Below are 62816 nucleotides of genomic sequence, written 5' to 3' on the forward strand. Positions count from 1 at the left end.
TAGTTGAAGAAATGATAAGTTATCATCAATAGTAACACAGTGTCTGGGGAAGTGGAGTAGTTATTTACTAAAGTTCTTAAATTGATTCCTGTCGATATATTTAGCAGAATAAAAAAGCTGGTTCCATTCTCATCATTTTCTGCTTCCGTGAGCCATTCTATCCCAGAGGGACTTATACTACTAGAAGACACGAAAGAATTTTCCGAGAAAATCTACTGACATTCTAAGGAACGCTTTACACTACCACTGCTGCGTCTACTTATCAACATCTTAATAGCAGATGCAAAAGTCTCCAGGCATTTGAGAAAAGCACTGTTAATTCTAAAGTTGGGTGTATGGGGGGGGGGGAGTCATGAACGCTTGTATGAAGCTATACACACAGGCTGAATTAATGAAAGGTTCGAGCGCTTCCTTAATCGGATATTCGAAGATAATTCTTACTCGTGCACTGTTATAGCCCATGGAAAGTGTTTTTAAAGAAAAAGGTTTCGTCATCCTTCTCTCTCTCTCTCTCTCTCTCCCCATGAGCCTCGAAGAAGCCGAGAGCGGCTTCTAATGCAGTAAAGATGTTTAAATCTACCAAATAGTTCTGCAGCTTATTTAATTAAAATCATGGAAGCAGGGGCTTTATGACTAATAGACATATTACACTTCATTCAGACACTTTTTCCTATGATTTTGAAAGCTTTTAAATTCATTAATATAATTTATACAAACTTTGTATTTTACTGAACTCTAGTTCTTCATCCTGAAAAGGAATCAGGACTAGCGATATAAATCCAGCCAACCTGGCACTTTCCTCTTTGACTAACTCGTCGGTAGGTTGTTCATCTCTTGGATACAAAGAGGTGTGCAACACATTACTTTTAACAACTGCCAAAAACTGAAACGTTTTTATCCAACTTCACTGACAAAGGAATGCGCGTAATTGATGGTTATATCAATTGCATGCATTCCAAGGACGTCAGTTAGTTTGCTTTGTCAGAGATCACTTCAAGCTTTAGCAAACTAAACATGATAAGATATGTAATTTCGAGAAGAGACCGCCTCGGAGCTTGTACGGTATGCTTTTATTGATTTGATTCCTCTAATGTATAACTTATTTTTTATAAAGCAAGTTTTTTCTTTCAATATGTAGCCTAAATATACATGTAAATGCTAAAACTTTAACTTTTACAATAGAAAATTCGAAGTTTAATTTATGGAAACAAACACATTTTCGCATGTATGGAACAATTATTGCTAAGTGTCTATTTTATTTCAAAAATAATTTGAATTTTATGTTATAGCCTATTATGAGAAGTATTTTTTAAAATAAATATTGCTTAATTTTTATATTTTCCACTGAAATGGAAGGTTCTCTCTCCCTTTTTTTTTTTAAATTGTTAATTCTAAAATTGAGCGGAAGGGGTCACGAATGCTTGCGTAAAGCTAAACGCAAGCTGAATTAATAAAAAATTCCAGCGCTTCCTTAATAAAATATTCGAAAATAATTCTTACTCGCGTAGTGTCATCACCCAATGGAAAGTAATGTTAAAGGAAAAAGTTTTTTTCACCCTTCTCTTTCTTACGGCCCTAGCACAGCAAAGATAGGCCACCAAGATTTAGTAAGAAGCGAAGCTCTGAATGTAAAATAAATAAATAATCGAAACAAATCAAATAAAAGTGGCAGATGATTGTTGTCGGGTAGTATGAGAGGCCTATTTATTAGAGGCCTGACGCGGCTTGAGGAGTCGGGTAAAAGTACCAGTCTCTAGAGCAGAGCAGAGCTAATTCTTAACCCACAAACAGTGGAGTAAGTTAAGAATGTGCTACAAGTTTACAGTCTGTAATGTATTTTCAATCTCACGTTTGTCGTTTCCATTTGGTACCAAAAGGTTACTCTGGAAAAATACTTTATTTGAATTTATGCTAAAGAATTTTTATTTGAATACGTCTGTACGATGAGTATGTGCAAAAATAGGCTTGTGGCATGGATTGGAGATTGGCTATCTGACAGATATCAAAGAATAATATATAGCGGAACTGAGTCTAAGCGAATGAGGGTGACCAGTGGGATAATACAAGATTCTATCCTTGGGTATATTAATGACATCAGGGATGGTCTAGAGGAAAATTCAATTATAAATGGTTGATAGGGTTGGGTAAACGAATTTCTTTCTTTTCTCTAATCAGTTGTCCAGACACGGCACTATCGTGTTATAGGTCATGAGACCTATCCTTAATGAGAATACAGTGAAGTTTTATTTTTAATCACAATTATCGTAAAGAAAAAAGTATTCTTATTATTTACGTGACACCTCCAGGGAGTCCAAAGGCTCATCGAGGCAGGCACCCACTCTACAACTCTCCGTCTCCACCACTCAAATCCACCAACTACAGCGAACCGCATCATTACACCAACGCCATCTACTGCCCACACCACCACTAGTATTTTCACAGACAATCACAAACATCCATGCAGAGGGCGGGATTCGAACCTGCAGGGTTCCGGATGGAGAGCGGATACGCTAACCACTCGGCCAACCAGGAGGGAAAAAAAAAAAAAGTCGCACTTCCTGTCAGTTCCATGTTAACTTACCTCATAAATTTCAAACGTGATAACCAATTTTTTCTAGAACTTGAATGATTTACATATCCAAACGAGTCCCTTAGCTAAGTCAAGAAGCCCAACCGTGCTTCTATCCAGTTGACAGACACCAAATATATATATTTTTTTTAATTCCTTAAATCCTTAAATTCCTTAAGGAATCGAATTCATAGTACATAAGGAATCATTTTAGCAGTAATAACTTTAATGAAAAGTACTAATAAAAAAGTAAATATATGGACTACTCATCGACAGAGCTTTTTTAGGAGTGCCATACCACTCCTAAACTTATGCGAGTTCACATTTTAATAAGTTCTCCATCACTTCGAAATCCTTTTGAAATTTCAAAGGCGATTTTTTTCTATTCAATATAAGATAATAATAGGCATTTACTATCCTTTACTTTAATATATAAAATAAGTAAATGAATTAAATCTTTTAATGCTTTTCAATCCCCAGAGGCAGAAGGAAGCATTTGTTTCAGCCTTAAAATATTGGAAATCTTACCATCTCTTACCACTGATATTGGGTGCATTCTACAGCATGCTAGATAAGAAGCGATCTTTTGTGCTCCTAATTAGTATTTACTACGTAGTCGTGAATGGGTGTGTTTACATATAAGTCCTGCTAAGATAGAGAATTAATCGGCTGAAAAAAAGGGTAAAGGTGATCTGTTTATCTTTCCCCTGATCTTCCATCAAAATCTAAGTAGCATTTATCTTTGAAAATTTTATGCAATTTTACAATCTGCATCAAGTTACCTTTCTTGCACATAAACTCCAATATAACTCGGATACAGGAGACGCAATTCTCTATGAGTATAAAATTGTATTATAAAAGTTGTAATTTATATTCGGAATTTTGAATTTGCATCATCCCACAGGTCATCAGTAATCATTCTTATATATATATATATATATATATATATATATATATATATATATATATATATATATATATATATATATATATATATATATATACCATTAAAATTTCAAGAAAGGGTCATTTTATGTTTAGTCTTAATTTCTCCTCACCAATCAATCAAAACCTTTGTCGGCCTGAAATCAATTTGCTACATCTTTCTAAATATCGTTGTTTTAATGTTACTATAAATAAAAAAGCATCCGAAGGTTACTTTCACCTTCAAATTATCTTCGAGGAAAGAAAACTCCTTAATCTTCTGTTTGTCATCTACAGGGAAAAGGATGAGTAGGGAAAGAGTATTATCAGTTCCTTACGGAAACAACAACTGTTGACAGCGAAAACAGCAAAAAAAGATTGATACCAGTCGCTTCAGCCAGCACATCACGTTTATTTGCTGTACGTTCTTTCGACATTCTAAGTATTATTTTTAACTCTTGGTCTCACATCACTGAACAAGAAGCAGGTATCTGACTGACTTTTCAATATATAAATATATAAAAAAAAACTTGCCTTGTCAACAAACTAACAGCATTCAGTAGTGGTGAACAAAAGTTCGATTTTCAAACAAGAAACATTAAATATCATTTTCTCAAGATGTGAAAAGAGCGTTTTTAATTAATGTGCAACATGTATGCATAAAAATGCTAAGCGCTTTCAAAATGTAAACGATGTTATTGTTTCAATAATTATCCCTACAATGTAACCTGTTACTCTTAAACGATCTAAGTATTATTATAATTATTCTGCTTGGCTCATTAAATTAACGGTATTTTAATGTAAATTATATCCTGTATGGAGAAATCATGCTCATTTAATGAGTTGACGCTGTGCCTTGAAATATATTCTTAATCATGTTCTTGTTGTGGGTGTTTCGAGCTTTGGAGTTTTATTCAACAAAAATTTAATTCAACAAAAATAAAATAGAAAAAATCTAAGAAAAATGAAGAATCTAATCATTCTTATGTTGTAGTCTAATTCATAAAATTATAACAGAAATTATTAAGAGGAAAACTATTAAAAATCATTTCTTTTCAGGAAGATTTTGGATCTGCCATTTAAACATGTACTGTATTAAAACAGCAATATAAGATGTTTCAGTGGGTGTGAGAGAGAGAGAGAGAGGGAGAGAGAGAGAGAGAGAGAGAGAGTGTGTGTGTGTGTGAGAGAGAGAGAGATCTGCACGTAAAAATAAGAATAATCGTATGAATAAAAAAAAATTTCCTATTTTTAATTTTTGACTTTTTCCTGAACGTTACTCCGATATATAACACTGTAACTCTGAAAAATTAGATTTCCTAAATTTCGCGTTAATTGGAACGATTGACGAAAAAGGCGTAGTCGCTCTCGATTTAACGACTTCTCTCATTAACATTGGAATCACAATTAGTAATGATAATAATATTTGCATCCCAGGTTTTCATGATAATGGCATCATCGCTCTGAATAATTTGATAAATCCTTATTGATAATTTCGAATCAGTTGTTTTAAATAAGCAGAAGCAACTAAGGTTTGCCAGCATTGTTTTTTTACATATCACTCCCACATGCAAGAAGCCGAAAGGCCATGACCTTTGTGTGTAGGCTGGTGCACGAATATCAAGAGATTACCTTGCTCGAGGAAGGTAAGATGAATGGGAGTAGCAAGTTTGGTGAGTCAGCAGTTTAATGGTAAAATAATGATGAGCAGCTGTTACTCGTGTTGCTGTGGATTTTAACAGAAATTAGGGGATGATGGATGTAATTTTTGCTGATTAGCGCCCATGGAAATATGTAAGAGATACAATGAAGAAACCATGTGCCTATGAGACAGGGGCTCAGGGTCTGTGAAAAGGGGGTCAGCAATCAACCGAACCGCCCTCTTCTGAAGAGAGTATCAAGAATTTCAGAGATGTTTTAAGAGTCTCACCCCAAATGTGTATTCCAAGGTTGAGTAGGTTTGAGATTTGTTAACACGGAGTTAATAGCTGAACAGATTAAAAGTAATGTCTTGAGCGAAAAGGATGCCAAGTTTTTTGTGAGCCAGGGACGCTATCGATGTGATGAGGTTATGCCAAGAAAGAGAGAGAGAAGAGTGAGAAAGTCTGGACTTGAATGTTAAGTGAGAGTTATCAAAGGTGAGGGGGAAAGAACTAAGATCTTTCCTGCTAGAAAAAAAGACAAAACTGTTTGGGATGTCTGTTAACTGAATGTGTTCTTCCGTTCACTTCGTTTTTGCGAAGAAATTCCCAATTTTCGGGAGGAAAGCTAGAATTATTTTCCTCCCTTCTACCTCCGCATTGTATTGGCTAACATACCTTGAGCTGGAAGGCTCTTATGAAGTTTCTTCCAATCCTAGACTGGATTCAAACGTAGGTCTTTTTAACCATAGGGCATCGCCCTTGTCTAATAAGCTACAGAGGCTTCCTTATTAACAATGTTGCCATAATTACTTATCAACGGTTGAATTATGACTAATAACACTGCTAATAGTGAGTAGGAAGACTGGCCGGGAAAACAAAATCAGACTAGAGAATGCGAACGTTCATATCTTAAAGTTAAAGCATTAGCTACCGAATCTCCATCTCACGAACTAAGTCGAGACCTTACCTTCAGTGTAATCCAAAACGATGGGTTTTGTCTTTTTACAAATAGAGAGATATTAATCACATACATTAGAAATTAGAAAACCAGTACTACACAAATACCTTATGGTTGGAACAAAAATAACATTAGTATCTTAGTGGTTATTTGTGAATACGTGCAGGTTACAAGAGGAGAAGAAATGAAGGGGGGAAGGTTATTCCAAAGGATGAAGCTCGAGGAGATGAAAAATGGTGGAGTAATATGCTGGACTATATATGAGTGTTGGCAACCTGCTGCTCTCGTTTTTATTGATTTAGGGAATGACATCGAGATAGTATCTTATGTCTGCTAGTTATACGTGTTCCCGTTTTTTTTCTCCTTTTTTTTTAAGAATTAAAAGTCGAATTCTAAAAAAGAAAAAAAAACACTATCACCTTCGTTTGAGATTGTTTGACTCAAAAGTCATTATAAAGTTTCCTTAAAAACCTAGACGAAATTTAAACCTAAAAAGGCTAGTTTCGACCAAAACACCTGGATTTGAAATTCGCCAATGTCGTGTCTCCTTCACAGATGGAGTTCGAGGGGATGAAACTGAGTGCCATGGAGACATTCAGAGAAAAGGTATCATGGATGCATTCGTCGAACAGCAGCCATGGAGATATCTATAGAAAAGACATCAGATATAAACAGTATATGTAACAAAAAGCGAATTGAGATGGTAAGCGATGAGTTGTTTACAAGCAAAACTGTTTTCTTTTGGATATAATCAAGAATTTTTACAGAACTATTTGCTCTACCCCAATAGTAGGAACAGTGTTCTAATGGACTTTAGATTTGCACATGAGCAGTTGAGCAGGAAAGAGAGAGCGAAAAAATAGTTTCAGCGTCTTCCCTGATACGTAATGTGCTGGTTGGTGAAGAAGAGACGACCCAATTAAAAAATTACAGAAACTGGCAGAGAAGCTATAGGAGAGGGAGTATTCTAATAAATCTTCTGGTTAGATCTAGTCGAAAGCCTTGTAAATGTCAAGCTACTACTTGTAAAGGAGTGTGTGTGTGTATGTGCTATGTGGAAGATTTCCTGAATATCAAATGTGGAATCTATAATAGGTGTTTGATTATCTAGCGAGAGTTTTATAAACAAAGATGGCCTTCTGTTGTTTTAGAAAGTCGAGGTGAGAGCGAGATGGCACTACAGGAATTAACTCTTAAATACAGAACGTTTTCGTAATTATGAAAGAGGATAGTATTAGATCAAAAAATTTCTGATGATTTTCGACATTTCCGTATACGAGATATTTCCAAAAAGTCAGACATAAGTTGGGAATTTATTTATACGGTTTTATTAAATTTACTGTTCTGGCTTAGATACTTAAAATCTCTTAAAAATTTTTGATTTTTTAAAAATATTTTAAATTTAAAAACTTGTGATATTTAAAAAAAATCCCACGTTGTTAAGGTGAAAGTAAAAAACAAGATTTTATAACTTCAATTCTGTTAGCTCGATCAACTCGTTTTCCTCGCATAATACTAATCACCCTCCATGTTAACAAATTATTCGCAATATTATCTAGGACGTTACTAAACATAGCTCAGTAATAAAGGAGACAACATTTATTCTAAATTTGAACCTTAACTAAGGTACGTTTGAAAATATATTGGCAATTAAAAGAGATTATGCGAACTATTTCGCTTGTAGTGACAACGCACTATAAATGTTCATGAGCCACGGAACGTAGCTAGGAGATGAAATGGAAAGCAAGCAATTAGGAAGGAAATACATTTCATGCGGATAAAAAACAGCATTGCTTTAACCTTAAAACAGTGCTAAACATCAATCGGCAAAGGCTTGTACACTCGAAAATACCAGTCAGAGAAGCGATACTTAACAGAAGTGGAATTGCAACGAAAACTAAACTTTAATTAAAACTCTCAAGTACTGCATATCGATTTCAAGAAATCATAAGTAATGAAATAAGTTTGATAACAAGAAAATATAGTGAAAGAGGACAGCACAAAGTAAGGAATCGGTGCATTTATTTATTTCGACAATTCTAATTTGTTAAAGGAAATCCAATAGAAGAGAAAAAGTATTAAAAAAAGGAACATAAGATGTCATTGCAAACGAAATAAGAGCGACTGTTTAGCAAACAGCGAACAAATTCGATTTTTTAAATTTTTTTAATTCAAATCTAGTAGCAAGCATACATATTACAGAGTTCATTTTGATACTAAATTTGATCAACTTATTTGTCAACTTTAACAAGCGTATCAATGGAAGTGAATTCCAGCTTACAAAACCAGAGGCCCAATTTCCTTTTAGGACTACGTAACTTGGCTGGTAATAAGCTTGATTCTGGATGATATGTCAGTGTGTTCTCTAGCAAAATTCTTCACTGACAAGTCTCAAAAAGCAATCCTACTTCACCCCTGTATGCGACCGACTACTTCATTTTCAAGTGAAAAGCATTATAAATGTTCTTCATGTCTTGCATGAGGTTTGAACCCAGGTCTTTCCAACCAAAAGATATTGTCGCTTACGACTGCGCTACGAAATCATAACAATAACATAATAATCCTTACTGAGGATTAATAAACAAAAGATTCAGATATAGTTACTTAGGGGAGGGGGAAAGAACTTCAGAAAAATGGAAATTTCTTTCGCTTGTTTCTGGAAGTATATCGCAAAATTTAATATTATTATTATCAATAGACCTTCCTGGAGTCAAAAGACTCATCGTGAGCGGTCCCACTCTTACATGCACAGTATATCGTACCTCTACTTAAATGCATTCACTGTCCCTGCACTCACCACACTCTCAGGCAATACATTCCAATGACCCACCACTCTCCATGCAAAAAATCAACTCCCCCCCCCCTTGCTCAGACCCACCTTATACAGCTTCCAGAGATGGCTTCTCGTTCTCTCTCGTCTCTAGATATTCTATGAAAAATCTCATCCATGTTAATCTGGTAATTATCCCTTACCAACTTATACTTGATCATGTCTTCCCTCTTCCTTCTGTCCAATAGGCTATGTAATTTGCATAAACGTGTGCATAATTTGCATAAAAAAATCTGTGCACAGTAATCCATATGCGGCCTGATCAAAGTCTTGTACAATGAAATCAAAACATCCCTACTTCGGCACGTCAATGTTCTCCGCATCATTCCCATAATTTGCTATCTTCCTTACAATTTTAGCAAAATATCCACGAAATTTCAAGTCCCTATCCACCACAATCCTCAGATCCTTCATCTCCTCCACGTTCTCCAAAATATCTCCCCCAATCCTATACTCTGCATGCCATCTTTGCTGCCCAAATTTTAAAACCTTACGCTTTGCAACATTAAACTGACATCCCCCCCCCACACACACACTCAGCCATTCAAACAGTCTACTCAGGTCCTCTCGCAAAGCTACATCTGCTCTACTTCTGATAACTCTTCCAAACTTCGCATCATCTGCAAACAACTGTATATCACCATTTAAGCCCTTTCCAATGTCATTTAAATTAAATAACAATGATCCCAAAACAGATCCCTGAGGCAGACCACTTTCCTCTTCTGGGATATTACTCCCCCATACACAACCTGTTGATACCTATCAGACAGCCTATCTCCAATCCAACGCACTAATCTACTATCCAATCCCATCTGTTCCAATTTAACTACTAGTCTGTCATGTGGTAATCTATCGAAAGCCTTTGCAAAATCTGAATATAGTACTGTATATGCATCTCCCTTGTCCAATGTAATCATCACCTTGTTATAAGTACTTATTATAAGTAATTGTTATAATACCTATAACTTTGCAGATAAATTCGGAAATAAATGAAATTACACTACTCGGTGTTCTCCGAAAAAAAAAAAGAAAAAAAAAAAAAGTCAACATGAACTTAACCAAAATGAATTCAGGGGCGATTCTGAAGGAATTACTAAAATATATAGTTAACGTAATGAACAACTTTGCAAGCGGAAGGTATAAAACACGTCTCAGTTAAGTCCGTTATAAAGCATAAAATTATCAAATACACCATCTTCGTAGGGTTCCGTCTCAGGAAAATACTACCTTTCGATGGCACACTCAAGTTAAAAGATCATCAAATAAAATAATCTGGATGCGAATCCTTGGGCATGGATGTTTGTAAAAGTCTGCTCTAGACGAGAATAATAGCTCTTTGAGTTTAACTGCTGCGCCTTGAAAGAATGTTCTAATAATATAATATTTACATTAATATATTTAAATTATAAGAGCAGTTTTATTATAACAATCGTAGTGTTAATAATAATTAAGAATGCGCAAATATAAGATTATTCCTTTTGCAGCTTACGAGACTTTCAGTTCTGAATATCTCTGGAGAAACAGAAATGATGTTCCTGATATCGATGACGATGATAACATTGTCCCGGTAATTGAACAAAATGGTACAGATCTCGCTCCCATCATGAGAACGACATGTGGAATTAGTAAAACGTCATATGAAGGCGACAGAATTGTAGGAGGAAGAATCGCTCTATTTGGAGAAGCTCCGTGGCAGGTAAGAAAATAATATTAAAAGACTATTTTAAATGGTCTGTATTGTTTATTGCTTATACAGGGGGTTTCAAAAAGAATGTCCCGATTTGAAAATTGTATATCTCTGCAACCACGAACTACAAATGAATGCGACTTGTACCATGTGAACGGCCTTAGCCCAGAGTTTGATATGACGCCCGCTAGATGCCACTACTAGCCCAAATAGTCGCTACGCTTAGTTAATGAGAAGATGGCATCTAGCCAACAGAAGGCGTTTTGTAACTGTGCCACATTTTCATTATTAAATATAATTATTTGAAATCGGATCATTCTTTTTGAAACACCCTGTATTTGAAATAATTATCAGAGTTTTAGTGTAACGATACTCTTCTTATTTAATATGTAAGTTCAATATTTCTTTGCTTGAGCCAATTAACGATGCTTGAGATTTTTCTTAATCCGAAGTATCTATCTTAAAGAAAGTAAAGAGGAGGAACTGCAAATAAATCTACCTAAAAATGTCTTACTTAAAGTATTATTAGGATATAGAAAATGGAATAATCTCGCCAAAACACCTCGGAGCCGCAGCCTATCAACAAAAGTAGAACTCAAGAGAAAATCAAGTCACCAGAGGAAATCGAACATCAGATCCATCAAGAAAACATTGAAAAAAACGTAGACATATATCAGCTGTGCACTCTTTAATATAAAGACATTATGTTGTAAAAATGGTACTCATACCTATTTACACAATCCTTGATATCTCTGGCCTATCTATGGTCATCAGTTATAGATACCATTCTCCTGGGTTACACGTTCTAATAAATGTTGATAAACGAAGAAAGATATTTTGGGTCATTCCTCTGCAATATCAGAGTTATATTCTGTACTTAAGATGAATCTATTAGTTTCATCCTCAAGCAACATTTTATCTCTTCCAAAAGTATTTTATATAGGGTTCAGATTCGGTAAGTCTAATCTTTTGCGCTCCCATGTCTTCAATCGATGTCTCCACAGCCCATGTAGTATATGGTGGGTCGTTTTCACCGAATCGCCGCAGCGTAGCCAACACAGGAATATCTGGATAATGTTCGATGTTTATTCGAAAATACGATAAAGGGATCCTAGCCGCAGGAGAAGCCTCCGGGAGCACACATCTAACCGATATCTAACAGATAGTTCGACAGATTCTAGTAAATAACGTACTCCTAACAGCTACCTATACCCAAACATATTAATCTGACTTGAATCGCGATTCGTTACTCCATATCTCATCCACTTTCCAGTGGCCTGCATTTCTAATCATGCTAAACTCTGAATCATGTAATTCAAACTTTAATATTGTTAAGAATGTTTGGCATATTTAGCAGCCCTTCTTTGAAAACCAAGGCGTTATGATTAAGTACGTCATGTTCTGGCAAAAAAAACTCTACTACTGTGGATGACTTCAACTCCTGCGTGATAATTCAGTAACACATGCATAAGTCTTTCCGTAAGTTCATATGATCTTCCTGACCGTGTTTCTTGAATTTCTTTTCTGCGTCGTTTCCATATTTTAACGATTAGTAAATAGATTTCAGATGTTCTAACTATGCTGAAATCGTGTGAACTGATTGAAAGCAGGTACTTCGCTAGAAGTTGTTAACTCGGAACCATGTCCACCTCCAGTATTGTACACCAACTACAGTTAAACGTTGCCTTTATACCGTGCTAAACCAACATCACTGGCACACAGCATTTAAAGTATTAAAAATAATGTTTTTTTGCATTATCCAGAAATCGAGGATACCATTATTTTTAAAAAGATGCAGGTTAAACTAGTCGAAATAAACTAACAAAATAGCTTAATGTGTATAAAAGTCGTAATGAAAGTGCAAAGTCCTCAGCATAAGATGACAATACTAGGAAAGGGGGGGGGGGAGAGAAAGAGAAGTCAAGTAGTGAGGGTGATATGGTAATTTTTGGCCAAAGAAACTTAACAGCCGCGAATACGCAACTCAAACAAGAGCTTAAGCTGGCCCACAGGATAAATGGAATCGATTCATGCTCCAAGAGTAAGCAGCACAGGATGGATTTCTAGAACTGCCAAGAGCAATTATAGACGTTGGGAAATAGCAGATACAGATCCTAAAAAAAGGCGGTGGAAAGACAGTGTTTGTGACACTTTCTCCTCGCTCACGGTAGTCCCATTAATAATGCATTACAACTAAGAAAACCCATTTTCTGTAATTATTATTGGGATTATTCGATTGGTTGGCGTGATTTCTTTTACCTGCTTTAGTTAATAATAAATACAGTATTGCCAAGTCAAAGGAGAGGTGGGGTGTATTAAAACACATAAATCAAGGTAATGATGATGATCTTAAAAAATAAAAGCTTCAAATCACAAAACATTTATACGAAGAACAATCTAGAAATTCTCATGTGAGATCGTTTTTAGCAGGATTAACCTACAGATACTGGATTTTGTTCAGCCATATTCTCTATTTACAAGTAATAGTATGCTTCCCATACTTAGTACTGATACTTTATATTATTATTATTGTTTTATTTTTATTTTTATTAAGAGAGCCCCACGGGGAATCGGGGGGGGAGGTCATCGAGGGATCCCTACACGCACCAGCTGTCATACTTGTTATAGAATTTTCACGCTACTTGCACACACAACATCCAATGACAATCCATTCCAATCACGCACTACTCTATGAGAGAAAAATCTAGATCTTATCCCTTTCTTGACGGCATTCATTCTCAGCTTCCAAGGATGCTCTCAAGTCTTTTCTCCCCACCCTCCATAAAATGAAAAATTTCATGAAGTGAAATTCTGCATAACCCTTTCAGTAGTTTGTAAGCCTCAATCACATCACCCCTCTTTCTTCTGTTTGCTAGTGTCTACAGTCTACAAGTTCTCAATCTGTTTTCATAATCAGTATTCCACAATCCTGATATCATTTTAACATTCCTTTGCACACTCTCTCAACTGTATCAGAATCACAACGAAAGTCAGGAGATCAGACCTGCGCACAATAATCAAAGTGAGGTCATATCAAGGCCTTGTATAGAGGCAAAATGACATCCTTAATCTTGACATATGAAGCTCGTTTCAGCATTGAATTTATCTTTTGAATTGTGTTTTGTAATATTTTCTACATGGCCCTGAACTTCAACTTCCTATCTGCTCGTACTAAAACCTATCTACTTAAGCCTATAATTGCTACTGGCAAGTCTAGAGCTCCATCTTATGCTGCTTACTCTTGGACAGCATGAATTGATTCCACTTATCCTGTGGCCCAGCTTAAGCCCTTGTTTCAGTTGTAGTTACCGCTTATAAGTTTCGTCGGCCAAAAATGACCATATGCAATCCATAATATTCAATAAAAATAATGGATTGTTAATAAAACAATCCATATGCTTAAAAAAAGAGATACACAGTGTACCATAGACAAGAAGAATTAATGAAAATATCCAGAGATCTATCCCTAAATGGCTACTCTACAAGACTCATCAACAAGATTCTCTTTAATGACATACCACAAAGACAACGAGATGAAGCCCAATACATCAGCTCTATAACAATTCCATTTGTTAGTACTATATCCAAAAAAGTAGCTCTTCCTCTAAAACCATACAATATCAGAGTAACCTTCAAACCTATTGAGACCATTCAAAAGTTTATAAGATGCCCGAAAGATAGCCATCCTTTCTACAAATACTCTGGAATTTACAGCATACCCTGTTCATACGACATGAATTACATCGGACAGACATCTAGAAGTTTCGAAACAAGAAAAAAAGAACACATAGTCTATGTAAGGAATAACAGACAAGATATATCAGGCCTTTCTTCCCACTTCGCCTCTACCAACCATAATATTGAATGCGATATGAATCATATGCCCTACATAGAAGAGAACTACCATTCCAGAACATTCAAAGAAGCTGCTGCAGTCACCCGCTCAACAGGTAACTTAAATAAGAATCAAGGCCTGATCCTACCAGATATATGGAAAACTTTAATTAGATCTTTTAACCAAAAAGAAATGAACTTTCATGAAAATTACAATAAATATCTCAACAAATAAAACGTTGTACTTGCGACAGCGTATTGTATCACGCATAGTGATAACTTTATATAATTTTTAGAATTGCCGGTTAGTTTCCTAGTTTTTGTTACTTTCCATTGCTTACCAGTGTATCACTAAAAATTCTGACAGATATTAGTCAGTGAAACTACTCGGATATTAAACAATTATTTATTTGACTAACATACCGAATTAAGTCTTTAATTTATTAATAATACAAAATATTGTTATTTTAGCATTTATTATATATTTATACAGCGTTAAATAAATATATAAAGCAAAAATTTTCTTCTTTATCTTTTCCATCCAAAGATGGTTTTAACTCCTCTGATTAGGAGTTTACAAGCATTTCCACAGTCAGTATGCCATTCCTTTGCACCTCTTCGTATGCTTGCGTGGGAAAAATCCTGAAATACCGGGCGCCATCTCATGATGCTGGTTTCTAGATGGAATTCAAACCCAGGTCTTTGCAAATAGTAAATCAGTTAATAAATGTCGTAATTAGTCTCATTTATTATATATTAATTAAGCATAAAGAAAAGTCATTTTTATTTCACAAATAAATGTGTTATCCAAAGAGGAGTATTTTTTTCTCGCAAATGTAATTTCATATGTATCTACTAGACGTCAGTACAGTCTAGTTACTAATTCTTATCGAAGACGGCCAGTGATGTACATTTGACTCATTTTTACTACCTAAAAGTATTACTGGATACTTTTGCTTTTAAAACATTAAGTTTTTACAGTTATTATGTAAAGAAAAGTTAACCTTACTTAACACTTCCGGTAGCATTTTTAATCTCTGTAACATTATTAAATGTGTAACATTATTAACACTTCCGGTAGCATTTTAATCTCTGTAACATTATTAAATGTGTAACATTATTAACACTTCCGGTAGCATTTTTAATCTCTGTAACATTATTAACACTTCCGGTAGCATTTTTAATCTCTGTAACATTATTAAATGTGTTACTTTGTTTTCAGGTTTCTGTGCAGCGTAAATGGTATGGAGTATTTCAACACACGTGTGGTGGATCTCTAATTACTAAAAAATATGTTGTAACTGCATGTCATTGCGCGCTCAGGTAAATAAAATACATTTCCTTTTGATTAACAGCATACAGTTTGAGATAAAACAAGCATTATCAAATGAGAGAAGAGATAGCTGTATTCACACAGTACTTCACAATATGAGACCATTTATATTGCTTCCTAAGCATCTCTGATTTTTACGAGTATTTATATTTATTCGTATTTATTACTTTTGTCAATCTAAAAAAAAAAGGAATTTATTTTGTTAGCCTCTAAGCTTAAGCATAAACATGAACGTAAGAAAATCTCACATTATATATAAATTATTTAATCCAACTTATTCAAGATTTTTAGTAATCATCTATTTATATTTAAGATAGATCCTAATATGCGTCCACTCAATTTTGGTTCAAATCAGACCACTTTACTGACATAATTTGGAAAACCGATTCCAAATAAAAGTATTAATTCCGGTCTTTATTTTGCCAATAAAAACAGTTATAGCGTGCAAAAATCATTTACCAACCAGTCTAAAATCTAAGATGTGAACTGTGGCGAGATAATAATAATAATAATAATAATAATAATAATAATAATAATAATAATAATAATAATAATCTAGCCTAACATTGATAATTACGCATAATATGCATTTATAACCAAATGTAACATAATCTATAGTATATTATAATTGTTCACATAAAACCGATTCCAAATTTGAACTGTGAACAGTTTGAAACTGTTCACAGTTCAAATTTCGTTTTTTTTTTGTGAGAACTTTTGTGTCATTTTTGTAAGATAATGGTGACATATCACTATTATCTTATCGCCTAAAAGGAAGGAGGTGATAGCAAGCGAGAAAAAAAATTGAGAAACGTTTATATAAGAAGAAAAATTCGAAATCCCATTCTCATAATTCAAACGAAGAAATTGAAACAGTAAATGCGGAATCGAAGTTCGCACTTGTGTTTCTAATGTTTTGTTTTGGTATTTTTAATTCGCTTCATATTCCCTCCAAAATAAAAAAATACTTATCCATGAATTATAATGTTTATGAACGTTTACAGTAAAAAATATTTACCACTAATGCAGATTTAAAAAAATTAAGTTTTCAAATAATGTAAACTTTGAAAAAAAAAAGTTTGTAACAAAATCTCCCTACAAGATTTGTCAGATGCTGATGATTTTCTTTTTCACAAATAAAAAAACGAATTTTTGCTTTGCTTTGATTTTAAAATTTTCTTACAAAACAAAATGCAAAAGAAACTGCAATAAAATTAAATGTTGTTTAGGACTGCAACGAGGCCATAAATTCGTATAATCACAAAAACAGTTGGCATTATTTTGAAATGCAAAACCAACAGAATTCCAGAGAGAAGTATATCATATTCATCACTCAAACACTTGAGAGCATATGTGTAATTTTTAACCAATCCATGATTAATGAACTATATGTTTACAATTTTTATGTACGATTCCCACAAAAAAAATTAACTGCGGCTTGATTGTCTGGTATAACTGAAGTTCGTATCTTTGTACAAGTTTGAAGACAGAGGTACAATGACTGAGTAGATACTGAACTGCTTCCGGAGCGCAATTGGAAGAAACAATGCGCTCCTCTCTGATTGGAAAAAAGACCGAAGCTCAATTCTCATCGTGATGAGAGGAAGCTCTATAATGGCTTATTCACTGAAGGTAAGTTAGCCGATCTCATACGGAGGTAGCAGGATTTTCTTCTTCCAGAACTCGGATTTTTCATCAGCGTAGCACATCGGCCATGAGAACACGCACACAATTTGCTGACAAAATTACTGTTAGTGGGGGTGGATGGCGTAATGTACAAATGGTGATGGTGGTCGCGTTATGTGCAGAAAATTCAAAAGACGTATAGACGGTGGTTGTGTGGAGTACAGTACACTCCCGCGATGTGTCCTTGGGGATGTCACGTAATAATAATATCGTTTTCTGTTAAAAGAAGAAGAAAAAATCACAGGAGAATGTCTGAATTGAAACAAAGGAAGGGATCAACAGAGGTCATACGCTCTCTCTCTCTCTCTCTCTCTCTCTCTCTCTCTCTCTCTCTCTCTCTCTCTCTCTCTCTCTCTCTCGGGTGTTTGTGTGTTGGCTGCGTAGTGACCAATGCAAATATAAAGTCAAAATCACTGGTGAATTCGTGAAAACTACCTTATGAACTTCATAGTCAATTAGAAATTATCTAACAATAAAACTTCAGGATAAGGTCATCTTGCTTTATGTTGAAGTGTGTCCCCGTAGTGCCCAGACATTTCATGGCTCATTTAACACAAACTGGGAGCCATGCAGGAATACTATTTTGAAGTTACGCAAGTGATTAGCTTCGTGTCGAACCGAAACAATCAGAGGACGCATCGGTACACTCGGCTGAGAATGTTGGAAACACAGCGCCTTGTAAAGAGCCTCTGTAACTCAGTGGATATCGACGATGTCCTTCAGTTAGAAAGATCTTTATAAGGGTCGATCCTGTCTAGGACGCGAAGAACCTTAGTAGGGGTTTTTATATATGAAGTGAGAGCCAGTCTCGTATGGAGGTGAAAGTATTTTTCCTGCTTTTTCATCCCACAGAATGGAAAACCGGCTAGAAGAACACGCAAATTAACAGACAGAATATACGGGTCACATAGCCTTAGTTGTTTCGGCAATAAATAAAAGCCAAACAAACAAACAGCACTGCTGAGAAAGCAACACGAAGAACATGTCAACACTTTTGAATTTTAAGGACGTCAATTTGACAAATGCCAAAGATAGGGTCTCTTTAAACCTATTCAGATTAATTAAAGTAAAAAATTCAGATAATTCAGTTTATCGAACAAAGCCCTCTCTCTCACGGGTGAAGAATATTCATAAAGACTGAATCGAGGACGTAAGCTAGCACAAGCAAAAAGAAAGTAGTTACGGCCCCATTGCGTCTAAGATCCGTGAAAATAATATAAAAAAAATTATCTGAAAAACAGCTCCAGAAATATGTTTATTCCACAGTTTAAATTTTATATTATACCACTTCATGGGAAATAAGACTTTATTACCCTATTAAAAAGTGAAATGAATTAAATGATTGATTGGTAAATGTAAGAACCTAACATAATCTTGTTTTTCATTATCTTTATAAACAGAGGGACGGCAGCAAATTATCAGATGATGATAGGCACCAATACGTTATCTACAGGCTTTTTAAGAACGACTTTTAACCAGGTGAGTAAATGGATTAAATGCAGTGTTGCAATATGTTCTAAAGATTCTCTCTCTCTCTCTCTTCTCTGAAAACATAAATAAAAAACAATCTTTTCTTCTTAGGTGAAAACCATAATACGCCATCCCAAATTTAATGCCGCCACTCTAGAAAACGATATCGCTCTTTTCCAACTTACAACGCCTGTCTTAATAGAGGAGTCAGAAGGAATGGTCAACAGCATATGCCTTCCTGCACAAGGACGTTTATTCAGTGGATATAGTACAGTGACAGGATGGGGTACCACAAATGAGGGTAAGTAAAATCTCGCATTTGTCTAAGGTACCGTTTCTAAGATGATTAATCACTCTTACATTTTTCTTTTCATCTCTACAGCTTCCGCTGTTGGAAACTATAGTCTTTAATTAGTTAACAGTGACCTCCCTTCTCCCAACCACGACATTTTGAACGGTTGGTTGCTTCTCGGTAAACCATGTACGCGATACAGGAGACGAGCTGATTTCAGGTATCACAAATTATTAATCCAATGTTATTCAAAATGCTATCAATTTATTTGCAGTGAAGGAAAAACGACAATTAAAGTGCTGTGTAGTTTTGTTTTGTTTTTAAATCAATTTTAAACTCTTAATCTCTTTTCGGTTAGGCTCACATGGAATCATGAAGAACGCTTTCGAATGAAGAACGACCCTCACTTTATTTAAAATTACTCTTGTTGAAATATGCCTAAGTTAACGATAGCTTAAATAGTTTACCGTATTTGTATTCAGCTATGTTCTTCAGTACTGTCTTTCGAACTCTAAAGTTAGTTAACAGTATATGAGAAGTTTAATTTCACTAAGTAATTCATATCCATGGATGCTCTTCACAACTATTAGCAGTCAATGAGACCTAAGATCTGTGAGTATTGCCGTCCCCCCTCCCCCACCACGTTTCTTCTATATCTTTAAAGTTAGAAAGGTCTTTATTCTGATAAAAGTAAAGGAAATGATAATAAAAAGAAAGAAAGAAAGAAAGAAAACTGCATGACCTCATTTACAGCCTTAAATATGGAAGATGAGACCTTAAAATACCAAAGAATCTAAACGTCGATAACTAACACACGTTTCAGAACTGCATTAGTAGCAAAAGCAGGCAGCGGAAATTTCTAATGAGTTTGTGAGGAGTTTATCTCGACACCACCATGACTAAGGTTTCGCAGGCTATCATCTGATTGTGAAAAAAAAAAAAAAAAAAACTTAGGGGAGGGAATTAGGAAAGGTTATCCTCAAAGAACAAAGAACAGAAGACAGAAGTAGACATTCGATGAACCAGATGTACTAGAATTAACCGGAACAAGAAGAAACGAGAAAACAGAAGAGACGGATTGTATACAGAAAGTAATATGGACCATAGAGTTCAAATCATTCCACAGTGTTGAATTATCTAACCCTGGGCATCGAAACAAGCTGCTCATCACTTCTTTTAATGTCAGCTGATAAAATAAACAAGTGAGTATAGAATAGTGGAATATATATATATATATATATATATATATATATATATATATATATATATATATATATATATTCTGTGCGAATACGACAACATTTTAATAAGTTCTAAAACCTCGAATGCCTGGACTCCAATATAAAAAGCTTTTCTCATTTCCATGTATGGAATACGCTTTACTAATATCTGTGGGTTCATAATTCCATTAGAATTACTACAGCTCGACCTATAGAGAGAACTAGTGAGAAGCGCATACGACAGCAGTTTCTTCAGCCGTCATCCTCTATAAGAATTGATTAAGTTTGGAAACTGCAATCTAAGGATAGATTTCTTCTAGTCGTTGAATGTTCCAAATTAACATAGAGGAATATTAATAAAGACAATAGTATTAACATCATTTATATATAAAATATTTTGCCGACGACAAATAATAATTACAAATTCTGAAGATAACTTACAGAAAGCTATTTTAGATCTAAATGAGATAGCCAAAGATGATGGTATGATAATATCAACAGAAAAATCAAAAACTATGGCCTTTAAAGGACAAGATCCAGCAAGAACTAAAATAGTAATAGATAACATGATCTTAGAACAGGCGAATTCATTTAACTACCTAGGATGCATGATCACATATGAAAATGAAAAAGATATAAACGTAAAAATTGCAAAATATTTAAAAATAACAGGTGTAATTAACTCTATATTTAAACCAAACCTAGTTCAAAAACAAACCAGACTAAAAGTATACAATACATTAGCCCTATACCAGTCTTATCTTAATGTATGGTAGCGAAATCTGGACAATAAAACAAAAAGACAAACGAAGATTAATAACAGCAGAAATGAAGTTGATGAGAAAAACTGCAAAGTATACCCTATTTGATCACAAAAGAAACGAAGAAATTATGAAAGAATTAAACCAAGAACCAGTAATAGAAAATATTAAAAAATATAAACATAAATGGATGGAACACGTTCAAAGAATGAAAACAGAAAGATTACCAAAACAAGCCTTAAAGTACAAGCCATCAGGAAAAGGAAAACCAGGACGTCCTCTTAGACGATTCAAAGATGACTTCTAAGGCCGGAACAGGCCATGCTAGGCTTACATCCTTGATACGCATGATGATGATGATGATGATATATAAAATATTTTTGTTTTCGAGAAATTTTTCTTTTTCTTCTTCTTCTTATTCCTTCCTTTATCTTTTACTTTACGGTGTCGAGGAAATCTATTCACTTAACCGCTACCGTATCGAGGATAAGGTGGTTAGCACTATGCCTCCCGGTGTGTCCTATGACTGTAGATGCGTTTGTTCACGAACCGGTTTGCTGTTCTAGGGGACGAAAAACCCAAATTTCCGGGTGAAAAAAAAAACCCTACCTTCGTATGAGACCGGGTAACTCACCTTTAGTCAAAAGAGACAAGATAAAGGTTCTTCACGTCCAGTGGCGGCTCGTGGCTTGAAATCGTGGGGGGTGCTGCAGCTTGCGAAATATACAGGGTGCTTCAAAAAGAATGACGTTTCAAAAAGAATGACCCGATTTCAAATAATTATATTTAATAATGAAAATGTGGTACAGTTACAAAATAAATTACCAAGTATGAAGTAAGGCCTAAAGTTTCACTCACCACAATGACAAATGCTCAATGTGCCCTCCATCTGCTGCACGGACATCAAGATATACAATTTTTAAATCGGGACATTCTTTTTGAAACACCCTGCACATGCACACTGTAAGTACAGCGTATACGTGTTTGGATAAAATATCAAAATTATGGTAAAAATTAAACATGAAAAAATATTGTTTATTATCGATAAAATTATACAGTTTGGTATAATTCAAAATTACTTAAAAATAAAATCCGTATCATAACCCCAATAATGTTCTAAAATAAAAACTATAGCAAATGTTATGTCTTTAATTGTAATGTCCAAATATTTAAATATGCGGAGTAAACACGATAAGTATTACGAACACTCTACTACTGGCGCAAACTGCATATAAACAACAATGGAACTGCGCGACGGACAGTGCAACGTTACGCTAATAGCTCGCATCTCACTATGACGTGCTAATTGTTGCGTGCATAGCAATATGACACTGGTAAACATAGTGCTGCTAGCGTCCTTCGCCCTCCTAAGTGCTACAAGATGGATTTTTATTATTTTTTATGCAAAATAAGAGAATTGCATAGGATTGTTGATGATAAAATTAAATATTACAAGCAAATATAAATTATTATATTTATATATCGAGAAAAATTGGGGGTGCTGCAATTCCGTAGTGCCTATGCACGAGCCGCCTCTGCTCACGTCACTAACGGGAATCGAACCCAGGTCTATCCGACCCTTTGGTCGGAAAGACCAGGGTTTCTCATTCTATGCTGACTGAGCTACGGAGGCACGAGGAATTTTTATAAAATGAATTTCAAAAAAAAAATGCACTTATTTTTTAAGCGATCACTATTGCAGTGTTTAGGGGGGGGGGGAATGACAAGAAAAAAATTTCTTCCTTCCTTCCTTCCCTCAACTTGTGCTCTCATCAGACAGAATTCTTTCAGATCGATAATGATCACTTTTCAATTATGAATGAGATTCACCTAAGGGCTTGATCCGATTCTGCAGTCGATAGCTGATCTGATAGCAGATCAGCTATCGCTTGCTTTTAGGAAAAAAAAACAACGGCGAATGAACTAAAATCGGAAAAAATATAAAGAATTCTAGCTTTAGGATAGAATTACAGGTAAAACTAAAAAATAAAAAGCGCTCCTTTTTGTGAAGACTTATTGTCGGCCTCGTTGTTCAAGTGGCTAGCGTATCTGCTCTCCAATGAACAGGCTGTGGTTTGAATCTCATCATAAGCGTGGATACTTTCTGAATATCATCAGAAGGTAGAACACCCTGTTTTAGATCACCGCCGTTCTTCTTGGAAGCCTGAAGTGGCTAAAGTTCCATGTTTAGTTTCCAAAGCACGATTTCCAGATTATATCGTAGTCTATCGTGGTTGGGATTCCGATTTAAAAATTAAAAATACCATCGTATGCATATTTTATAATTGTAGCTTTCCTGCATTCTAATCATCAGACACACGCTTAAACACGGAGAAAGAGCATAAACAGGTAGGACAAAGAATAAGTCTTTTTTTTATTGCCCACTAGCCAATGATCACTAAGAATACAAAGAATAAAGCAACAGCCTAAAATCCGTAACACAAAGAATAAGATGAAACTTTGATGAAGGGACAATCACCAAATGAATGTTGTAAACTACGCACAAGATAAAGCAGTGAAATCACCTTATGGCCTAACTGAATACACCCGTTTTTTTCAGACAAAAACATCCTCTCTTTCTCTCTTCAGGTGAATTATAAAGGCAATTTAGACGAAGAAGTTTCAAGGAATTGGCTCTTTATGTGCTGCAGAAAGACGAGATTGCTCGAGCTCAGAGAGCAATCACTTGTCAATAATGCCCATCATTGCCATGAATGATCCAATGTCAGGATTTAAATCCCATGGAACCACCATTTAGACGTCTTTCGCAACACGTAATGCCACTTAGCGTCATTCGGTCCCATCTAATCATCTTTGTATGCACAGAGCCACTTTAATTCCGAGGATTTTGATGAAAGCTAATGGTTCGAACCTTTACTAAAAGGATTTCATATTTATTCACTCTCAGTGTATAAACAGGAAATACCACTACTGAAATCATACAAAAATGTGTTATTCTTTGAAACTTAGCTGAAAGTTTGCAATTGTAATAATTATTTATGCTTTGCATCAATAGCATGATATTTTTGCAATTTTTTTGGGTCAAATTTAGTTGTTAAATTTTGCTTTGGTTTTATTTTATCTCTAGATTTTTCATTTTTGACCTTCAGATTCTATGGTCTTTACCGATGAAACAATTTAAGTTTGTAAACAGCAGGTATGTAAAAATGGAAATAACCACTTCAAAATGTATCCAGTTAGGTTGGGATGAACTGCTATTAAGGTCAAAGCAAATTAGATATTCGCCGGTGTATTATTCATACTAACTGATTCCTACCAGCTAATTTTCTCCAGTCAGTTTATTTTAATATAAATAAATAAATCCTCTAACGCCTGTTATTCCCTATAGGAAGTAGATGAGGCCCTTTTAATCCTATCTAACTTTCGGAGACTAAAGAAGAAATTCAATTTCCACCGGTAGTCAATCAGAGAAAGTTGGCCCAAGACTATGACTAATGATAAACAGCATTCGAGAAGAGACGACTCGCAAGTGCCGCCATCTCGTGGTCCCTAAACCCAACGCAGTACGTCATTGTCTTAAATAGTGTTTTTCTACAGTCGATTTTCTTGAGTTTATGGGACGATAAACTCCATTAATCAGTGACAAAGAGCGACTAATTCGGACACCAGCGAAAAAAAGGGTTAGAAAGGTCCCTCTAGTCAATGAGGAGATTCGAACTTAGAATGGCTTTCTTCGGGCGATCTAGCGCTATTGATGCAAACGTTGTTTTAACAGGGCTATACAGATTTTGTGCCTATTTTATTATTATTATTACATGGAACCTCCATGGAGGCCCAAAGACTCATCGCTGGAGACCAGTCTACACTACGCAGTCCACTTCCTCCCATTTTCCTTTTTTTTTTTAGAGTGAATGAGCGCTGGATGAAAAGACTCAAGAGTTTCCAGGGAGGAAAATCCTGTTACTATTGATACCAGACCAACTACCTCACTTTCACTTGAAGCCCTTCACGCCATAGACGAGGTTCGAATATAGGTTTCTGACAACGGAAAAGCAAATGTTCTACAGATACTAGTTGAGATCTACAGTCCATATATGCCTTACATAAATTCGTACATATTAATATAAGTTTTATTTTTATATGATAATCAACGATAATGTGATCATTGACAATTTTATACTGTCATTTCCAGGTGGCGCTATATCGAAGAGCTTACAAGCTGTAGATGTTCCTATTATTACAGATGATGAATGTAGAGAAAAGTATAAGAATTTCAAACGGATCTATGATAGCATGATCTGTGCTGGTTACGAACGAGGAGGAAAAGATTCTTGTCAGGTAGGTTGAATTATTTTGGATATCTTCTTTAAATCAAGGATGATCAAATGTATATAGTAAGCTCCGGTTAAACGCTGTATTACAATAAATATATTATTTACTCATAATCTGTTATCTAAACTATTTAGTAACTAAATAAATAAAAGAATTTATTTACAACACATACAAAAGAATTTAAAATAGGTGCCATCAACGTGAGAAGTATCGACGGGAAAAAAAAAGTGAAACTGGCATAGGAATTGGAAAAGTACCGCGTTGGCATAACTGGTGTTACCAAAAAATAAGAAAAACATAAGATTTTTCTAAATAACAACTACAAGTTACAGTCAGGCAATAATGATAAGAAAAAAGAATAATTAACTATAACATGAACATAATCTTGAATGACTGACAATTTCAAGTAGAGTGATGTGGACAAATATCAGAATAGGGAACCGGACAATGAGACTTATTTGTGTCTGTGGTCTCGTAGGGAAGAAACGGATGAATTTTTCGACTTATTAGAAAAGGAAGCTGACATAAAGAAAAAGGAAAGGTTGAATCCGTTGGAGATTTAAACAGCAGAGTAGGAATTGAATACCAGAGATTAAAAATAAAAAATGTTTCGTGAAAATTTGTACAAAACAATAAAGTTAATCATAGTGATAAGTACCTGCTCTATTTCTGTTCAGGACACGGACTAGTCATTCCTAACACCAAGTTCTAACATAAAGATGTGCACAAATTCACATAGGGAGAATATACAAGAAATCAGAAAAGTCTCATTGACTGTGTTATTGCTGATAGTAATATTCTCAAGTGGATTCTGGACACAAGAGTATGCGGGGAATGTGAAATAGGAAGTAATCACCGTTTAGTTTTGAACAAGATAAAATTGAATATCATATTGAAAACAAAAGGATGTAAGAAAGCTGGCTTGATCGATTTGATAGCAGGCTAGCTTTCCAATCACTAGACTGTGCATTCAAATTCCACCGTGCTCTAGACGAGCTTCTATGGCTTTTTCAGTTTATAAGGCTTGTCTTTTAAACAGTCAAAGTCTTGCAGAGATAAATTGCAGTTTCACATATACAAGTATTTATTATACCTTACGGATCTGTATTTAGATTTTGCAAATCAGAAAAAAAAAGCGCATGTGATAAGGTGTACAAGACAAAAGATGTTTGAAACACTAAAATTATTTTATAAATCAGCGAGTTCTGAAAAATTCTGAAAAAGATCTAGGATGCAGTTAAAAGTGCCTTAAGATATTGAAATATAAGATCCGACAACTGCGGTATCCTGACCGATAACGGAATAATTTGGAGGAAAACTACCGAAATGGAGTCAGTAATAACATAAACTTTTCATGTGGCACTATCATAGCATCCTGTACATCCCTTGAGAATATATATCAGGAATGCGATGATGATGATGATTTTAACTGTAATCTTACTCAACAATAGTACACTAAACATTTAATTATAACAAATATGCTTCTAATGAACACTTGTTATAAAACACTTGCAATATTTTATTGGAAAAACGTAGTACATTAGTACATGTGTTCTGAATTCTATCGAATATTATTTTATGCTAATATCAGAAACTTGACAAATTTGTTTAATCAAGTATTTTCTGGTGACTCGGAAAAAAAAGTAGAAACATTGATGTAAATTAGCACCTTTCTAACAATTTATTATTATTTTATTATTATTTGCTAATCTGTGCCTTTTTAAATCAAGTTGTTACAAAGATGGGTTTTTTCCATTACTTTTTATTAAATTGGCGACGAGAAATATTTTGTTTCTTCGATTTCTAGGGTGATTCTGGTGGACCAATGATCCAACGTATAAATGGTAGAGGAATACTAGTCGGCATTGTTTCATGGGGTAGAGGATGTGCCAGGGAGAACCAACCTGGAGTTTATACCGAAGTTGCCCATTTCGCTGACTGGATCGTTGATACAATATCATCGAACAGCTAACCAGCGATTGCAATGCTTTACTTTGATGGTGGTGCCATCTAGTATTCTACAGAGAAAATTGTCATCTGTTTTTGGCTTGTTTTTATTGTATTTTTTTTTTTTTTAAATAAATTCGTAGTAAAAATTATCAGAAGATATAAGATATGTTAATTTTTTTATGAAAGGAATAAAATAACATATTAGTAAAACTATATAACTGTTATTCATAAAAGTAGTTCACTAAAATAGATTTCATTCAAAATATAGTGTACGTGTGCGCGATTGCCATTTAAACACGTTAACTACTCACTTGAGTTTTCCTGATGTAGGTGTGAGTGTCACTGTTTATTATATTCACTCAGCATGAATTTCATTTTTATACTGATGATTTGAAGAAACAAAAGCGCTGATTGTTACAATACGTGCATATGCATTTCGTGAGAGAACGAGATCAACACAACTATAAATGCTTTCAGACAGCGTCAATCCTTAAAATAAAATAAAAATAAATAAAAAAACGTGAGTTTTTCTGCTGTTCGTTTAATAATTGTAGAGTTAGGTTATCTTAAAGAATATTAATATTAATATTAATATTAATAAATTAGCTCTAATCATTACTATTCTCACTGTTTATGTAGAAATTCATACCAAAAATTCTAACGCGGATATTTGCATTTTCGCATAAAAGGTAATCATAATATACCGTACAATATTAATAAACTGTATTAAAGAAATCCTGATCTGTAATACAATATTTAAAATTTAACCAAAAGTTGCATATGATTACGAGAATGAACCCATTTTACAACATGTCCAGTCGATTGTGGTCATTTCGATCTGCAGAATTTAGTAAATTACTACTTAGAGATGAGGTCCTAAATCGCCCACGATTCGGAGCTCTTACACCGAAGTTTGCGTAAGAATGAAAGAATGAAAGAATGAAAGAGTGTAGTTTTGAATCCCACTATGGCGTAGATGCTTGTGGATGTCATTAGAAGATAGATTGTTCTCATCACCGAGTGCGAGACCGCTATCATGCTTACTGAAATAGTTCTCTCGATTATATTCAGTGAATTTTATTGATTACTTTAATTCACTTGTTGAAATTATTCCCATTAAAAACAAGGAATGTTTTAAAAAAAAACTTTGTATATTTCACATATTTTGCAATCATCAATCTGAAACCGAAGTCGGGATCTATATACGGGAATTCATATAAATGCGGTTTTTTATTTACAACATACAAATGAATTCAGAGTACTTTAGAAAGACAATGAGAATTTTTTTTTTATTAATGTCATATTATTCAATAAAATCTAATTAAATAGACTTATGTGGTCGAGATAAACACTCAACTCTTGATTTACCAACTTATTACACTTAGACTGGATTACTTAGAACTACGTCCGAAGCAACTAAGGTTATGCAGCCAGTGTATTCTCGAACTGTGTTGGCAAAAAACACGAATTCTGGAAGAATGTCTACTATCTTAGTATGAGAACGGCTATCACACACCGTTAGTCGAAAAGTTGACTCGCATCCTACCGCAGGACAAATGTTTCGTCCTAGAGAGAGCGCTATGGAGAGACTTGCTTATTAGTAATGAACTAAACATTTAATTCATTTAAATTGGTATCATGAACAGATCATATATTCACATCGCCCTCAACTTAGTCATCGCAAATTTGCAACATACTTTCATTTATGTAATAACTTAACTTCTCGTATGAAGGAAGAGGAGGGGGGGGGGATGATGAAAGATGAAGTCGCCATGCGAAACGGCTCCAAAACCTAAACTTAATAAACACGTATCAAGTACAGAATAACAGAGAACCCTAATATGATTATCTTCAGTCCAAAACGTTTATGCCACAGTAAAAAACGATGTAAAGAACTATGTCGAGACTGTTTGTAGTTTCGAATACATTTCCTCTGAGTGGTGGTAATAAAGGAATAAATGCAATGAAAAACTTAGCTTTTCTGCATTCCTTCAATGATACTGCTTGATTGATTTGTTCCTTCACATTGTCTCTACTCACAAGAGAGGAAGGGTCTCTCAAAATTCTCGCAAAATAGACAAACCGGTCAAACGAATATACACGCAATTTACAGACATGATACACATAAGTCACTGACGACAAATCTGGGGAAATGGCATTTGGTTTCTTATACCTTAAGTCAGTCCAGTGCGAGAATCTCTATCACTGCCAATGCTCTCGCATCACATTCTTGTTGAATGAAAGAAGAAGAAGAAGAAGAAGAAGAGAAATAATAATAATAATAATAATAATAATAATAATAATAATAATAATAATAATAATAATAATAATAATAATCCTGTATCTAATCTCATTTTTTCAACCTGTAGCAAAATTAAACTCTAACTTTACCTAATAATTTATGTGCCCCTCTGTTCCTAATAAGTTCGTTAATTCACTTAGGCATGAATTCTGCCAACGTACAACACATTTTCTTATTTCCGCATCTCGGGTTGTATAATGGATTGTATTAAGTTATCCTTTGTATCACAATTTAATTTTCCAAGTATTTTTCACTACGGTCCAAATGTTTTATTGGGTTAAATGTCAGGAGAGTTACCTGGCTACTGAAACAATTGGATGTCGTGATTTTTGAGGAACTCCTTCGCTTTTTTGAAGTGTGACATGGAACCAGATCCTGTTGTAAGACGAGTTCTTTGCCTTTCTGGATCTGTGGGACCACTCTTTTCTCCAATATTTTTATGTATTGGTCACTTTTCATCATGCTATCAAAGACACAAGTGATCCTGGACCGTCATGTGTAGACAACCCCAGAACATCTTTTTAGTTGAGTGTAAAATGAGCTTGTTGAAGGTGGGTGGGGTGGGGGAGAAGTCTTCTCAGCCGCTGATTTGCGAACATAGGGTACTCGCTCTCCTTATGCAAAGAAATGGCTCTGCTCTCATCTGAGAATATGATCTTCCACTTCTCAACAGTTCAATCTTTGTACATTTTTGCCCACTGGAACCTCTTTTTCTGCATAGCCTTAGCCAACTGTTGTTTCTTATTTGGTCTGTGGACAGTCCTCCCTGCTTCCAACAATCTCAACGAATTGTCATGTCAGAAACATTAATCCCACTAGTTTCCAAGTCTCTATTTAAGTCTACAGCAGACAACTTGGACTCATTTTGCTTTTCCTAACTAGTAAGTGTAGTTTTTCTTTTTCTCCCACATTTTCCTTTTCTGTCAGAAAAAAAATGGTACCTGCCACCCTCAACCTCTTTAAAATTGCATTAACAGCGCCCAAACGAACACCACACACTCATTGGCAATTTATTTTTGAATCATGTACGCGTGCTGAGAAAGAATACAGATTTTTGAACGCTTTCTTGGAGAAGTGTCACTTTTATAACTACACAAAATGAATAAAACACTACGAATGTCAACTTGTTTAAGCTATTAAAAACGCACAACACTATTAATAAACATCGTAGAGACAGCTAAACAATCAATCAAAATAGTGAACTAAAACCGAAACCAAAACTGAAACAAAAACTAAAAACTTGACGAAAATTCGGCTTGTACGGATTAATTTGTTCGCTACTTTGTCTCTTCATTATTTATGAAGTCAAAGTATCTCCACTCACAAGAGACTCCTTTTAACATCGTTGATCAAAAACATGAAATCTCCGATATCATTCGCACACAATTTCCACTTCTCAGCTCCAGAACGCATAACAAATAAAACCAGACTATCGGAAATTTTAAGGGGGGGGGGGGTTCTGATATTCCACTGTCTCTCCAAACTTTCCATATGTTTTTAACACTCTTGAAGCCATTCCTAATTTTCTATGCGCTTCATTCCATTCCTTGCCTCACCAATATCAGTTATACAATTACCAAGGTAACTGAAACAGAGACTTATTCTATAACCCATCCTTTAAGAAAGACAGAGGATTCATCTTTATTACCTGTTTTTATTATCTTGGTTTTCTCAATATTAATAAGGAAACTAGTTGACTCTCAACTCATCAATTGCAGCAATAAAAGAGTTCATTATTTCTGATACATACACAAAAAATTTTCGTCTACTAAATTTATTTGCAATCTATTAAAAATTGTCGAATCGTTGCAATTTTGGTTTTAATCGGACCATTTACTATTACAAAACTAGGTAAAACATAGGTATATAGACCAACTATATATACCAATTAGGTATATAGACCCAGAGCTGGTGCTAGGGTCTTTGCCGCCCGCATGCAATGTCTATTCTAAGCGACTCTGTAACGATCTGGGCGTGTGTGGTTCTTTTACGATAATAAAAATTTAAATTATTTGAAATTTCTTAAATAAATTTTGACAGAACAGCCACACGTTGGTTCGCTAAATGTAACGAACCGGAGGTGTTGACTAGGCAGGATAATCATTAAAAACCCGAATATTCAAAAAATTCTCAAAAGTTATTCTCAAAAGTTAAAGCAAATTTTGATAAAGCCACTTCACTTTAATCGTTGAATATAATGATACAGGGATTATAGTCTTCTCACCGACCCGAATCGCTAACAAAATTAAAATGAATTTTAATTAAAGTTAAAATTTATTTGAACTAAAGTTTAAAAAATTCTTGCATTTTACTAAATTCTTAGTTAAGTTGTAAAAATTTTTTAATAATTTTTAAAGTGGAACTATCTTTTTAGGAAAATAAAAGAAACTCAAGATAGATGAGAAAATAAGAAAAGAATTCAGAAATAATAATTAGAACATTTTATTAATATTGTCGTGACGTTGTTCTCCTGAAAATTGGGGAATTACTTGTTGGGGATTCATACTTCTAAAAAATTCACTGTTTTCCATCTCTGAATTTGAAGTAACAGCCATTGTGATAAATGGAGTATTAATTCAAATAATATAATCCTTTAATTTAAAAAAAAAACTTTATCTTTGCCTGATTTCTGATTACAACCAGTTCATTGTGATCTATTCAATTTACTTTCTAAATTTTCAGGGAGCAATTCCACAATTATTATTATTACCAAGTTAAATTAAATCTGTTAATTTACAGCTGTCAAATTACTTTCTATCAATTAAATCACATCCTGCCGACTGCGCCATTTGTCGTGACGTTGTTTTCTTCATGTTGTGTTCGAATCCGCCATCTTGTTACTAGTCACTTTCATAAAATAAAACACAACTAATTGTAAATTGATCACTTATCCAAAAGCAGAGAAATTTCTATTATACTGCGCCACTCTATCCTTAGATAAGTCTATATGAAATAGTAGGATCAATTTAAAGTTAGTTAGCAGTCTTTTCATTCATTCAGGCCGAAGTATTTATTTTCTTTCTGGGATTCCCGCTAGATTCGAATTTTTGTGAACGGTGCAGCAAAAAGAAATTCAGGCAAATACAATAATTAGATTAACAAATGAAGCATTTAATATAGGTCATATAACACATACATAAATTTTACTTCTAATTCTTAATAGTAGCAACAAGTCAAACATTAAGTCAAGTTAATCACATTAGCACAATCTTCCAAGTCTTCACATGCACTTTCTCAGCTTCTGGATTACAAAGTATCCACACTTAAATAAATATAATAGAACATCCAATCTAATCAGTTTTCACACATTTCTCAGTCATGCTATAAGTTCAAAGTATCACAGGCAATAATAGCTGAAAAATATCTTTCAAACAATTCTTATCTCCAACTCTCAATCACGAAGAGTTTCCACAGTTAAAGTTAGGTTAAGCATAGCGTAATTAACACACAATTCTTCAAGCAATGAAATAATACACTATGATAGACCTTACCGGAAATAGTTCCTAGTACATCAATTATGTTGTGAGCAAACTTTTGGAATTTATTTATCTTACTTAAAAAAAAAAACACATCCACAAGACTTATCCACAGTTATACTTAAAGCACTATCAATCGCACTTCAGAATTCTAGACATCAATTATAGGGTACTTCAACTTTCCTTGTTATCACTCATAAACTAATTAAAACACTGTGAGGTTCTTTTTAAGGCAAATCGGAAATAAGCCGCAATTCGAGATCAGCTGGGTTTATTCAGAATTCTTCCTTGAATGTTCAGCTTTTTACTTTATCCGATTGTAGCTTTAATTTTCCTTCTATTATTACTGCTGATTTCAATTTCAGCTAACTATAAAATTCGTTACGTTCTTGCTCACTTATAAAAATTATCCACTTAACTCCTACCCTTAAGAACCTTTTATTTACTTCTACTTCTTTATTTTATCACCTTACTTCCTTTCACTTCCAAGTTTCCGTCCCCACTCCCACCTTTTTATATATATATTTTTTATTCTCTCTTTAGCCCACGCTCTCTTCCACTCGCTATCTTTATTTCACGCGTCTCCATGATAACAGACAAACATAAACATTCTCGCCAATGTTAGACAAGGCTATACTACTACATTGAGTCATTACATACGTTAACCTTTATACACAAATAGAAATAATTAGAATATTTGCTTTTCAATAAATGCGTAGTTAATATTGCAAATACAAGTTTTTATAATATTGACATAACAATAAATAAAATAGCTTAATAATATTTAATACAGAATCTTTTTACCATTAACACATTTCTTTGATTAAATAATTAAATAATCGATATAATTAAGGTAGTTATATGATATCAAATTATATTTACGTTACTTACATTAAATAATATTTACAAACGCAGCCTTTGTGATGGAAAATCATGTTGGATTCTGAATCAAATAACATTTATTCTATTTTCTACATAATTAGAATCCAACAATATTAATATAAGTATTCAAAAAAAAAATCTTTACAGAATAACAGAAAAAAAATTAAATTACATAAATATACTTGAAATTTTTTTATTAAAATTTTAGGGTTCTTGATTTCATATTCACCAAATTAGAAATAATGGTCTTAACGTCTAATTCCGCACATACATCATTTTCAATAGCTGTTAACACCAAACTAACAAGCCTTTTTTGTGACATACTTGTTCTTAAGTAGGTTTTAATCAATTTCAACTTGGAAAAGGAACGTTCACCGCTCTCTACACTAACAGGTAAGGTTAATAGTATTCTTAAAGCAATTGAAAAGTTAGGGAAAGATAAATTATTAGACACAATAAAATTAAGAATATCGAAAGGGTTTTGAATATTTAAATTATCCTTTCAAAAAATATCCCGGAAAACACATAACTCGTCATATAGTTCTATTGCATTTATGTCTTTATTGTTGCTGTCCATCAAGAGAATCTCTAAATCGTCACAATTTTTTCGTAAATGTTCGTTATTAATTTGTAGTAATCTATACAAGAAATTGAAATTATCATAATATGTTTTTAGTTGTTCAAAACGTTCTATTAACGAACACATTGCAACGTCTAGAAGTGTATAAAACACATTCACGCTAAATTTATCTTCTGGCGATTGTGGCGTTTCGTCATGATGCTCGTTAGTGAAATTGTCGTGTCTTCTTTCGTCGTCGAACTTCCGTACCAGTTTTAAATTCTTGTTCTCCATCCACCTCTTCACTCAGTTCTTTTGCCGTTTTTAGAACTTCTTTAAAATTTGTATCTGATCGATACTCTTGTAAGAATATTTTTAAGTTTTCGACAGATTCTAAAGCAAGTGTAATGTTCATATTTTTGTCTTGAAGCATTTCACTCACTAGCTGGTGGAGAAATTAATAAACTTTTCATATCAAAAAAACGCATACCCAGGCAGTGCCAGATTTACGTATAAGCTAAAAAAGCTACAGCTTAGGACCTCGCAATCTGCCGGGGCCTCAAATAAAAAAACAAAAAAATATATATAAATTGATAAAAAATATTCGTAGAAAAATCACTCAAATGAAGTCACACATATCCCGATGATAATTTCTAAATAATTTTAAATATACAAAATATAACATTAAAATAATTTTGGCGCATTGTAAAAGTGATTGAGATATTTTGTCTTCTTTTTTTTTAAAGCATTTATTTGAGAGTTTTTAAAATATCGGCTAACTTCAAAGGGTATCTATCCAATAATTTTTGACCATGCTTAATCTTAAATAGTCCTTCCAAGTGGGCTTGCCCCAAGGTCATTGTCTTTCGGCTTTCCCTACTTTAACTGAGAAAAGGCCCCCAGGGGAATAATAGAACAATACAAAAGAAATTAAAGATTACATTCTTTTTAAAATTAAAACTACAAAGTTCCAAAATAGAAAAATAAATATAACACATTTTAAAAGTTTAAAATGTTAATATTTCTGTTGTGAAACGGCAACCAATTCGTTTGCTCTCTGTTTCTCTGTGTCTTCTCAAGTGAAGTTAAAATTTATTAAAAAACAAATTGAAAAAGAAAAATACATTTTGAAAAGGTAAGTGTATGTGTATGTAATATTATTTTACTCCCTCCCCCACCCCAAGAATGAAACATCGTTAAAATCGATATAAAATAAAAATATGTATTTATAATTACTAACGAAGGTTCAGCGTGCTCTCCCCCTAGCCAGGGGGCGGCCGCAATCTTGGGGCCGAGACATGTTGTAGAGTTGATTGATAAATTCTGTCAGATTGCACGGAAGAGATCTTGTTCAGAAAGTTTTTTCCCCTCTCAAAAACGTATTAATTAAAATTTTTAATTAATACGTTTTTGAGAGGGGGAAAAACTGATCAATACAAAATATGATCAATACAAAATATGAAAAATTAATTTAAAATTATTTAATACCTAAATAATTTTAAATTAATTTTTAAGATCATCATTTAGAAAATGTTTGTAATCTTTCATTTTCTAGCATTTACTTTTGCTATTCCATTTCCAACTATACAATGAAGCGAACATTTGTAAGCGGATACCAGAAAAGAAAAAGAAAGCAGCAGCTTGAAGACGAATTCAAAAAAAGCAACAAAACTTGATATATATTTCACCGCAGCAACGAAAGATGATCCACAGATCCAGGGAGAGCAGCCAATTCCAAAACAACAGCCTATTGTCCCTGAGATCATAGAGTCTAGAATCTCAGCTGATGGAAATATTGTAACTGATCCCAGTGTGAACGTTGCTGCTGTTGGAGAACCGGCATCTACAGTTGAAACAAAAAAAATTCACGAAACTCAGTAATATTGGTCAATGGGGGTGTCCTCACACAGGATGAACTCTCATACTGGATCTTAAAAGGTCCATCAGAGTGTCAGCACTGGAACGGTCCATTTGAAAACTCTAAGCGTTCATTCAAAAATCAGGTTAGATATTATTCAAAAGTTCTTTTTCAGAATTGGAAGGTTAATGGTGAAGTATACGATCGGGAATGGATTGTGTACTCACCAAGAACAGGTTGTATTTATTGCTTTGTCTGCAAACTGTTTTCAACATCAACTGCAGCACTAGCTTCTGATGGATTTTCTGACTGGCGAAATGCCATTGCAATTCAAAGTCATGAACACTGTGAAGATCATAGAAGAGCTTTGCTTACATACTTGACAAGAAACCGTGGTCAAACCTTAGACTCGGGACTAGCAAAACAAATAAAAGAAGAACAGCTTTATTGGAGGAATGTGCTTGAGCGTGTTGTTGCAGTAATATGCACATTAGAAGAACGTGGTCTGCTTTTAAGGGAGACAATGAAACATTTGAATCGCGAAATAATGGCAACTACCTTGGTTTGTTATAATTGATTGCTAAGTTTGATCAATTTCTTTCCAATCACATAAAACAACATGGAAACAGAGGATCTGGGTCTCCTTCATATTTGTCAAAGACAATATGTGATGAATTGATCCAGCTTATGTCTAATAAAGTGAGAAAATCAATTTTGGATGATCTGAGAAAGGCAGGTTACTTCAGTTTGTCTGTGGACTCTACGCTAGATCTTTCCCATGTGAATCAACTAACTGTTATAGTAAGGTATGTATCACCTGGTGATGCATGCTGTTGAACGTTTTCTGACTTTCCTAGAGTTGGAAAATCACAGTGGTGAATGTATGGCAGGTATGGTGGTGGATTATCTAAGTAAGGACTGCAAAGTTGATTTCAGCAAATGCCGAGGACAGTCATATGATAATGCAGCGAATATGGCTGGCAAAATACAAGGGAATGCAACAAAAAATCCTTGAGTTAAACAAGCATGCTATATATATTCCATGTGCCGGTCATTCACTAAATCTTGTCGGCCGTGCTGCTGTAGATTGCTGTTTAGATGCAGTAAACTTTTTTGCTGTTGTTCAAGAAATATACACTTTCTTTTCATCTTCTACAAAGAGGTGGTCTCTGATGTTATCTTTCTTGAAAATAGACTCAGATACCAGAGTACTACAAAGACTGTCTTACACTAGTTGGGAAGCAAATGTCAAAGCAGTGTCTGCCATAAATGTGAGTTATAAGCGCATCATAGATGCTCTAAGTCACATTTATGATGATAAGAATGAAAATGGAGCTACAAGACTAGAAGCTGGTACCCTTCTGAAAAAAAAAAAAATGGAGGAACTAGAGTTTGTTTTTGTGCTACATTTATGGAATAATTTGCTGCCAGAGTTTCACAAAACCAGTATGGCTCTCCAGGATCCAAAGATTGCACTTGCCACATGTGCAAATCTGTAGAAATCACTTTCTCACTATGTTAAAAACATTCGAGAAAATTGTGATGATTTGAAGAAGTTAAATCTAGATTTCCTGGTGTAGAATATAAGTCTACAGTAAAAAGAAAGAGGATGAGAAACAAACGAGCCAATGATGGAGCTGCATCTGATGCTAATGAACAGCTTTCTCCAAGAGACAAATTTCGAGTGAAATCCTTCATTCATATCATAGACATCCTTGAGGCAAATTTAACGAGAAAAGCAACAGTCTACAATTATGTTGCAAATAAATTTTCATTTCTAGTTGATTTAGAAGTTTCAGAGGTACAGCTACGAAAGGCACTAGATACGTTAATAAAAGAGTATCCATACGATGTTGATATTAATCTCACGAGTGAACTGAGGCACTTCCATGAGTATGTTAAGCAGAATTATCCTGAAAAAGAATATTTTCAACACAAAGATTTGTATCAAATCATCTTTCAAGACAAGATTGAGTTAGTTTTCCCTAATGTTGAAGCAATATTAGGACTATTCCTGTGTTTAATGGTAACAAGTTGTTTCGGAGAAAAATCATTTTCACAGCTAAAGAGAATAAAAAATTAACTGAGAGCAACTATGTCTCAAGAAATATTGTCTGCACTTAGCATCAGGTGTATAGAAAGCGATAAGTTACGTAGCATATCTTTTGATGACATAATTAATGATTTTGCTTTTGGGAAATCAAAAAAGAAAATGTTTTAAGTTATATCCTAGAGCCTTTTAGAGGATTATATAATATAATTATTTCTATTAAATATAGTTGTATTATAACAATTTATCCACTCCATATTTCAAATATATTAATTTATTATATATATATATATATATAATCATGAAACATATATATATATATATATATATATATATATATATATATATATATATATATATATATATATATATATAAACTAATCGCCACATATATATATATATATATATATATATATACCTGTATTATTTGGAATTTTGGGTACATAATTTTATGTGATGTCTACTGTCAAATTTTCGCCTGAATCAAAGATTAATTTTTTATATACTACCAATTATGTTGTTCTATTAATTTAATTTTATTTTCCTATTTTAATTTAAAACTTTCTGTTCTATGAGTCTTCTTTGTCGTTTTTAAAACCTTTTCATTATATAATTATTTCTGTGATTTTGTAAACGCATACTTTATTATTTTTTTAATAAAAAATAAAAGACAATATATTTTCATATATTAAAAAGGCGTATATATTTTAAATTTTTCTGAGACCAGCTGATGTAATTTAAAACAGTAGGGTTTTGTATAACTTTGGGCCTCAGCAAGTCTAAATCCGGCCCCCTGTACCCAGGGCAGCAATAGCGCAATGATTTATGTTCAGATCAAGGACAAAACATAAGGACACTAGAGCAAGACAATCATAAAAAGTTGCGGTTCGTAATAACATTATGTAGTCAGACGATTCACTAGAACAAATATTGAAAGCAGTTTTAATATATTTAATGTAAAAGTATATTTTACTTAGTTTTTAATTACGATCCAACTATTTCCTTAATCTATCAAACTAGTCAGACTGTAATCACTGTAATTTCGAATCACTGTCAATAAAACAGCACTTGAAAACAAAAGGGATATACTGTTATCGTAACTTCAGATCATTTTAGGAATAAGTGCGGAATTATGATTTAAAAAAGGAAAAGAGAAATGGGGAAAAACTTTCATTAATAAGTTTTGAATCTAGGAGTAATTCAAGAATCAATTTAACTGTTCTTTTAACTGTTCACATACAAAAGAATCAATTGTATTCAGTATGACTCAAATACACATCGCAGTTGTAAGCTCTTTTAACTGTTCACATACAATACCGCTGAAATTGCCCGCAGTTCAATTTCGATTGCATAAGTTTCCGTTGTTTTGGAGAGTAACTATCACGATGTCCACAATTTTTAATGGCAATCATAAATACCAAATTTCATTGAAGAATCATTAATATCAGTTCTAATTATTTCGTCAATTTTTAAAGTGCACTTACTGAGAGGAAATCTCCTTTGTTTCCTAGAGCACAAATTTTATTCCATTAACTGAAGTTATTGCAATATATAATTTCGACGCGTTTGCACTACCCATGCAAATGGCCCTACTGAAATAGAGTAACTCGACAAATTTTTGTATAATTAAAATTCTCAATTTCAGCACAATTCGTACAGCCTGAGTCAAGAAATATCTTACATAAGAATGAAGGTAGTATATTCCGAGACAGATATTTTTATAGCCTTATTCGTTTTGTGAAACACGTAAAATTAATAAATAAATAAACGAAGCTCTCTTCTAAGGAAGTATTTCCTAATTGCCAGTGTCTAATTACGGAAGAGCTGGCAATAAAACAAAGACATTACATTACATTACAATGGTTCAACTGTGAGCAAGCTTCACTAAATAAGGGCTCAACTCAATATATAAATAAGACCTAACACGTCATTTTTTCGTTGCATTTTAATTTATATCGCATGATAAACAAAGGAAAAACTTCAAAAAGTTCTTCCCCCCTCCTCTTTCGCTAATTGTAAGTTTCGCTAATAGCAAGCCTTCTTGTTATTTTATTTTTGCTACTTCATATTTGATTTTTCACTTTCAGAGTTTGACATCAATATATTTATATTATAAAAAAAAATTATGAACTTCAACAGCCGTTTTTATTTTGAAGACTTAGTGGGGTTTTTTTTATTTATTTATTTTTATGTACATGTTTCTACAATAAATTTTATAAATTTTGAGTTTGAGTTAGTATTAGATTATTATATATATATATATATATATATATATTAATTCGGTATTTTTGCCAATTCAATATGTCAATGACGTATAAGGTTCCACTCACTGCAAAAACAGGAAGCATTACATTAAATCCTGAAGGCGGCTGACCAGAGCTACCAGGCAGGCAGTATAATTTTAAAAATTAACAATCTTCATATGCAAAATTAATATAATATGAACTATTTTAATTGTGTCATGAATAATTAATGACGTGCTGGCAGCAGCGGGATAGGAACTGTCAAACAATGAAGCGAAGCTCAAATACGAAAATACAGCTTTGCTAACTTAGTGAACGATTTAGTTTAATCAGAAACAAATTACCATTTATTTCTTTCCAACATCAGTTACTCCATGTAATAAGTTTTCAAAATCATCTTGGTCTTTCAATTTATTTATTTTTTTAAAGCTATTTGATTATACAGTTCTTAGTTTTAAGTACTTTGCTAACTCTCCATTTATACTAGTCGTTTCGCGTTTGCTCTTTGGGTTTTAAATACAGTATGATAATATGTTCATTATTCTTTTTCACAATATTCGGCTACTATTTTCATATTATCTAATCTATAACTCGTACAGTTAGATTAGTTAAAGTCTGTATTTAACTGTCCTCCTGAAAACAGAGAAATGAAGAAGAAATCACAACTTTCAATCTTCAAGCTATTTTTGAAGTAGGTTTTACTGTGAATAAATATAACATGGCTGCTTTTTTTTTTTTTTTTACTTTTCTTGATTTATATTAACACAAGTATTCCATAGGTTTTTCAATAACTTAATCATACTACTACAGACCTGCAGCCAACGAAATTGACTACGTAGGGTGTTTATTTTATAATTACAAAAAACAAGCTATTAAATTCGCTAGTAATACAATTAGGAGCCACATGAAAGTATAGTTTCTGAATAATAGATAATATATAATTATTAATAAATAATAATAAATAATAGAAATAATAATAGAAAAATGGATAATAGATAATAAATGTTCTCCAGGGGACCCTGGATAGGTTTGTAGCTGTTTGTGCAGAAGCTGGAATGAAGATCAGTGTGGCCAAAACTGAAACATTTGTGGTCTCAAGACAACCATCCTCAGTGCACTCTACATGTGAGTGGAGTCCCACTGAGGCAGGTGAAGAAGTTTAAATACCTTGAGTCCATATTCACGAGTGATAGAAAGTGGGAAGTAGAGCTAGATACTCGAATTGGCTCAGCAAGCTCAATATTGCGGGAGCTTGGCCGTTCGTTAGTATTGAAGCGGGAGTTAAGCCAGAAGGCAAAGCTGGTTGTCTTCAATGCAGTCTATGTCCCCATCCTCACCTATAGTCATGAGAGTTGGGTAATGACCGAAAGAATGCGGACACAAATCCGAGCAGTTGAAATGAGGTTCCTTCAAGGGGTTGCGGGGCTGACAAGACTTGACAGAGTCAGAAGCTCTGCAGTTCGGGAAACCCTCAATACTCAAACGCTGCTTCTCCGTGTTGAGAGATCACAGTTACGTTGGTACGGGCACCTGGTCAGAATGACACAAGAGAGAGACTCGCTCAGCAGGCCCTCTTTGCCAAGCCAGAGGGTGGGTGGTCACGTGGAAGGCCAAGGACTCGCTGGATAGATTATATCCAAAACCTTGGGTGGACATGTTTGGGAATCTCACCAGAACACCTGAGCTTGGTGGCAGAGGATCATGACCATTGGAAAAGTGGGCCTTGAAGATGTATGTATGTATGTATGTATGTATGTATGTTATTATTGACATACAATTTTGCGACCCTCAAAATTTGTCGCGATTTATCTCAGTTGCGTCGGGGGCTACGACGGCCCTGCTTATAGTTAGATCAAACTCTTTGATAGTTTTCGTTTAGTGACTCGCCATATTTCAAAAGAGCGCTTGTATTTATTACAGATGGTGTGAACAGAGCTTATTTATGTATCTATCTATATTTTTTTAATTATCCGAATTTATTTTATTTTATTATTGCGAGTTTTATCATTTGAGTTAGGGAGATGTGCAACAACCACCGTGGTATTTGAGTTTGGATTTTTCTCTTTCTTTGTTTTCTCTATTTGGCTTTATTCAAGGCAACTGTCCATTCAGATCTAATGCACGAAACCGTAACTTCATATACACAAAACTAATATCTGAAATAAACAAATTGCACCTTCTCCTCTCCAAGATTGACTGATAATAATATCAAGGGAAACAGTGAATAGATCGAAAAAATAAAATAAGATATAGAAAGACAAATGCTGCAAATATTTTTGATAAGGAATGAAAATAAAATGGCAAGAATGTCGAAAATATATTAACTAAATCTATGACACATAACGAAATAATGAAATAGAAAAAACTTCAATCCAAGCTTTGAGCAGACCTACTTATAAACTGCCCAAGCATTTAACAGAATGTCTACAAAAGCATATAACCGCCTTTCTACTTCAAAGGATCTGCTCTTTGCATATCTTCTGCAGTCACGAAAACGAAGGTCTGCGATGTTCTTTTCACTTGTCACTTAAGTAATAAAAGTCATCAAATACAGAATTTGCATTCTTAATATCATCTTACAAGAACTGGCAAATACTGGCGAAAATGTCATGAGAGTAGCCGTTCCTTTTCATTAACTGTACAAAGAAGGCTTGTTTGAATAGAAAAAGTCTTTATTCGCTAAACTCTTAGCATCAGACAATAAACGTGTGTGTGGGCGGGGTCTTAAATGTCTTCTATGATAAGGTTTAAATTAGTAAATTGAGTTTCTCTAAAAAAACTTGTTGATAATTTGACATTAAAAAAATTATAAAAATAATAAATTTGCTTCAGCATATCTGTGAACACAGAGGGCTGCATATTTATTTATTTATTTATTATATTTACATTTTAAACATCTGTGATCCTAAAAGATATTTCAAAATATACAAATATTATGCGTATTTATTCTAGCAGGAGGCTTTTTCCAAAATAGGAACACACCCACCCACCCACCCACCCACCCACCCACCCACACACACACACACACACACACACACACACACACACACACACACACACACACACACACACACACACACACACACACACACACACAATCTATAGCATTTTGTATATAGTATACAAGCTTGCAAAGCACAAAACTCTTACACATATCTAAATTTCCAGCTGAAGGAGTAATTATACAGGTCTCAAAAGTATAAAAACCATTTTAAGAAAATTCACAAACATAACAGAAAGAAACTGCATATTACACAAGTTAAGAAAGCAATTAAAGCGTCCTTGGGCGTTACAATACTATGCATTAATCATTGCCTCTATGTGTCAGGCTGTTAAGCTTGGAATATGTTACATGTATTAAATTACATAATATTTTGTGTTATAAGGATTATAGGAAGAAATTTCTTAGCTATTAGTTTCAACAGCACGAAAATAAAAATAATGAGAGTATAATCATCAATTGATTTACATTATAAAAAAATTAAAAAAAAAAACATTAGATTCGAACTAAGACGAGTCTCAAAATCGAGCTGAAAATAAAAATGAGAATATAATCGATGTTCTCAAGAAAAAGAAAAAGCTTTTATTTTTAATGATCATTACATGACACTGCCGCGAAGTTCAAGCACTCATGGCTACTCGCTCAATACTACGCCATCTGCCGTCTACATTATATGATCCACCCTAGCATTACGCAACCCACCGTCCAAACACACACCGTCTATGTAATATTTTCCATTAGTATGGAAAGAAGTATGCTTAGTATCACAAGATTGCATCACAAAAGGAATACATGGATAAGAAATCAAACCAAAGTCTCTGAGATCATAGGACGAATAAAACATCTGAAGTAGCAATGGGCTGGGCATATTGCTCAAAGACAAGATCAACGATGAACAAAAGAAGTACTGGATTGGATTCCAAGAGAGGAAAAAAGACCACGACGTCGACCTAAATCACGGTGGATTGACGATATCATCAGATTAGCAGGAGTGACATGGAAAAGGAGAGCCATTAGGGAAGAAGATAACCAACGCAAATAGGTAACAAAATGCACACAAATGAAAAAGAAGAATATACTCGAATTCATTTTTTAAATAAGATTTTGAAATGTTTGAAGTTGTATATTCAGATTTTTTAACTAGAGTTCAAAAGATTATGCCTTCATCCAGCAGTGGATCGAATGATGATGATGATATATATATATATATATGTGTGTGTGTGTGTGTGTGTGTGTGTGTGTGTGTGTGTGTGTGTGTGTGTGTGTGTGTGTGTGTGTGTGTGTGTGTGTGTGTGTGTGTGTGTGTGTGTGTGTGTGTGTGTTAAAGATACCAAGTTATTTTTTAAACCTGGTTTTACTCCATTTCCCAAGTAAGCAAACAGACAAGTAAGTCAAGTTTGCGCCTGCAAGTATTGCAAGTCTAAGTGACCCTACACGTTGCAAGTCAAGGCAACTCCTGGTAGTGGCCCCTTGCCTTTAATACATAGCATCATACATCTCCTCCAGGAGATGTGCTTTGCATTAAGGGTAAATATTAAGAATGGTGATCAGAGCTTATCCACCTTTACCACGAGTCGCCTTGACTTGCACTACGTGTGGGGCCACCTAGACTTGCAATACTTGCAGGCGCAAACTTGACTTGTTTGTCTGTTTGCTTACTTGAGAAATGGAGTAAAGCCAGGTTTAAAATAGCTTGGTATATTTAACATTTATTATACCCAAGGTAAAATACTTTACACACACACACATATATATATATATATGTTAAAAATACCAAGCTATTTTTAAACCTGGTTTTACATATACTTTCTATATATATATATATATATGTGTGTGTGTGTGTGTGTGTGTGTGTGTGTGTGTGTGTGTGTGTGTGTGTGTGTGTGTGTGTGTGTGTGTGTGTATTTCGGTTTTTAACAGCCTTCGTCAGGTATTTTTTAGGAAGAGGAAACAATAATAAAAACTGAAGATTCTAAAAAACTGAGAAGCACAAATAAATTGCAATACATAATTAAAATAAAAAAACGTTGTATTAACATTCAAGTTGTTCTTTTTTTCAGTACTGGCGTACTCGAGAGTCTGCTACCACGCATACAACAAACAATGGCACGTAAAAAAGAATAACTTGAAGTTAAGTTAATACAACGTTTTTTATTTCAATTATGTATTGCAATTTATCTGTGCTTCTGTTTTTTAGAATCTTGTTTTTATTATTGTTTCCTCTTCCTAAAATACCTGATGAAGGTTATTAAAAGCCGAAACTAGTTGTGTTTTTTATCATTAAAGCATTTAATTAATTCTCGGTTTTTCAGTCATTAAATATATATATATATATATATATATATATATATATATATATATACACACACACAGTAGCGCTGTACCTATGACTGAGCATCTTCAATGATCGCTAATTCATAAGTAGTATAGAAATAGAAGACACGACACAACATAAATAAAAAAATTAAATAAAATAATTTAATTTAATTAGGAAAAGATTTTTGGAAAATTTTCTAGTGTTTTTTTCCTTTTTCTTTGGGGGCACCCAAATATATATATATATATATATATATATATATATTTGGGTGTGATCTTCACGGATTTGCTAAGAGAATGTGGTTGTTTGTAATTACGGCCGAAGCAACTGGGGCTATGAGGCTAGGTTTGAGATTATATTATGAATGTAACTGCGTGTATTGCTCTGGTACGTTCGCTGGACGAAAAACTAGTTTCCGGGAGGAAAAATACTGCAATTGCCATATCAGACCGACTAACTTACCTTCAGATGAAGAAAAGAAAAAAAAAAGAAGGTTTTTCGTGTCCTAAAAGGTTTCAACCCAGGTCTTTTTAATAGAAGGTATAATCAATGCCGACTGAACTGATGAGGTTCTCCAGCGAGGACAATACCGTGATTACAAAATACTATAGATTTTTTGTATGTGCGTGTGTGTAATATTTACAAAATAAATGAATAACTAAATCTTACTATATATTCACATAAGACATTCTAAATTATCTTGCTTCAAAAAATGACCTATAAAATTCTCCCTTCACACCTGGTTCAAATTAATCCTTTTTTGCAAAATATCTTCTGCCGCGGAGAATGTTAATCAAGTAAGAGTCATTTATAACTTTAAGGAATTAAAACTGGTTAAAAATAAAATGGTGTATTATGGTTTCTAACCAATAATTAAAAATTACGAAATTCGACATGTATGCATACTATTGTGTACAGATCAATGATATAAGGCCTATATTATTAGTGCTGGTGAGAGAGGATTGATTTTACATAACTACACGACTATTACACAAGCTGCAGCGTTGATTATTAAATTATAAATATAGCTCAAAACGGACTATTTCTGGCTGGTTTAATTTATATATGTTTTATACAATTACTACGGGGGCTCCGCCCACCGTAGTAATTTGAACGAATAATTTGAACACCTACGGCGCCCAACCCCCAAAGTTCCGGACTTGTAGGCCGGTTCTCCTTGAATTCTGATGACTCGAATTTTGAAGACTTGACACTCAAGGTAGCTCCTGAGTTTCAAATAACTTGACAAAAAAAGTAACACAAAAACGTTACATAAACAGGCTTATCATTTTATATATATAGGGTAGATATTCAAATTTCTTTGAAGAAATTCACAAATCATAAAGTTAAATACTGATAATTCGCGTCAGAATTTTCAAAGAAGCGGTGAAAATTAAACATTTCTAGGAAACACTTATTCTATTAAACGAATAATTTGAACGTTTTTGCAGTAAGTGTGTTAGGAAAAGTAACTAACATTGACACATTTGTAAATACAACACCGGTTCGTAATTTTATTAGTTCAGCTCCTCAAAACGTGACAAAACCAGTGTGCGCGACGAATGCTTTTGTACGTCACTTTTAGCAGACGAGTAATACGAGCTTCAGGACACGAATGATCGTTAAATGGCGTTGAGTGAAAGCAACGTGAAAATGCATTAGAGGAAAGTTTTCTTGCGGCATTAACAGCCACACACACAGAAGCTATTTATTCAGCCTTCTAGCCTTGTTTGTTCGACATTTCACGGAACTAAAAGCTGTTCAAATATGGTATCTGTCGAAACTTTTATCGCTATCACTTCACCACTGACTAGCTATTTAAGAATGCATTTACTCTTGCAGGAAATATGAAATTTGTTTACTCACCAGTTGCTATAAAATCTTTAAACTAACATTAAATGAAATTATAAATAGAAAAGCTTACCTTGCTTTCCAGATCATTATTGAACTTCGGACAGCAGTTAACAATGAATAAACTAATGTTCATACTATTTAATTTAATGTTTCTTACCGCTCTTTTGGTAATGGTGGAATCTCAAACCGGTAAGCTTTCTGAATTATACTAGACAATAATATTAAAGTTACCTATGTCAAGAAATTTTTTTTTTAAATTCTTTTTCTGGTTTATATTTCTTTCCTTCTCCTTTATTATCAAATTTCATAAATTTAATTAAATTAATTAAATTAACTTCGGGTCGCTTTTCGTAACTTTTAGTCGCGCCCTCTGTGCATATTTATACATAATAGTATAATAAATATGTTTTTAATCATGTTTATATTTTAGAAAATTCTCAGTAGCTTTAAACTTAATTCTGTGTATAGTTTGTTATTCAACTTAACTATCTAGTTGATTAGGAAGAAAAAATAATAATAATATATATATATATATATATATATTATGCTGAAAATTTAGTTTATAGTATTTCTCTTCGGGAAAAAAACAGGTGATAATAATAGACTTGAATTAGAACCAAACTGCTGGTTATATGGAAACCAAGAGAGTATTTTGACCAAAACTGAAAGCTTGTTTCAATTTTCTCTGCACTTAGACCCTTTCTGGTCAGGACGATGCAGCTTAGATGTCGTCTTGCTTCGCTATCTAACCTCCAATTGTCAGCAATTGAAAGTAAGATAGCGAACCAAAAACAAGCATCAATGTCGTAAGCGGTAGTTTTCTCATTAACTATGCAAGAAAATGCCTCTGTTTCGGGAAACAAATGTTCTTGCTGCATTCCCTAAGAAAATTCTGTTCCTTTATTGTTCGCTGGTCACAGTATAACTAACAGTAAACTTGAATATTCAGTTCTGGATAAAATGAAAACTGAACAAGTGGCATTATGAAAGAAATTGCTCATAAAAGAAATCAAGCTATGACAGGAATAATATCTAGAAATTAATATTAATTCAGGCTAAACAAGGGATGTTATCTCAAGATAATTACAGAATGAAAGTAAAAAAATAAATAAGTAAAAAGTAAGTTGCCTTTTCTTGTAAAAATAAGTAAGACAAGATTGAATTATGTTAACATTGCAATTAGGTTGCTCTTTCTGTTGAAAATATATAGTCTGGATATTTGATACTTCAGTACATGATCATAAATGTGCTGAAAAAAACCCGGTTTAGAATCCATCGATGATAAGAGTAATCTTTGCAGAATTTTAAATGAAAAGTGAGTAAGACAGTCATGTAGAGATGGGACAGTTTCCATTTCGGAAATCTCACGTTTCTACCTCCTCATAACATGCAAACATAAAATATTATAACAAACATGAAAAAGTAAACACAGCTAACAAACTTGGCAGACTATGGGAATAAAGGTTAACCATGCTGTTTCATCGGATTTGGCTTTAAGTATCCATACATTTTATGAGAACAGGTATACAGACAGGTCAAAGTTAATTGTGCCGCTCGCTTGTCAACTCTTCTTTGTGTGTGTAGTGTGTGTGTGTGTGTGTGTGTTACAGACTATGCATACAGAAGCCCGATTCTTCTGGTATTAAAAATAAATAAATAAATAAAAAATTAAAAAAAAAAAATAATAATAATAATAATAATAATAATAAACTGAACTGAAAACTAGTTTCCATCTTATGGAAACTATCAAGTATTTTGTAGCATGATTAAAACCATTTAATTTCTCCCATCGTGTTGATATTTGATTAATGGCTGACCTTTTCATGTTTATCAATCGCGTAGTGAGTAAAATGGAAAACAATTTTAATATATATATATATATATAAAGTGTATTTATAAGTGTATTTATATATTATCTATTTTAAGGCGCCTTAAACTTAATTTTTGCTGAACTATTTCAGTAAAAATAGCCGAATTGTACTGGCGTCATTCAATAAATAAAAAGTGTATTTGTTTTTATTGCTATTTATCTATTTTAAATACTGTTCAAAGAAATCGAAACGAGAAAAAAAAACTGCAGGCACGAAATTCAAGGCTGTATAGTTATTTATTTAAACAGTAAGCATGTTATTCCGTAATTTCTGGGCCCAACAACAACACTGTCACAGTGAAAGCAATTTTCAAAGAGCAGAACACCATCATATGAACATCTAGGACGCAAATGTATACTGCATGTAATCTCAACGTAGATTTTTAACCTGGCAGTAGGAACTGGAAAATCTCGAAAGAATGGCAGTTCTGTAAATAAGTAAACAAGTCATCGTACTTTTACTTAAAAAATTCACGTAGAGAACTTCGAGTTTGATTCATCTGTTCAAAATGTTTCCAACACCAGTTATGTTCACGAAGATCGCTCATTTTGATATAATATAACACAAGTCATGCGAAATGTTTCCTAGTAAATTGAATTAATGATCGCTGTAGAGCTATGCTGTTATAAAATTTAGATCCCACCCCCTTTCTCAACCATAACTTATATTTGTACGAAATCTTGAGTTGCTTATTTCAGAAGCAATATATTTTTCTTTATGTATTTAATTTATATAATAATACATAAACAATAAAGTATACAAAAAAAAAAGTGGATCTGTTTCAGGCATTTAGCGACATGCTCTGAGAAAGCCGAATTGATTATTGGACCAGGATTATAGAATTAGGGCATCATATAGCTTTTGATTGATCCTAATTCCAGTGCCCATGACCCCGCCTCATTTGCAAAACATGTCTTAATTCTTATTTATATATTTATTTGCGTTGAATGGAAAATATTAGGACAGTATTACGTAGCAGATTTCTTAGAATATTACGATATACAGTGTAATGGGAGATTTGAAATTAAAAAATATTTTTAAAAAAATCCATCCTCTAATGCAATTTACTTTCAAAGAGTGGAACTTTTTTCCTAATCTAGGTTTGAAAATCAGCGTCAGCAGCCCTCGGCTATCGATGATCTGTGACCCTAACCCTTAACGTTCTTTTTTGTTTTGTTTTTTTTCCTTCCTGAATTAGTGAATTATACTGTGGATTTTGCTGAAATACAGGTTAAAATGCGCAGCTTCTGGGGGGGGGGGGGGGAACCGCACTCTCCTTTACTTAAAAAAAGTAAACATATTAATAAATTAAAAACAAATAGAGCTTAGAAATGTTACTTTAATCAGCAATTAGAATTAAGAGCTTACATGATCTTTCTTCTCGCTATCTAGTATTATTAAACAAGAAACATTGTTGCTACAAGACTCCACCCGAAAAATTAAAATTATAATTTTAATAATAAACAAAATATATAAAATAAACTTACAATTTCATAGGATTTGATTTCATAGGATTTTATAGGATTTTATTAATAATTCAGTATTTCAGTATACCTATCTGTATAGATCAATGAAACTACTAAGTATACGCAATTTTGTATAAAGTATAATAATAATAATAATAATAATAATAATAATAATAAATATTTTGAAGAATAGAATTTCGTTCCTCACGGTACTTACAGTCCATATGGTAATTTTTATTTTACTAAGTGTGTAGGGAAAAAGTTTGCGGATTCGATGCGAGTTGCCCCTGCACACCTAATAACATGAAAGTTGCTAGGCTTACGAGTTCGATTATAGGAACTTTTTTTGTAATAGGGGACTTAAGTGTTACTCGATCTTTTGCATACTGCGAAATTCACCGCGACTGCAGCGATGATGAGAGACGGAGACCTGCTGCCTTGAGGGTTTGATTCACCTTTCCATTTTCCTTTGAAGAATGAAAGGAAGTTGCAGGATTTATTTATATATAGAGTGATCAAAAGTAAAACATCCTGTTTAAGGCCTTGTGGAGGGCCGCACAGTGATCCAAAAACTGCAAAACTTTGCAAGAATACATTGTGCGTCATCGGAAGCCATATTTGAGAAGGGGGAAAAAATGGTAGTTCCAAAAAATTCACCAGCAGTATGCGCTGTATGATGCACCAAATGTAGAGGTAGTGTTTTTTCTCTGTGTGTAAGAAGGGGAAAAGAGACATAAGCATAAACTTATCAGGATGATCCCGTAAACTGTCTTTACGAAATCCCCAGAACCAGAAGTCACAGAGAGTTAGATCAGGTGAACGAGCCGGCCATGCAGTGGGAAACGTATACGGCTAATCACTCTGGCTTCCGTGAAATGTTCTCGAAGAACCTTCTGTACAGATCGACCGATGTGTGAAGAAGCCCCCTTCCTGGATGAAAATGACTGAATCCACGCCTGGCGCTGCTGTAGTTGTGGCACAACAAAATTGTTTATCATATCACAACACCTCTCAGCAGTAATTGAGCAGATCATTTAACCCGACTAGCAAATGTTCTCAAAAAAGTATGGTCCAATGATAAACGAAGCTGAAAATCTGCAACAGACAGTAATTTTGAGTGAATGCAAAGGAATTTGTAGGATTGCGGGTTTTGCATAGCCCATACGTGGCAAGTGTGGGTATTCACAGCTCCGGTCAGGTGAAAGTGAACCTCATCTCCCCATAAGATCATCCATGGCCACGTTGCACCCAACTTCACGCGAGCAAGGAATGTTAAAGCTAATGGCAGTAGACTTTCAAAGTCCTGGGGGAGCAAGTTCTGTGTCAGGGTTATCTTGAATGGGTAGAAATGCAGAATCTTCTGTAGAATTTTCTAGACAATTGTATAAGGCACGTCCGTGTCTCTTAATAGAGCACGTGCACTACAAAACCAATGATGTTATTCATGGTCTAAACAGCAGTAGCAGTTTCATTCACTTTTGAACTGAGCGAAGCTGAGATTCGAAAATAATTAGGACATTTTAATTATGCATTCAATTATACATTTTTTATGATTTCGAGAGAGAGAGAAAGAGATTCAGTGCAAAAATTAAGACAACCTCTAAGAGAAACTTAGCTAAAAAAACTAACAATTTTAAAAAACTAACAAGCGCAGAATTTTTGACCTAATAGTTTGTTCTTCTTCTACTGCTTCTGACTGGTATTGGGTGATAGATTAAGTTTCTGTATAATATGCTTTCATTTTCCAGGGAGAAATAATAAACAAACAAGTAATTCAAAAGAACGAGGTAGTTCTAGTTCCCAACATGACAGTTCCTCCTCGGAAAGCAATGAAAATGCAAGTAACTCCAGTGGAAACTCCAGAGAAAACAGCAGTTCAAACGGAAATAGGCAAACGTCCCGTTCCAGTAGCAACAACAGTACCCGTGGCGCATCTAATAACAGAAACAGTGGAGAATCAAGCAATCCTTCAGGAAGAACATACTGATTAATAAGTTCTTGCTATTATATTTCACAAAATCTAATTTCATTTTAATCGCTGTATGCTAATAAAAATCTCAGTTTTGAAATTTGGATTTCATTTTACATTTTTTAGTCATTTAATAAATTTGGCTGTGCTTACTTTCTGCATTAAATAACTCATTATTTTATAAAGAGTTTTATGGCAAGAAAATCCTATTTCATTCCTTTATTTAATTTATTAAAATCTATTACATACTCCAGTTGCTCCAACAGAGCCTACGTAGCTCAATCGGTTAGACGAAGCCCTTTGGTCGGAAAGACCTCGGCTCGATTCCCGTGACGTCAGGAATCTTTATCTGACGACTAAAGGTGAGTTAGCTGGTCTCATTCGGAGGTATAGTGTTTTTCGTCCCTCAGAACAGGCAAACTGGCCTGTGAACACACATGATCTACAGTCAAAAATACAAACCCAGAAGCCCATCATTCGAAGGCACGACATCAACCGATCTTAAGAAACGAATGAGGAAAAATTGGGAGGAACCCCACACAACAACAACAACTATTCCAACAGGACTTGAATATCATAACATTGCGAAAAACATTTAGTTCGGTCTTCTCCCAAATTATTCTCATGTAATTATTCGTGTATGAATAGGTAAATATGTATACAGAAATATTCACATAAAAAGTTTTCATGGAGATAAAGTCTATTGAATGAAAGTGAGCGAAGTTTCTCTGTTGGATGCAGGTGATTCATTAGACTCATCTTCAAAAAGGAGTTGGCTTGCATATTGCCAATTCAGTTTTCTTGGTCTTCCTCTGTGTTCATGAGTTGACTGAACTTAGGTGAAGGTGGATGTTTAAGTTAGTGCCACAACCATCAATGTTGACTTTTTTGAATTGTTTTTTTTTTAGGAATCTTTGCTAACTTTCTTCAAGAATGACAGTATTGGGAATGTGGTCTTGCCATGTGTATCCTAGTATTGTTCGAAGGCATATTGTCCCAAAGCTATTGATGATATTATCTGCTCGTTGAGTAGTGATGTTCCATGTCTTGAAACCATATGTAAATAAGGCTTGACTGGTGTTTTGGTACAGACGAATTTTGATATTTGTGGTGAGGAGATTAGATTTCTAGATATTACTTACACTTTTATGGAACTGAAGAGCTTCGTGCTTTCTTTTCACTAAGTCTGTTAGAGTATCAATATACGAACCAAGATACTGAAAATTATTTACTTCTTCAAGAATGTAGTTATTTAGCCTAATATTTCTTTTTATTCTGTTCTTTATCACTTTAGTTTTACTACTATTGACTGCCAATCCAATTAGTGCTGCATTTTCACATAAAGTAGTTTTGGGCAGTCTGAATGTTAGAGTCAATCAGTATAAGATCATCTGAAACACAGAAACAACTTATGTGGATTTGTCCTATCGAATCTTCGAGAGTTATTTTATACCCATTTTCTGTAAGTCTGAATATATAATCAAGGGTAATAACAAAAAGATATGGCTCCAAAGAGTCTCCTTGAATAACTCTAGTGGAAATAGGAAGATTTCAGTCATATCTCCATTAACTGTTACTCTTCCATGAAAATTCTGATACGGTTCTACTATTGCTTTATTTTCGAGGATATACCATTGTGTGTGTGTGTGTGTGTGTGTGTGTGTGTGTGTGTGTGTGTGTGTGTGTGTGTGTGTGTGTGTGTGTGTGTGTGTGTGTGTGTGTGTGTGTGTGTGTGTGTGTGTGTGTGTGTGTGTGTGTGTGTGTGTGTGTGTGTGTGTGTGTGTGTGTGTGTGTGTGTGTGTGTGTTTAACAGTCCAGCACATTGATAAGTATTCCAAGCTATTGCACATTAATGTCTAATGTGGGCAGCTATCGCACTTTATTTAAAGTTGCAATCCTGAAGATCACGAAACGCCTAAGTATCTGATCATGCAAATATTGAAACATTTATAATTCTTTTGAATTATGCAAACATGCATGTATCCTGCATGCTAACCTATACACAGATGCGTAGTTAAATACACTCACAATGGATCTTAGGTACTGTGGTTTGGACTCGTTGGAATTATGGAAGAGACAAAGTAGCACCGTAGGGACAGTATATTATGACTATTAGATTCGTGTATTCTCCTAGTAGTGTCTGTCAGTTTTGCTCGAAGCTTCCGGAAGTGAAATCCTGCTACTTTCATACAAGAACTCTTAACTGATCATCAGTACATAAAACCTTATACCAGTTGCTTGAATCATGAAGGGATTCCACCTCACTTCTACAACTGAAGGACATCTCGTCTTGCTGTCTTTCGAAATTTGATACAGAATAAAACTTAACACTGAACAAAATATATTAATTCACCGGTATCAACTTTCTTAGTTAAACTTGACACGAGCTTCAAGAATGCTTGAAAACAAGCATAGTATGTTGCAGTATGTAAACAAGCATAGTTCAAGTATGTTGAAACGAAATCAAAACAACATGAATAGCCAATGCAATGCATGGTTGAAGGTCAAAAATAATGTTGTTGGTCAAAATGACATATTATGAGTAATGCTGAATTGCAGGTCCTGTGCAACTCAGCTGTATACTTTATCAATAGAACACTATTGAAGATAAATTTGTGTTGTTGTTTTTGTTGTACCTAAGTAGACTCGCGACGAACGCGTTTGAAAGAACGTTATAGCTTCGATTCTAATAGAAGAACTGGTTCTACGCTTTTTTTTTTAACCAGGTCTTCAGTTAATCGAACATTGGCTCAATTAAATACAGTTTCGTATGTCGTAAGTCTAGTTATTATTATTATTATTATTATTATTATTATTATTATTATTATTATTATTATTATTATTATTATTATTATTATTATTATTATTGCGTGACACCTCCAGGCAGTCTAAAGACTCACTGAAGGAGGCCACCTACTCCACAACTCTCCGCCTCCACCATTCAATCCACCAACTACAACGAACCGCAACTTCCTTCATCTGCACCAACACTATCTACTGCTCCCCACCACCACTAGTAATTTCACAGACAATCACAACATCCATGCCCGCGGCGGGATTCGAACCCGCATCCCTTTGGCTGAAGAGCGGATACGCTAACCACTTTATTAGCGTAGCGTATCAACAGTGAAAATATTATGCAAAACTCAAAAGATAGCTAGGATTGGAACATGAAATGGAGTAAGTTTTCTGCCTGTCATCATCTCACTTTTGTTTGTTCTGACTACGCTAACTTTCTGGTGGGCATGGCACTGACCTTCCAGTAATGATAAGGTAAACTAACATTTTGGAAAAAGTTTGGAATGTTTATCAATGTTTTTTGAAAAGTTAGGCCACATAACCAGTGATTTAACTTTTTTTTTTTTTATCATTTTCTGAAAGTTAGAGCTAAAAGTTCCACCTGCTCTCTGTGTGAATTAAAAACACTGAAGATTTATTTTATTTAAAATACTAAGCTGGGTATGAATGTCTGTAAGTGGCAGAATACATTATCGTATTTGCTATTAGACACCTATGTTGAAGCGAAAGCCGATTTTGGTTGATTTGCTTTACATTTTTTTATGCTTTTTGAAGGAAGTTGTTAATAACTTCAATAAATCTATAATTTTCATAGCTGATGTTAGAAACAAATTATTTAACGAGTATAGGCATCGAAAAAAGACAATATACTCTTACACGTTTCATATATAGAGGGCACTTATTTTCTTATCAATTTGGATTCAACCCCACAAACACACTACACAGTCTCTCTACAGACATATTCTGGTAGTCAGGATATGTAGAATTATTCACTTGTTAATCTGGCATCTATCTACTGTATCACCATCAGTCCCATGTACTGTTTAGTAACCGGTTGCTAGTGTTACTACAGTATCCTCTAGTGGAGTTCCGATGCTCCACGAAGTGATAATCATACCTATGACGAGTTTTCATTCATAATACATATTAGAAGAGAATATGATTGGATTAAAACAATACTCCTGCTGTCCACAGCGAGACATGCTTGCTGACAGTTAAAGACTCTAATAATCAAAATGAGGCTGTTGCTGTTTTGCCAGTGATGTAGTGATCTACCATTCGATTTATCTGGTTGGCATTCTCCAACTTGGGAAATATCCTTTTGTAATAAAAATGCTTTCTGTGTTCTCTATACTCCTTATGAATATGGTAAGAAGTTACTTCACAAAAGCTGGGAAGGATCAACATTTAATTAAAAGAATCTACGTACTCTACCTATCCATAAGTGGCAAAAGTATGTACAGTTGGCAGTCTATAGATCTCAGTGAAATATGATGATGGGTTGAGGTAATTATAGTTTAAATGCTATGCTTGGTGCAGAGGCAAGAAACCATTATTATTATTATTATTATTATTATTATTATTATAAATCGGCTAACGCCATTTTTGTTCCAGTATAAGGAGTAGGCGAGGTCGTTTTAGCCCTATCTAACTTTCCTATCCACTGGTAGCCAATCAGCTATAGCTGGCCCAAGGATATCACTAATTAATCCGTACGCAGTGGAACCACGGGATGGCGGCTAGCAAGTACCGCCATCTCGTGGTCCCTAACCCTAACACAATACAGTAAACCCTCGAATTAACAGACAAATTTTCGGGTCTGTATGTCACATGTGAAAATTAACATCCTATTACTTTTAAAATGCTTTTAACCAAGATTTTCTTATAATTAAATTAACAGGTTATTTTCTGTTATTAATTTCCTGTTACTTTTTAACAAATTTTGCGAATGGGCCATCATATGTTGGAAAAACATTGTAGTAATTTAGCCGACATAAATGAGTCACCGCTCATAAAATATGTTCAGCGGATGATTAGGATGTGATCACACCAATCGCACTGCAATTGGTTCTTTTGCCGCGTTGCGTGACATTCTGCGGCAGTTTTATTACACATATTTTCGTAATTTTAGGAAGTTAATTACGAAAAAAACAGCAGAATTCAAAAGTTCAAAAAAACTTCATAGTTTTTCAAAGCAGGACTACCTAAACCAGATGCTCAACATCCAACATTAACTTCACATTAACTTATATAAAAGTGTGTGTAAAACATTTTTTTTTTGTTATTACAGTGCTAATATTGATAAAATTGTAGTATAATGTTACAGATGTTTTTATTTTAAAAAATTCGCGATTTCACGGACTTTCGATTTAACGGACACCACCTATTAGCCCCTATTAAATCGAGGGTTTACTGTATTTTTAATGTCTGAAAATAGTGTGAATTCGACGAACTTAGAAGTCTTTCTTCGTGCAGTCAAGCGCTATAGAGTGCAAACGCCACTTCTACTGAGCTACATCAGCCCTTCTAATAAAAAATAAAATAAAAAATCACCTTATGCCTTTAATTCCGGTATAGGGAGTAGGCGAGGCTGTTTTAGTCCTATCTAACTTTTGGAGACTGAGTGGGCAGTTCAATCTCCACTGGTACCCAATAAGAGATAGCTGGCCAAAGGCTATCACTAATTAAGCAGCATGCAAAGAAGAGAGACGGTTCAACAAGTGCCGCCATCTTGTGGTCCCTAACCCTAACACAATATATTTATGTCTGAAATGGTGTGGGTTCTACGGTCGATTTTCTTCATTTTATGGGGACCGGTCGAAGTTTCCGGGAAAAAAACCTGCTTGCCCATGCCAAAGATCGACTAACTTGGGTACCGGTCGAAAAAAGGCAGAAAAATTTCCTGTAGTCTCTGGCTAGATTCCAAACCAAAAAGTCTTTCTTCATGCAGTCAAGCGCCGTGGTTTGCAAACGCCACATCCACTGAGCTACACAGGCTCTGCCCATAATAATAATAATAATAATAATAATAATAATAATAATAATAATAATAATTTTCATGTAAAAACATTTATAGAAAAAATTAATATTAAAAAAAATCAGCTAGACCCTTTTTATTCCCATATATAGGGAGTAGACAAGGCCGTTTTTAGCCCTATCTAACTTTTGGAGACTGAGTGGACAATTCAATCTCCACTGGAACCCCATCAGAGATAGCTGGCCCAAGGCTATCACTAATTAAGCAGCTTGCAGTGAAGATAGACAGCTCAACAAGTGCCGCCATCTCTTGGTCCCTAACCCTAACACTCGTATTTAATGTCTGAAATAATGTGGGTTCTACGGTCGATTTTTCTGAGTTAAAATTAAGTCTTTTTGAGTTAAGATTTTTTTGAGGTTGTTGACACCAACTTCCCAGATGAGGAAAATATCATCAATCGACCTGAAACTTACCGGATGTGCTGAGAATATTAAAATCTCAATTTTTAGAAAGCCTACTCATACTGATAGATACCTTCTTGCTTCATTCCATCACTATCCCCACAAAAATTTGGTATTATTTCCACCTTAGGTCACCGAGCCAAATCTTTACTTACAGAAGAAACAGAAATTGAAAATGAACTCCTTTTTCTTAAAAAAACTTTTATTAATAATAGTATCTCTCCTAAGAAAATTCACAAATTTCTTTCTCCGAGTCACTCAACTACTTCTGAAGATCCCTCTTCCCCCAGAGCCTTTATCTCTTTGCCTTCCATCAGCTCTCTTTCACCAAAACTAGCAAAAATTCTCAAGAAGTTTAACTTCAGAACTTGCCTCACTACGCTCCCAAAACTTCGTTCAGTACTTAATAAACCTAAAAAGAAACATCTTCCACCTCAGTTTCCTGGAGTGTATAAGATTTTATATGATTGTGGAAAGCCATACTATGGCCAGACTGCTAAATCCATCCTTCTACGTTTGGAAGAACACCGTAGAGATATCTCCTATAACAGGACTAGAGCCAGCGCAATCTCTAGCCACGTTCTCTTTTCAGATAACTCAGACGAAGGCCGCCAACACATTGTGAACTGGACTCAAACTTCTAACAACCATGTGTGCTACGATGAGCTCGGAAGAAAGATTGTCGAATCTAGAGAAATTTCTCAAAAATTCTTCTCATATATATCAACAATAGCCTAAGTTTCAATCTCTCTGACGCACACCTTGCCTCTGTTGAGTATTGGCGCACTCGCGACAGCGCGTAGTATACGTTTGTTTGGAACTCAAGCTCGCTTTTTGTTTTCAAACACGCTACTGTCTTTTTTGTACTTGTTCTGTAATTACAATTTTAAGTCTCTGTAATTCTTTATATATCTATTTGATTGTGATACCTGAAGATGTTGATCTATTCAACGAAACTTGTTAACTAGTAGTATCTTTGTAAATATACCATGTCATCTTTTTATCTCTTGATCTTCTTCTTCTTTGAGTGCCATCTTCTATCGGAAGTCGGCGATGATGACTATTATCTTTAATAACAGTCATTAAAATTTTTTTGAATAATATTTCAACCCTTACAAATTAATTCCGAAAAAAAAAAAAAAAAAAAAAAAAATATATATATATATATATATATATATATTATTTTTTTTTTTCAGAATTAATTTGTGTAGCTCAGTGGATGTGCCATTTGCCAACCACGGCGCTTGGCCGCACGAAGGAAGACTTGGTTTCGAGTCTAGTCGGCGACCACAGGAAATTTTTCTAAGCCTTTTTTCGAAGGGTTCCCGAGTTAGTCGATCTCTGGCACGGGCAAGGCAGGTTTTTCCTCCCGCAAACTCTGGTTTTTCGTCCCGTAAACTCAAGAAAATTGACCGTAGAACCCATATTATTTCAGACATTAAAAATATATTGTGTTAGGGACCACGAGATGGCGGCACGTTTGAGCCGTCTCTCTTCACTGTGTACTGCTTAATTAGTGATAGCCTTGGGCCATCTATCTCTGATTGGTATCAGTGGAGATTGAACTGCCCACTCAGTCTCCAAAAGTTAGATAGGGCTAAATGGCCTCGCCTACTCCCGTATACGGGAATAAAAAGGCGTTAGCTGATTTTTTTTTTATATATATATACATATATATGAACAGTGCAACCAATTCAGCTGAAGAACACCGCACATGAAAATACCCGTAGAAGAGGAACAAAGTAGAATACGTCTATGAAATAGTTACTGTTTGAGTTGCTTGTAATAGACCACCAATTACCCAAATCACGTTCTTCTTGACAGTATTATTTTTAGAGAGGTTTGTTCGTGCCCCACAGCCATATGTGAGAACAGATATTCATAATTGAACAAATATTCTCCAACGGTGTTGCCTTTCGATTCCAATTCATACGAACGAAATGGTTTAGTCTACGCGTTTCATATAATAACATTTGGCTTTTGTAAAGACAGATAGTGGAAATGCGGTTTTATACTCACGGTTTCGCCGTGAATATAAAACCGCATTTGTGGTTTAGTGTTTTAGTTTTCTTTATTGCTTAATGATTTTTATGTAATGAATTCTGTCATTTTTACGCAATACTGTAATGTTTTAGAGCAAATATTTGTTTCCTCCCAAGTCAAGGATGAATGGCATAATATATGACTTTCAGATATTCTATTGTAAGATGTTTTCCTGTCCTACTAAAACTGATCTGTGCGTGCTGACCAAAATATTTTGGAAATAGTAAGTTAAAGACTGTTATATACAAAAATTCCATTTGAGACTTATATAAATATTTTTTAAAGAATGCTACTTAAATTGCTAAAATTTTTATTAGCATATAATTACTGATATACAGATCCACAAAAAAACACAAGTGAGTCCAATACTGATAATATATTTCTTTCTATGGATGAGCAAAGAGAAAGAAAGAAACAACATTGTGGATGTATTTCTTGTCAAGCTGCAGATCACGGTGCTTGGAGAAACGGTATAAAGAAAGCCCTTTCAAAAATTAGATAGGAATGGGGAGTTAGTTTGTTACAATCACGTTTTAAAAACCAAAAGGCCATACAAACATTCAATATTAAGTTCTACTTACAACAATATAAATAATTGTTTTAAGGATTCCATGTAAAACTCAACATATTAATATTATGCAACTTGATGAGCGTTTCTACGGAGAAAACGGCATACAATGGAAAGACTTGTATATACTTTCAGTTGTCGAGCATGAGGATTCTTTACAAGGGGCTTGTCAAAAGAAGGCGAGTAGCCTGTATCATAACGAAAGCACGGTTTTTCTTCGCGGTATTCTGATATTTCTCTTAGAGAAAATTTAGCTAAGTGGGTTGGGGAACACATGCAATCTATAGATTTCAGCAAACTAAGAGGATGAAACAGTAATATCATCATAATATGGTATCTTCGCGTGGACTAAGAGGATAAAACTAAAAGAATGAAACAGTGATATCATCATGATGTGGTATCTCCGCGTGATGATAGTCTATTGCAACAATACATGGGAATGCAAGATTAGTCTTGCTTGCGCTTAAGAAATAAGCAAAAAACATAACAATAACAACAAATAATGTGACGTAAAATTAGTATAACTGAGGTGAACATTCGCCTCGAGTTTGGCTGGATAATCTCGATATTTAGCTCTATGTCTAACTTTTCTCAGAAAGTTGGTGGGACACCAAAATGTCCTGCTTTTGAGCTCACTCACTCAGACATCATATGAATGGCCAGCATGATT

At 34.2% G+C, this 62816-nt stretch overlaps 2 protein-coding genes across 2 annotated transcripts; both read left to right on the forward strand.

Moving 5' to 3' along the window:
* Window positions 1–10377: 10377 nt before the first annotated feature.
* LOC150098854 (trypsin-1-like) lies at window positions 10378–27472 on the forward strand. The gene is made up of 6 exons (XM_090405766.1): window positions 10378–10620; window positions 15668–15768; window positions 18865–18943; window positions 19046–19235; window positions 25361–25506; window positions 27308–27472. The coding sequence occupies exons 1-6, from the start codon at window positions 10378–10380 to the stop codon at window positions 27470–27472; spliced, it is 924 nt and encodes a 307-aa protein (XP_090261892.1).
* Window positions 27473–48080: 20608 nt separating this feature from the next.
* Window positions 48081–53392, forward strand: LOC150098855 (uncharacterized). The gene is made up of 2 exons (XM_090405414.1): window positions 48081–48181; window positions 53078–53392. The coding sequence occupies exons 1-2, from the start codon at window positions 48106–48108 to the stop codon at window positions 53314–53316; spliced, it is 315 nt and encodes a 104-aa protein (XP_090261540.1). The 5' UTR covers window positions 48081–48105; the 3' UTR covers window positions 53317–53392.
* The last annotated feature ends 9424 nt before the right edge of the window (window positions 53393–62816 follow it).

This window comes from Typopeltis vanoorti, chromosome 15 (genome assembly GCF_054136105.1).
Source record: "Typopeltis vanoorti isolate ZY-2024b chromosome 15, IOZ_Tvanoo_1.0, whole genome shotgun sequence".
Lineage (NCBI taxonomy): Eukaryota > Metazoa > Arthropoda > Arachnida > Uropygi > Thelyphonidae > Typopeltis > Typopeltis vanoorti.

Coding starts and splice junctions, on each gene's coding strand:
- LOC150098854 (XM_090405766.1), top strand. CDS start 10,378: ATGCGCAAATATAAGATTATTCCTTTTGCAGCTTACGAGACTTTCAGT. Junction 15,769..18,864: donor GCATGTCATTGCGCGCTCAG/GTAAATAAAATA, acceptor CTTTATAAACAG/AGGGACGGCAGCAAATTATC. Junction 25,507..27,307: donor GAGGAAAAGATTCTTGTCAG/GTAGGTTGAATT, acceptor TTCGATTTCTAG/GGTGATTCTGGTGGACCAAT.
- LOC150098855 (XM_090405414.1), top strand. CDS start 48,106: ATGAATAAACTAATGTTCATACTATTTAATTTAATGTTTCTTACCGCT. Junction 48,182..53,077: donor AATGGTGGAATCTCAAACCG/GTAAGCTTTCTG, acceptor TTCATTTTCCAG/GGAGAAATAATAAACAAACA.